Source organism: Coffea arabica, chromosome 10e (genome assembly GCF_036785885.1).
Source record: "Coffea arabica cultivar ET-39 chromosome 10e, Coffea Arabica ET-39 HiFi, whole genome shotgun sequence".
Lineage (NCBI taxonomy): Eukaryota > Viridiplantae > Streptophyta > Magnoliopsida > Gentianales > Rubiaceae > Coffea > Coffea arabica.
Window position 1 is genome coordinate 42167142 of NC_092328.1, and position 72089 is coordinate 42239230.

Consider the following 72089-nt stretch of genomic DNA (forward strand, 5'->3'; position numbering starts at 1 on the left):
TAGAACATGTTCCAGATGTGCTTCATGATAAAAGTTTGGTTATATGTGTCTAATGTAGTAATCAAAATCCCACCCTCATCTTTAGGAACATGAAGTTCCTTCCACTCAACCTTAGCCATTTATTGACTCTCGTTTTCTCTAGACAATAGAAGGCTGCGAAAAGCTTCTCAATTCTTTTGCTAATTGATTTGGGCAAAATGAACATGCTACTCCATTAAAGATGAAACTATTAACTACATATTTGAACTAAATAGTCTTCTTGCATAACTCAAGTGCCAAGATACCCAAGCTCTAGATTTTAGAATTCATCTTCTCCAAAATAAGTATGCAATTAGTGTATGTTATTCGCGTAGAATTATGTGCCCTACTAGGAATACATTGCAATTCTGTAAGTTCAGCTTCAACCCCAAAAAAGTTCTCAAACTCATGAAGAGTTTTCTTAACTAGTTGCATAGCTTTCTTTGTAGCACCTGAAACCACAAATACATCATCAACAAAAATTAAGTGAAACAATTTCATCTTTTCACATTTGAGATGGTAATCCAGCCCATGAGCTGCATTGTTCCTTTCCAATAACTAAGGAAAGTCCACCAAAGTATTAGGAGTAAATAAGGAGATATTGGATCTCCTTTCCTCAACCCTCTTCCACTTTTAAAATATCCTACTATAACTCCATTGATATTGAGTGAGAAATGTGCTATAGTGACACACAATTTAGTCCAATCAATAAAATCGTATCAAAAAAATTCATAAGCCTTATAGTAGTGAATAAAAAATTCCAATCAACAGTTTTGTAGGCCTTCATGAGATTTATCTTGATTGCACAGTTGGGTTTGCCTCCATCTCTACGGTAATTATACACTAGCTTATGCATCAACATGATATTTTTTGAAATCAAGTGCCCTTTGAGAAATACATTCTGGTTTTGACCAATCAAACTAGGTAAGACCCTTTTCAAATGATCAGTGAGGACTTTCAACGATGCCTTATAGAGCACATTGCAACATGCAATGGGTTTACAATCCTTCATTTAGAAGCTTACTGGGTCTTTGGTAACAAGGTAATAAGAGTACTATTTAACGGTTGATACATGTAACAATTAGCAACATAGAATCTCATAGCACGACATACCGCTTCGCCCGTGAGTGACCAATTCTATATGTAGAACTCTATGGTATAGCCATCTGTCCCTGGTGCAGTATCACTTTTCATGCTAAATATGGTTGCTTTAATCTCATCATTTTTCACTTCCCTACTCAGCAATTTTGGTTGACCTTTAGTAATATTTTTCTTTATAATTAGCTTCAACTTGTAAATAAGAGCATGCTGACTAGCAAACAACCTTTTGGAAAACTACACAGCTTCATATTTCACTTCTTCACAGTCAACCTTATACAGTCTTCAATTACCAAAGAAAGCAGTCTGCTCTTTGCCTAATGTTTCACTACTTTCCTGTGGAAAAATTCTTTCTTGTCACTATCATTCTTCCATCTCACCCTTGACTTATCCTTAAAGAACTATTCTTCAGCAATCAAGAAGTCTCCATAGGATAGGAGATACTTCCTTTCAAAATTCTGCAAATCACTATTATGAGGTTGTTGTTGCAAGTATGCAACAAGGACTGGGTAGCTATTGAAAGATCCATAGCTTAGTTTACTCTACCACTTAGATTACTTGAAAATGTCTTGTTGAAAGCTTTAAGATCACCTTTGAATGTTTAAACAAAGAGTTCTCATGGGATTACTGTTTTCTTGAGTCACCTATGCACAAGCTAAAGTACTCTGAAACCCTCTGTTCTGCATCCAGAACCCGTGAAACTTGAACGATTTTGAACCATAATCTACTCAATCTGCAAGTTTCACTAGTAATAGGCAATGATCAGGATATGATAGTGGAAGAAATTCCCAGTAATATGTATAAAATGCTAGAACTACTTTCATTCTCCAAAACCCTATCTAGCTAACTATACTGCATGTCCTTTCCATCATGCTTATTGCATCATGTAAGAAAATAGCCAGATGCATTCAGTCTTCTACATCAATTTCCTCTAGACATATATTTAATTCATCCATGGCACCATAATCAAATGTCTCACTGCCCAATTTTTCTAAACATTTTCTAATTATATTGAAATCTTCAAGAATTATCCAAGGCATGTCAGCATAATTTGCAGCAATCTCTCTCAAGTAACTCCATAATTCCCAACATCAACTCTTGGAAGGTAAAGATCCTACTCCTACTGTTATAAAATGAACAAATGGTGATCAAAGCTTGCAAAAATGCATGCAAAAAATAGAATCAATAATAACAAATTTAATGATAACTCAAAATTTCCTAGAAATTTAATTTTATAGGTCATACTTGGAACTAAAAAAAAGGAAAACCTAAAATTAAAAAATCCTCGGCGAATAGAAAACAATTAGTCTCTACGAAAAATATGTTTTGTGAAAACTTTGGTAATTGATGTTTTGTTGTAGCTTGCTTCCTTTATATTTTGGTCCTTCCTTTAGTTCTATACACATTCTACTTGTCTTACATTCGATTTTGGCAAGGTTTTTGTTGACGTGTTGTAGTTGTATATGATTCTTAATTTTTTGTTTCCTTTGAGTGGACTAATTGTAGTTTTACCTTTTATATTTTGAGAGATGAGTGGACTAACGCTAATTTCCTTCGTAATTGTGCAGTGCTCTTTTGTTCCTTTCTTTTTATTTTTTTTCAAGGCCATTGAACTAGATAGCAATAGTATGTACTGACCCCTAGTTGTACAATGGGATTAATTTTGAAAATAAAAACGTTATTATGTATAATTATGAGAACTTAATATATATCAGTTTTATGAAATGATTAAAATTCTAAAAACACTCCAACAAATAACTATAGTAATAATTTTTCCTATGCACCATTACAATAAAATTTATATAAAAAAAACTCCAAAACACCTGATTCATATGGAGCTGATTCGTCATTCATTGCTGCATTTTTCAAGCATAGCATGTACTTCTTGCCTAGCTTCACCTTCAATTTGAATGTATCTGGAAAGCAAACACGCTCAAAATGGATTTTAATTTCAAATAAGTCATATGTCTTTAAGAAAGTAAACAGATATAGAAGAAAGCAAAATGCAAAAACTTCCTAGTGTAAAGTTGAAAGTATTAGTTGAACATCAAGTAGTAAGGCTTAAATCATTCTTTAGACTCGTATGAAATTTTAAATGGTAGTCTTCCCCATTGATTCAGGTACAAGGAAGCTGTCAAACTTGATTTGATTTAATTAAGATCTTCATCTTCCACTTTGTTTCAACCTAGTTTTCATTGTACTTTTAGGGGTAAAATACCAGTACTAAATATAAGGGGTTAGAAATGAAGGATTAATTTTTCAATATACTGACAGTGTATATACTATTATTATTAGATGCGCGATAACTAATTTTAAATTTAAATTTTGTATATATGTCATATATTCAATAGCGATACACCTTTAGTATATATATTATGATTAATCTTTCCAACACTGATAGTGTATATATCGTCAACATTGGATGAATGACAGCTATGCAAATTTTGAATTTGAAATCCAACTTTTATACGTGTCATGAATCCAAGTCACATCTCTAAGTTGGAGCATTTTCTTCCTGTTCCATGAGCAATTGGTAGGTATTGAGATTTGACCAAAAGCTCCCATCTTTGAGCATCGCTGTGTGTATCCAGATTATCCATAAGGATTCTTTCCTTGAACATATGTTCTAGATGTGGTTCATGATAAAAGTATGGTTGTATGTGTCAAACTATAGTAATCAAAATCCCACCCTTATCTTTAGGAACACGAAGTTCCTTCCACTTAATCTTAGCCATATATTGACTCTTGTTTTCTCCAGACAATAGGAAGGATGTCAAAAACTTCTCAATTCTTCTGCTAATAGATTTGGGTAGATTGAACATGCTACTCCATTAAAGATAAAGCTATTAACTATATATTTGAGCTAAATAGTCTCCCTGCATCATTCAAGTGCCTAGATGCCCAAGCTCTAGATTTTAGAATTCATCTTCTCCAAAATAAGTATGCAATTAGTGCATGTAATTTGCGTAGAAATATGTGCCCCTACTAGGAATACATTGCACTTCTGTAAGTTCAGCTTCAACCCCGACAAGTTCTCAAACTCATGAAGAGTTTTCTTAACTAGTTGCATAGCTTTCTCGGTAGCACCTAAAACAAATACATCATCAGCAAAAATTAAGTGAAACAGTTTCATCTTTCACATTTGGGATGGTAATCCAGCCCATGAGCTGCATTGTTCCTTTCCAATAACTAAGGAAAGACCACCAAATTATTAGGAGTAAATAAGGAGATATTGGATCTCCTTTCGTCAACCCTCTTCCACTTTCAAAGTACCCTACTATGACTCTATTGATATTGAGTGAGAAATGTGTTGTAGTGACACACAATTTAGTCTAATCAATAAATCATACCAAAAAAATTCATAAGCCTCATAGTAGTGAATAAAAATTCCCAATCAATAGTTTTGTAGGCGTTCATGAGTTGTATCTTGATTGCATACTTGGGTTTACCTCCATCTCTATGGTAGTTATACACTAGCTTATGCATCAACATGATATTTTTTGAAATCAAGTGTTCTCTGAGAAATACATTCTAGTTTTGACCAATCAAACTAGGTAAGACCCTTTTCAAATGATCGGGGAGGACCTTCGAGGAGATCTTATAGATCATATTGCAACATGCAATGGGTCTATAGTCCTTCATTTAGAAGCTTCCTGGATGTTTGGTAATAAGGTAATAAGAGTACTATTTAGCGGTTGATACATGTAACAATTAGCAACATAGAAATCTCATAGCACGACATACCTCTTCGCCTATGAGTGATCAATTCTATATGTAGAACTCTATGGTATAGCCATCTGTCCCTAGTGCAGTATCACTTTTCATGCTAAATATGGCTGTTTTAATCTCATCATTTGTCACTTCCCTACTCAGCAATTCTACCTGACCTTTAGTAATATTTTTCTTTATAATTAGCTTCAAATTATAAATAAGAGCATGCTGACTAGAAAACAACCTTTTGTAAAATTACACAGCTTCATATTTCACCTCTTCAAAGTCAACCTTATACAATCTTCAGTTACCAAAGAAAGCAGTCTGCTCTTTGCCTGATGTTTCACTACTTTCTTGTGGAAAAATTCTTTCTTGTCACTATCATTCTTCCACCTCGCCCTCGACTTATTCTTGAAGAACTATTCTTCAGCAATCAAGAAGTCTCCATAGGATAGGAGATACTTCGTTTCAAGATTCTGCAAATCACTATTATGAGGTTGTGGTTGCAAGTATGCAACAAAGACTGAGTAACTATTGAAAGAACCATAGTTTGGTTTACTCTGCCACTTAGATTACTGTAAAACGTCTTGTTAAAAGTTTTAAGATTACCTTTCAATGTTTAAACAAAGAGTTCTCATGGGATTACTATTTTCTTAAGTCGCCCATGCACAAGCTAAAGTACTCTGAAAGCCTCTGTGCTGCATCCAAAACCCATGAAACTTGAACGGTTTTGAACCATAATCCACTCAATCTGCAAGTTTCACTAGTGATGGACAATGGTCAGGATATGATAGTGGAAGAAATTCCTAGTCATATGTATAAAAATGCTAGAACTACTTTCATTCTCCAAAACCCTGTCTAGCTTACTATATTGCATTTCCTCTCCATCATGCTTATTGCATCATGTAAGAATATAACTAGATGCAGTTTAGGCTTCTACGCCAATCTCCTCTAGACATATATTTAATTCATCCATGACACCATAATCAAATGTCTCATTGCCCAGTTTTTCTAACATTTTCTAATTATATTGAAATCTCCAAGAATTATCCAAGGCATGTCAGCATAATTTGCAGCAGTCTCTCTCAAGTAACTCCATAATTCCCAACATCAACTCTTGGGAGGTAAAGATCCTGCTCCCACTGTTATAAAATGAACAAATGGTGATCAAAACTTGCAAAAATGCAAGAAAAAAATAGAATCAATAACAACAAATTTAATGATAACTCAAATTTTCCTAGAAATTTAATTGTTTAGGTCATACTTGGAACTAAAAAAGAAAGAAAAACCAAAAATTAAAAAATCCTCGATAAATGGAAAACAATTAGTCTCTACAAAAAAGATGTTTTGTGAAAACTTTGGTAATTGATATTTTGTTACAGCTTCCTTCCTTTATATTCTGGTCATTCCTTTAGTTCTATACACATTCTACTTGTCTTACATCCGATTTTGGCAAGGTTTTTGTTGACGTGTTGTAGTTGTATATAGTTCTTAATTTTTTGTTTTCTTTGAATGGCCTAATTGTAGTTTTACCTTTTATATTTTGAGAGATGAGTGGACTAGTGCTAATTTCCTTCGTAATTGTGCAATGCTTTTTTGTTCCTTTCTTTTTATTTTTTTTCAAGGCCATTGAACTAGATAGCAATAGTATATACTGATCCCTAGTTGTACAATGGGATTAATCTCATAAATAAAAAAGTTATTATGTATAATTATGAGAACTTAATATAGATTAGTTTTACGAAATGATTAATATTCTAAAAATACTCCAACAAATAACTACAGTAATAATTTTTTCCTATGCACCATTACAGTAAAATTTATATAAAAAAAACTCCAAACACCTGATACATACGGAGCCGATTCGTCATTCATTGCTGCATTTTTCAAGCATAGCATGTACTTCTTGTCTGGCTTCACCTTCAACTTGAATGTATCTGGAAAGCAAACACACTCAAAATGGATTTTAATTTCAAATAAGTCATATGTCTTTAAGAAAGTAAACGGATATGGAAGAAGACAAAATGCAAAAACTTCCTAATGTAAAGTTGAAAGTATTAGTCGAACATGAAATAGTAAGACTTAAATTGTTCTTTAGACTCGTATGAAATTTTAAATGGTAGTCTTCCCCATTGATTTAGGTATGAGGAAGCTGTCAAACTTGATTTGATTTAATTAAGATCTTCATCTTCCACTTTGTTTCAAACTAGTTTTCATTGTGCTTTTAGGGGTAAAATACCAGTACTAAATATAAGGGGTTAGAAATGAAGGATTAATTTTTCAATACACTGACAGTGTATATACTATCATTATTAGATGCACGATAACTAATTTCAAATTTAAATTTTGTATATATGTCATATATTCAGCAGCGATACACCTTTAGTATATATATTAGGATTAATCTTTCTAACACTGATAGTGTATCTACCGTCAATATTTGATGAATGACAACTATGCAAATTTTGAATTTAAAATCCAACTTTTATACATGTGTCATAAATCCGATGGTGATAGCATATACACTGTCAGTATATAGAAGATTTACTCTATGTATTATTACCTCTAGAAATGAGTAGAGTTCAAGTATAACTCAAAAAAAATTTCACTTTTAAAAAATAGCTAACATCTGTGACTTCTCTTGTAATAGATGCCAATTGGGCACCTGTTAACCAAACTATTAATTAAAAACTAATTGCACAACAAATGACTTTTGTTCATCCATCAAACACCGATTTTCCTAACTCCATTAAACCTATGTCAAGCACTAATTTTTCTTTAACTCTGTTGAACCTATTTTGCCCCCTACCCGCCCTCCCCCCGAAACTAGCATTCTGGGTCCATCCCTGGCTACCTAGTGCTAGTCCCCTTGCCATCTCTTGACTCGCGGTTGGCGTGGATAGGGTAGTGAATTAATAGTTATTTCGGAGTAGTTATTTGAAAGAATAAGCAACAGTTTCCTCTTTTCTTTTCCCTTTTCTTAATTATCCTTTTTGGATTTTAATTTTTTGAATTTTTTTAGAAGAATATATTTTAACAATATGATGTATGTTTAGTTAAAAAAAATGATTAAAAAATTGTGTCAAAAATATTCTCAAATTTTTCTACCAAAACTTGCAATCCAAATAGTTTTCTTTTTCCTCAGGAGATGTACGAGGACTACAATTACTAGAATTTCGACTCAATATTGTGCTATTTCACGAAGTGCTTCATAAATCCCTTTGTCCATACTTGGCCACAATTCACATGTCACAATCTGCACTTACTTTTCTTTTCGACAAACCAAATGAGGCCTAGTGGAAATACTAACGTTTTGAGGGGTCAATTAGTTATTTCGTTAATCCACAACGGCCATCGTCACGTTATCCCCATTGCGAAGGCGGGAAATATTTTTGTCAAATTCACACACTCTTTCTCCCACTCAGCCTCTCCTCTCTCAATACATAAATTTCTAGGGTTTAATAATTCATACGAAGATTAATCTTGTAAGATCAGAAAACCTTGGAACAGAGCAATGGCGGCAGCCGAGTCTGAGGCTGAGGCGCAACAACTCATTTCCCGACTTGGCAAACAACTTAAAGCTTCCAAAACTTGCCCAAACAAAGACTCCCTTGTCAAATGGCTAAAAGTAATTACCTGTCCTCGAGTACTCTTTATTCACTTTAGCTGTTGGGCAGATTGATTTTATTTTATTTTTTGTGGTATATTTTACATTTTGAAGTTAATTATCGCTTTTACGGTTGTGGGTTTCTCTGGGTTAGTTGAATTTTTTTGAGGCGGTTTCATTTGGGTTAACTTTGTTGTGATTTATGGGGTAATTAGTTGATTGTATTTAATTTTTTTTGCGGTATATTTTACATTTTGAAGTCAATTATCGCTTTTACGGTTGTCGGTTTCTCTGGGTTTTGTTGAATTTTTTTTTGGGGGCGGTTTCATTTGGTGAACTTTGTTGTGATTCAAGGGGTAATTAATTGATTTTAGGTTTCTTAGCTTCTATTTGTTTAGAGAATCGTGGGAGAAAGTGAGGGAGATCATGTATAATTCTGGACTCTAGAACACAGCGCGCAACTTAAATTGGTGAAACTCAGTGGGCCTAAAACATGTTTAAGCGTATTTACTTGGGGGATGTGGGTATTGATGTTTACCCTAATCTAATTGAATTCATTGCAGGAAGCTGTTATTGCTTTGGGAAAATTTAAACAGTTGAAATCACTGAATTCAGTAATACAACCTCTGAGTGATTCTCTTATTAAGCATGGCCTGCTTCAGCACAAGGATAAAGATATTAGAATTTTGGTGGCGACCTGCTTCTGTGAGATTATCCGGGTCTTGGCTCCAGATCCTGGTTTCAGTGATGATGTTTTCACGGTAACAGTTACATTACTGTGATTTGTTTACCATGTTCCCTTCACTTGTCTCCATTTTAATTTGTTAAGATCCCATGTATTGTCTTCCCCTTTGATGGGAAATCTTTCATATGTTAATGGGCAACTGATTCTCGTTGCAGGATATATTTAAACTTCTTCAAAGCATATTTGCGGAGACCGGTGATTACAAAAGCCCATATTTTTCAAGAAGGGTGAAACTGCTGGAGACAGTTGCTAAGCTGAACGTTTGTGTACTAATGCTGGATGTTGGATGCGAGGATTTAATTCTCAAAATGTTCAAAATCTTTTTCAGTGCTGCGAGGTTATATTTTCTTGTTTCATCTGTGTTTGCTCATGCCCTTCTTTTACCTGGAATCAGTGAGAACTATGTTGCTCTGCCTTTTGGGAAGGCTACGCATTTTATGCTTATAATTTTTGTTTAGACTTCAACAGTCAGTCACTAAAGAATTCATGGAGCACAACCAACTATATTGCATTCACAATAACACAAAGGAAAACAAATAAGTCAATAATTTCTACAAAAAATGACTAAAAAAAAAATTTAGGCTTGCAGGACGCTTGCACACAAAGGTTAGAAAATAAGTTTGGTAAGACATGCCAAGATTGGATTGTGCAGGAATCAGAGAAGCCCTTTCACAAATTAGAAAACTGAAACTAACATGAAACAATCAAATAACAAGTTTCAGTACCCTAAACCAAAGTTTTTTTTGCTTTTATGGGTTCTGCTTTGGGATTTAAGAATTCCTTACTGAAAGAAGAGTAGGGCCATGAGGGTTGGCTGGATAGGATTTCTTAAGGAAAGAATGGCTGGATGGGCTATCTTAAGGAAAGAAAACTCAAATTGGTAGATGAGATTCTTAAGGAGAGAAAACTCAAATTGGTAGATGAGATTTAAACTTATTGATGGATACAAAGTGTGCGAGGCTCTTAATAAGCTTGGCAGATTGGGGAAAATGTTACACAACTGCAGACTAAATAAGGTGAGACAGGATTGAGGTAAAGAGGGTTTCAAGTATCTGTGCAGAGTATAGCAAACTTGAAGTATGATTCTTGAAGTTGACTAGGAGACTTCAAAGAGTGATATCAGCTAGTCTGCATGCGGGAAACAGTTAGAGTAACCGGAATGGTAAAAATTTGAGAAGAGGATACACAGTATGTCATAGGCTATAAAGACTGTTTAAATTGGTGGATTGTGCTTGTAATCAGGCGATGAAAAGACTTTTACTGGTATATGATTGTTTACCTACCAAAAAGCTTCAAGGTGCAGTGGAAAAAATAAGATCTGAAGAGCTTTTCTGTTACTATTCTTTCTTATCCCATTAGTTTCATGCCCCAATCAAGGGCCCTTTTTTGTGTTAACCAGAAAGAGAAAATAGAAAGTTATGTTGCTGTATTGAATTTGTTGATGCCATAGTTAAGTGCTATAGATTCTTTAGAGCTGAAATTATTTTGGAACCGTTCAGCTGTCTTGAGAAAGGAAACATGTATCTGCTGTCATGTTTAATATATGCTTGAGATAGAGTTAGCTAAGAGAAGCATATGCTTATGGGTTTACCAAAGTGCCTTCACTTGTCATGTTTATATATATATGCTTGAGATAGAGTTAGTTAAGAGAAGCATATGCTTATGAGTTTACCAAAGTGCCTTCGCGAAAGCTTTGGTACCAGAAACCTATTTTGCAAGCTTTCTTATTGTAAAAATTTCCATTGGAAGAATATAATTCTCCAACCTATTATGACAGTTTATCTTTTGTTATCATCTGATCACAATTTTGAACACTTATGCATAATATAATTATCTTTTTTTTTTTGTAAAGGCTATATGTAATTATTAAGCTATTCTTTGACAATAGTTCAACTATTCCCTGCAGAGAGCAGCATCCTCAGAGTGTGATTAATGCAATGTCATCTATAATGGCTCGCATTTTGGAAGACAAATTGGAAGAGAAAGATCTCGAGTCACTCATTTTTCAGGAAAAATTTTCTGAGCCACTCTTGGATGTGATTATACAAAATCTTTTGAAAGAATCAAAGGCAAGTGTTAGCTACATGCTTTGCTTGTGTAAAATAGCATGATCAATGTCTTGTTGCAGTTTTGCTTTCTATATTTATGGCAATTGATTATATTTAGAACCATTTCAGATGATTTTGTATTTTTGTTAGTTGTAGTTGCATGTGAAAATGGATGAAAAAATAGAGGTTTATACCAACATAATATTGGCAGTTATCATATGCTTAGCATGCTCAAAGACATAATGGATATTCTCTACTTATCCTTGAAAACTGTTACCTATTCTGCTCATGGTTGTTTTACTTAAGCATGAGAGGACTTAAGATGATCAGAGATATTATGAGGTCTGGGCACCTGCTGCAGCATATTGAGAACTTTATGAATTACGAATTGAGTCTAATATCTACTCATGGACGAAAAGAGTAGGTGCATACCTACATGATACGTGCAAGCTTTTTTATTAAAACATTTTGGGAGGGTTCTTGATGGTTAGACTGCTTAATCAGGTGTACTGGAGGTACCATTTGGGGTTCTTTAGCAGATTATTTCCAAATCTCTGGCATAAAGTTGTTGGATTGTCTCCCTTTTGTACTCTTCTTTTAAGTTGTCTACTTTTATTCTTTTTAAGGATTTTCCTTTCTTAGAGTTTTAAAGTTCAGCATTTTAGCAGTCTTTGAACACTTTTTCCACTCTATCTTTGAGTATCAAATCAGGACCCTTAGTTCGACATCTCTCCTTTGGTCCAGCCAATGATGACCCTTTTGTGGACATATCAATAGTTATTAATTTGTTGAAACAGTTCTTTTTCAGAGCCATCATTAATTATTAATTGATGAAGAGCTGCTTTACCATGATTCTTCCCTTGCTTTGTTGTCATTTGTGATTGAACTTAAAAAATTTTGCTCTTGAAGCATTTGGTGACAAGTATTTAATTGCTAGTTCATTGGCTCATTTGGTGTTTGAATATTAAAGGCTTATTAGTAGATCAGTACTTCAGATACGTGGTTAAAAAGGGATTCCTTGCTTTAGTCTTGTTGCAGTTGCTTTTTAAATCAAACAGATAAATTGTCTGATAGCTTAACTAATTCTCATATTTAGCCGTACAAAAGTTACTCAGAAGGTTATTAGATGGTCTTTATAATAACGAGTCACTGTAGAATTTGTTTATTGCAATATTTCCTGTTTAGTAGTATGGATTAATACCTTTTCTCTTTGGTGATTTATTTATGTCTCTTGCAGGGTGGATCTGGTGGCTTTGCTCGGCTTGCTGTTTCTGTCATTCAGAACTGCAATGAAAAGCTTGAACGCTGTATTTGTACATTTTTAAGATCTTGTATTTTGAACAGAGAAAGTATTGGGAGTGAACTTAAAGAGTGGTACCATGACATTCTCTACGAAATCTTCCGGAGTGCTCCTCAAATGCTTGTTTCTGTAATCCCTAGCTTAAGCCATGAATTACTCGTGAGTCATTTTCCTTTCTGAGTAGCACCTTTCACTATGCAAAGGGGATAGATTTTGTTGGTAACTGGTATCCTACTAGAGATTACTCAGTCATCATATTGTGACTGCATTATCTTTCAGAATCATTTACCAATCTGTATATCATGATAATATTTTTGTCATTCCTCTTGATGCTTTAATTAATCGTTTGTGTAATATGATTTGCAGACAGATCAGGTTGATGTCCGTATAAAAGCTCTTAATTTACTTAGAAAATGTTTTTCTTTGCCTGGCCACAACATTGCTGAGGAGTATCACAACCTTTTCATGGATTTTCTGAATAGATTTACGGATAAGTCTGCTGAAGTAAGGTTATGTGCTCTTTCATGTGGTAAAGCTTTGTACACTAACAATCCATCTGGGACAGGATCATCACAAATTCTCAGTAAGCTTTGAAAATTTGATTGTTCTGCTGCATTTCATGAACATTGTTCTGCTATCTGAGATAATCTTAAGCCTTTTATTTTCTTTTTTTTTAATCTTTTTTTTTGTACATTCTTTGAAATGAGCAGCAGAGCTGGAGAGTCGACTCTTAGATTTTGATGATAGAGTTCGAATGCAGGCTGTGAGTATTGTGTGTGATGTAGCAAGATTACAAATAGGCTCTGTTACTAATGAACTAATAAGTCAAGTGGCTGATAGGCTTCGTGATAAGAAGGTTACATCTATTCCCACCTTTGCAGTTTCTGTTTAGGGTGGCGATTCTGATTATCAAAGAAATAAGGAGAAGACAGCTGATGATTTTTTTTTTTGAAAAAAAAAACAGGTATCTGTCAGAAAGAAAGCTTTGCAAAAGTTGCTGGAACTATATCAGGATTATTGTACAAAGTGTGTTGGAGACATCAAGATGCATTTTGAGCAAATACCTTGCAAAATTTTAATGCTTTGTTATGACAAAGACTGCAAGGAGTTCAGGTAAGGTCTATTCCCTCATCAATCTTTGTTAGATAAAAACTCATTGCTGTTTCAATACACATTTTTTTTGACTGAATTTTTTTAACTTTCAGGCCACAAAGCCTGGAGTATGTACTAGCAGAAGATCTATTTCCTGTTTCACTTTCAGTTGAGGGAAGGACAAATCACTGGATTTTTTTGTCCTCTCTTTTTACACCATTGCATGTGAACGCATTGAATGCCATTCTATCTCAGAAAAGAAGGTATTGGTCCCAAGTTGTTGGCTTAACTTAATCAAAAAGTATTTTCTGTATTCATGTCTTTTATGCTTTCAGGTTACGGAATGCACTGCAAGCTTACTTACATCTCCGGGTCCACAAGGAGGTATGATAGAATATTTAACTTTAAGCTAGCTAATTAGCAAGCTGTTAGTTCCTGTGTCGTCCTGCAAAATTCCTTTAGTGGGCCCTCATGACTTGAAGATTGATTACTTTTGAAGCTGTTCTCCTTAATTTTCTTTTCATAGTTATACGTAAGTTTGTGTGGCGATGAGGTTTATTTACTTTGCCTGGATAATTCTTGTTAATTACTTGATGACAAGCTCTGGATAATTGTTATTAGTTACTAGACAACAAGCGATTAGGATTATTTTGCATGTAGAGATGAAGATCTTTCCAGTGAATAAGAGCCTCTTTGAATCTTGAGGTTGTATCTACGAATCTCACTCTACAAGGCCCCCTCCCCTCGTGCAGGGTTCTCCAACAGACACAATTTATGGCACTGATTGCACATGAGAATCTGACACTATAGTCAATGTGATAATGCTTTCAAGACTTTGAGATCTCTTGTGAAATTTGTGAAAACTTATGCCTCGTTTTGGACATGAGTAGTATTGAATGTATAATCCTTCAGTGTCATAGTTTACTCCAGATTCTAGATGGAACTATTGTAATTGTGGATTTAAATACTTCATTCCATGGCATATATTACATCTGTAAATCAGATTGACCAATTTTACAAAAATTAGATTGCTCAAATTTCCAATGATTTATAAGCAGAGTTAAAGTATATAAGCACGTGACAATGTAATAGTAATGTCAAAATAACAATGGTTCTAAAAATTTGGAGATTTCAAATGAAGTTTGTATGTAGCTAGTGTTTTTGGATATGAATAATAGTGGATATATAACTCCCCTGTGCCATAGTTCACTCCAGATTCTAGATAGAGGCTACCTAGTTATGAATTTAAGCACTTCAGTCCAGTGTGTTTGTGCACATATAAAGCAGATCTTACAGATTAATATTACATTGCTGAAATTCCCCTGATTATACTCAGAATTAGAAGTTTTCATTGGAAAATGTTTAATGATAATTTCCTTAGACCAGAAATATGCTTCACCATGTTTAGATTGATATATCATGAGTGTATGCCTCTTGAAGGATGCAGTTTCAAATGAATTCACTAGTTTTTATTTGTTTGGATAAATGTTTCCATATGTTAAGTTCATTTTAGTTTAGTGAGTTGGACAATTGATCATTAATTCAACTACTGAGTGTTGATGTGAGCCTACCAAGTGATGACTTGCTTTGGAGCATACTTATATGAAGCTTAATTTTCTTTAATTCTGCAATTGCAATGTGCTGTGCATGTGATTTTGGTTACAGCTGTTTAAGAAGGATGGCATAGGTATGATTGCAATACTGGACCATGCATTTTGAAGCCAACATTCAGTATTAGCTCTCTAGATGCTGATGCCAACTTTCAGAATATATTAAAATTCTATTTGAGATTGAATTGCTGATGTTTCTCTTAATTGTTGCTGAAATAGTTTCTACTTTCCGAAATTGGAATGTTATCTTTCAAAAAGCATTAGGAATAGTTGATCAGGGTCCATTAGTAATCTTTAAATAGTTTTCAAATCAATACACTAAGTTGTAGTCCCATTGCTCTTCTCCTGTAGCCGTCATGTTCCACACTTGTGTCTTTAGAGAATTTATTCTCCACCTCTTAGTTCGGCTGATTATAAAACAAAATTTGGAAGGTGACAAGAAAAAATTGCGAATAGGTTAACAGTAAAAACGTGCAAAAATCAACATAAGAAGAGGACATTATTAGTTGGTATAACTGGTCTGATAATGTTTTACTTTCTTAAATTACAATTGGCACACCAGTTCCATTTTCTTAATTTGACTACTGCTAATAGCAGTCAGCACTTTTTTCCTTTTTTTGGCAAAATGGTACTTGTTTTTACTTCTTTTCTCTATGAATCACAAACATGAGAGCAAGGGTTTTATTGTTTGCACTATATTTTTCATATATCAACCCAATATATTCATTTTCTAATAGTTGTCTAAAATCTTATGCTTTTACAGGAGATAGGCTCTGACGAAATGGAAAGGAATACCAAAGCTTTATTTAAAAAAATGTCAGCTTTGTTTCCTGATCCTGCAGAAGCAGAAGAGTGCTTTTATAAGCTGAATCAAGTCAATGATAATGATATTTTCAAAATGCTGGCAGACATGATAAACGTTGGAGATGCTCTTTCTACTAGAGTAAGTTTGTCATCCTTGCAATTGGTTTTCTACTTTGCTTCTACTTGACTCTGTTTAATAGAGATCATGTCCACTTATTCATCCATAGAGCATAATGTCAGTGCTGTTGTGAGAATGGAGTTTTGTTTTTTAATAGGAGCTTTAGTATTCCAGAACTTGCATTGGCTTAAGAATACTCTGCTATTTTATTTTTCATCATTGATTATTTGACCATCTTGTAGAATAATTTTTCCATGATTGCTCCTAAATTTAAATCAGATGTTGTTGCTTTCGGAGTTCTAATTTTGAAATGATATTTTATTGTAATTGATGTTGGAAAATGACTTTAATTTGTGTTTTCGGGAATTGTATGAATGATGCAATAGGGTTAAACCATGATAAAAATCAGGAGATAAGAAAATAGAATTCATAGCTAATAAAATGGGATGGAAACATTGCAGACAAGTTTATTGCTGTACAGGATATCTTCTATTTCGAGCATAAATTTGATTCTTACAATACAAAGAGATGATAATCTGCTTAACTATTGCTGCTCAACATTTGCTTATCTTCTTAAGCACTGATCTTGAAACGGCTACTGTTAGCTTCTGAACATTTTTGGTCTTCCATATAAAAACTATTACTGGTAGGCAAATGATGAGAGTAGTTAAAATTTTCAACTGGTCCTTATTTTTTTATTTTGTATTAGCTTGTTTTATTTTTTTGACCTCTTTGTTTGTTTTTGTTCACCTTATGTTCTGGAGTCTTTTTTCCTCAACTTGTTCATTGGAGTAGATGTCAGGTATGGTACATAGCAGATCCGGTACAAATACCAACTGAAATGACATTCTCTTGCCATATGTTGGTTTGTTCCAGTGAAATGAATGGTTTCGGCAGAAAATGAGGATGTCTATACAGATTTCAGATGTTGCATGCTTTGTCTTACATTTACATGCTTTTCTTTTCTGTGACCAATCCTCATTTTGTTTTATTCACTGAAATTAAGAGAAGAGGACTTCCCTGTTGATTTATTACCAGACTTTAAAAGGCTTGAGCTATCCAAAATAGAAGCAACATGTTGCAATTAAGGAGCTTTTCAATAAGGTGGCCATTGTTTTGCCTGGACATAGCATTTAATCTGCATTGCAATCATGAACATGGCTACTAATGTTTGTTGTTCTCAGAGCAGATCACTTATGTCTCTTAGCATTTAGAAACATGAATGTATTATTGAACAGTCTCCTGTAGTTAGTAGAGACAAAACTGCAGTCAAGATTTTTTTGGGGATTTATCAAATAGGGTAAAAGTTTATGGTTTTCTGACTTTGAGATAATTAAAGCATGAAACTTTGAAATACTGCTTATATGCAAGGTCAAAGTCTGCTAGTATGCTGCACCATGATATCCGAGGCTAAGGCCAATCAAGCTGCTGAGGTCTCTTTGGGCTTTGTTGCGAGGTTATGGTAATGCATAATTGTAGCAAGGCCATTACACTTGAATCTGAATGTTTTTCAGTAATGTGTGATTGCTACTCTACAAATTTGTATAAAAAGAAAGAATTAATGTTATATACACTCTTGAGTGTAAAGATTTTTTATGCTAATAGGTATAGGTGTATGATACATTGACAAAAAGTGAATTTAAAATTTGAACAGTAATGATGTAGCGTTCATCTAAACCTGCTTGTGTAAAAAAATCTTTACACTGACAGTGTATAAAAATTAATCCCAAAAAGAAAACAAAGAGAAACAAAAAGGAAGAAAGAGAAAATTGTAGTGGAAAATGTTTTGGTAAAAGAAGCATGCAAAAATAGATTCAAGACTCCTTGAAAATTATTGGCATACTTTAAAGCAATCAAAGTTCCAAAGCAAACAGCAAACAAGAATATCTTATAGTTAGGATGGCATAGACCTGGCAAAACAAACCCAAAGCCAGCAATCTGCTAAACTCAGCTGAGAAATTTGGAAGGTTTTATGGGTTTAGTTTGGCTTTGAGTTTAGTTAGGTTGGGTTGCTTATATTGGTTTGTGTTTGTGCCTGTTGAATATCCAATTTTTAAACCAACTCATTTACTCAACACAACAGAATACCATCAGCCCTAAAACGAAATAAATAAATAAATAGATAACATCTCAGCCTTTTCCCTCCTACAGCAGCTTTCCTTTTGTGGCTCTAGTAGTGGCTGTACGGCCATCCAGTCTTTCATTCTGATAGCACTTGAGAGAAACTAGACATACTATGTTCATCTATTGTTATAGATATATTTGACAACGACATTGATTATACAACTTGCTATGCTTCATTAGTATTTGAATGTTCAAGCCTTAGATCTTAAATGTTTTATTTAGATTTGAGAAAAAAATTACCAATGGATTCTTTCTTGGGTTTAAAAAAGCTATGTGTAGAATTTGTGAGTTTTTTGCTCAGTGGCAGAGAGAAGATAATGGTGCCCAGATTATACACCCCCATTGTATGTGATTTTGGTGATTTTTGCTTCATTGTGACCACAGATTTGTTATCTATGCCAAAGTCGGAGAGTGATTTTGATGTCCTGGAAAGGGACGGACAACTGTCACAGTGAGCAACAGTCGAGGGGAAGGTAATTGGAGATGTTAGTTGTATTTTGAGGTTAAGCTGTGGCTGTGAGGTTTTTCTGGTGAAGAAGAAAACAGAGATGTAAAACAAAAAGTTTTGATCATTATTGGCTTTTGTGGGTTCAAATGACCCAAAGATGAACTGATGCAATGTTAGTCCCCTAACCAGTTGGGCAAGGTGGGTTATGATCCATTTTTCGAAAACCCACTTCTGGTCTGTCAAGTACAATTGGATGCACCCTATTGCCATCACAAGGATGGCAGCAAGAATTGCAGAAGAAATACTGGAAAATGTGATTAGTAACAATATTTTGGAACAAAAAAGCAGCAGCATTAGCCATGCAATGAAATAACAAAAAGCAATAAATAGTGTGGGAGGGATGTTTAGTTGTCTAGAAGAAGGGAGGTACAGGCAGGGGGATCTGTGGGTTATTGTTACTGTTGTAATTGGAGTGAAAGAAAAAGGAGAACTGGACACTGGGATGGATCTAATTAGTGGGATTCTGCCTGGAAAAAGAATTGGAAGAGCAGGAAGAAGAGGAGAGGTATTCAGAGAGAAAAATACAGCATTCAGGTGGCCTTTTTGGGGCAAGGGGACTGTACTGTTTTGGCATTTAGGAAGCTTTTTTCAGTTATCCAATTGAATCTGATTTTTGAATCTTCAACACCCTTGATTGACGATTTAAGCAAATTGTCAGTCAACTTAGATTCTTCAGTGTTTGCTGCAACTGCAAAATGGGGTGTAAGCAAATAACAGTCAGTAATGTAAGTGGGACTAACTAAAACAAGCACAATTGTCAAGAGGTGCATGTCTCGTATGTTCTTCTTAAGTGGTTAGACTTGTATTCACTAAAATGACACGGCATTTTTCTGTGGCCATAGCAATTTGGTTTGATTTATGCTGTCAGGAAAAGCTCTATTCATTAAGGCTTAGCTGTTTTGGAGGTTAAGAACTTCCTAATTTTATGGATTTATCCCCTGTGCTTCATCATATGCAGGTTTGTTCGTAAGAGATTGAGCTTTAATCCAAAAATTGTATTTTTATGAGGTTGACATGAGCTGTAGAAGGCTAATGGCTAAAATCTTTGATATCTAAGTCAATATATACTTTCCATGATCTAAAATTCTGAGTTTGCTGAGCTATTTGTCTCCGGTGTTGACATGATAAAGCCCTTATGTTATTGCCTTTCCACTCAGTTAGAGATCATCTTCCCTGTATGCTTGCGTTATGAATTTGATATAAATTTGACTCCAGAGATGACTTATTATCTGTTCATTAAGGATTCTGGCTATGGTTGCAATTCTTTTTTGCTTGTTGTCAAGTAGCTCTTGCCTAAGCAACCTTCCAAGATCCACTTACTTTTCCTCTTTGTGCCGAATTTTGACATGCCTTTCAAAATTTAACAGGATTGAATGGTATTACTATTACATTTAACAGTCATGTTTGAGATATCCTTCTATTGGTTTCCATTAAAATAGGGAAGGCGTGTTTACCTTCTAAGAAATTACTCTTGTTTATTCCTGTAAATCAGTAGGGTATAAACAAGAACTGAAAAAGATTGCTACTGCTTGTCGCTTTGTAAGATGTAGCCTAACAGAGATGGATTCTTTGATTTGGCCTTTCAATATTGGTGTTCTTTTTTTTTTTTTTTTTTAAACCCTCAACTTTCTTTCTGCATGTGCTCTGATTTGATATTATGTATCAAGTTCAGCTTTTTCATCTCTAGTATCGACCTCTTATCTTGTGTTTTTTCTTCCAGGATAACCTTCTGAGGAAGATTGGAGACCAGAGTCCACTTTTTGATTTCTTGAGATTGCTGTCATCCAAGTGCTCGTTAAACATATTTAGTTCTAGGCATGTCAGCTGTATCTTAGACCATCTTACTTTTGATAAGAGCATTCGCAATACAAAATTGGACTATTCTCCTCTGCTGCTTCTTTCAGTAAGTTGGATTGCTCATTATACAACTTAAGTTGATCTCTTTCTTCTTTATGTAGCTACATGGTGCTGCACTTATTGCCTTTTTTTATATCTAAAATTTTTGTGGTGTCTCACTGGACATGAACAAGATGCGGAGGTAAAAGATATTAGGTTTTCATCCTTTCCTTCAATCAATTCTCAATCAAGCGCAAATTTGTGATTCAAGCATAAACGATTAAATTCACAGAGTACCACAATGCCCTTGTCCAAAGAGGGGGAAAAAAGGTTCCAGTCAATTGATAGCCAAAAAGGAAAAAGATTGCAGTAGAATTACATTTAGTGTTGTTAAAGTACCTATATCTGCCTGTGTTACCACATTGCAAACTTTTAATATCTCCTTATGTGAAACTGGTTGCAGAGAACCTGTCTTGATTGGTTGAGTATAAGCATACTTTTGGAAAAAAATGACCAGGACCTTGAAACGCTAGTGCATTTGTGAGAAGTAAGTTTGGTGTCTGTTTTAAAGCTTAGTGTTTTGACAATTAAATTCTCCTTTAATTGAGAACTTCATAACGATATGAAAGAATGGAATTCTAGTTTGGAAAATAATGCACCTGACAATCCACGCAATGCAGATATGCCCTACCAACTTGGTGTGTTATACAATGTTTGCAACCTTGTTGCAGTGACAAAGTCTATGTAGTATACTGTATGGGAATTTTTTTTCCCAATATGAATGCAGAAGGTTTGGCTGTAGCTTTATATGCTTCCAGTTAACTAAGAAACCTTCTACTGAGTTTCCACTCATGTAGAATGATAAAGTAGGAAATATTATCCTGTTCCAATTAAACTTTTTTTTTTAATAAAATTGATGGAGTAAGGGGCAATGTAGAAGCACAAGCAAGACGCTTGAGTTATTGGAAGTAGTCACTCTAATTCTCATCTAGCAAGAAAAGTTTTTGCCTTTTAAGTGAAGTGACAGGCAGTAGATTATTTCTTAATTTTCCAACAATTGGACTAGTGGATGCAGTTTCCAGGGTCTAGAAGAGTTATGATGGTGGCAAATATTTCCTTTACACACTGTTTCAAGATAATTCTCAATAGTTGTTGGAAGTACTCAAGCATAAGGAGTGTATCTGCAATTAAAAAGCCTTGCTATCAAAGAGTTTTTTAATAAGCAGAAATAAGCGTCTCACTTAAATTCATGTGTAATTTTAACCACAATAGCCTCCAGATCAGCTACAAGGGAACAAGGGCTCAGATAAATGGGGAATGGATCTAATTGGTGCAGTTGCATGACAATCTCATAGTTACTGCTGTCTCTCATTGGGTAAAATAGGGGAATCCTGGAACAGCAGTAGCTAAATGGGATGCTTTTTTCATACTATCTTTTGCACATAGCCATGCATGCATAAGAAGTAGATGTATAAGCAAAAGATGTAATTTCTATAGATTTGCCACATATATGTATTTTGGTTTATCCTTTGGTTATTAAGGATGGAAAGAAGACCTGTTTTGGTCTGTTCTACTGGACTCATATAATGATATTCCAGCAGTATGTCTCATGCACTAAAGTCAAATTTTCGTTTACCTTGTATAGGCTATTATCAGTGCTTTTCCCTCACTTCTTAGAAGTTCTGAAGAGAAGTTCCGGCAATTGTTAGCTGATGAAGATATCCCTTTCAACGAGCAGCTTATTCAGTTTCTAGCAAAAGAAGGATCAAATATTTCTATCAAGCTGAGGTAGGGTTTTCCCGTCTTAATGTCATTGTGGCATTTGGTAAGATGTACACTGCGGTATAATGGGTTTTATAGTTATTATCTTCTGTAGTTTACTTTTCATTTGAACTCAAAAAAATATTTTCCAGGAAGATAGCTTGTTGAGATGCATATTCTAATAAAATTTGTTAAAAAAAAAAACAACGTACTAACTGTTTATTATCGGAGTGCTTCTATTTGTTAAGAGTATTTTTTATTTTTAAACAGGAAGTGTATCCCCATCCAGAATGGACATGTGATTACTGGCAAATTTTCTAATGCAAAATTGTGTGTGTGTGAGAGAGAGAGAGAGAGGGGGAGAGAGAGAGAGAGAGAGGCAGACAGAAACAGAGAGTCTACATGCATGAGTGTGGGTAAGCTATGCTTATTTGAAAAGCAGTCCTGAATTCCAGTTGAGAATTTTTGTTAATTGGCAGAAAGAAGAGGTCCACAAACACAAGGCTTATTACTCTATCTGTCTGTCTATCTTTTGGATGTTTATGTTACTTTAGACTATTAGTTCTGTATTGTCCTTTTTGTTACTATTTTGATTGGTTATATGGAATTTATCCATGTAGTGATTGTTACAATTTTTTGGAGAGGGTGCGCTTGGAAGGGACTCAAGCAGAGGCTAAACTTGCTGTGTCTGCAATTGCAGCTTTAAGTGATTCTTCTGAGGAAGTCATTGTCCCAAATTTGTGTAAGGTATTGTCTATCTCATTTTCTGTATGTTGATGCAGTTTTAAGTCATGTAATCAGCATAGGAACTAAACTAAGGTGAGTGACCTGTTTGGCCTAGAATATTCATTGCATAATAAGATATGTACTTTTGGGGCTTTGTTTCATCAACTAAGCCTAGTTCTCTGCTGTAGTATGATTAGAAGCATGAATTTTGGTAAACATCCAGATCTGATGAAATCTCATGCATTCATGCATTTACTTAATACACGAATGGATGAATTAATGGATAAACTTCATGCACTTGTTTTATCATGCTTTTGCATTTTTTGTCTTTGATGCATAAATTTTCTCTTTATGACATTGTTAAAGTAGGTTTTTTATTTTATTTTTTTCCTTTTTCCTTTTTATGAGGCAATCTGGTTCTTGTATGCCATGAACAGGCATCATATGTCAAACATCATCAAGTTCTGTCGGTTCAAAGTGTTGCAGATAGTATATGCAGTTTATCTTGTTGATGCAGTTGTCCTTGTATTTTATGTTTTATGCAACCAAGTTGTTGACCTACAACATGATTGCAACCTCTTTGTTCTTAAAGAGATGATGCTATACTTGATAGTAGTGTTGAAAGGAAAAAAAAATAATGAAAGTTATGGAGGAATTAACGGGCAGTAAAATGATTTTCAAAATACTAGTATAGTAGATGGGCTTTCTTAATCTACTTCATTTGGCGAGATTATGAGAACTTGTGTTTTTGCTCTCACCTATGGCAGCATCGCGAAAGACAAAACTTTGACCCACTTGGCCATATTAGGTCTGCTATGTATGTGATGATTTTTTAAGTTTTTGTTATGGTAGTGCCTTTCTGGGTCATTCCAGTTGGTATTTGATCAGGCTCCATGTGGTTCTATGATAACATTAACTGGGCCTCTCAGGGCTTCAATAAGGCAAGTTATTATGCGAGTAGGGGTCATTGCATTTCGTATTAAGTTAGCATCTGTGTGGTCTTTGTGGGGATTAGCAACAACTTTCTGGGTGTCAACAAGGAAAGTTGTTAAGCTAGTGCAGAGGGTTGTCCCCCTTTAGTTTAAGCTCCTGACATGACCATTGTGTTAAAAGAAACAGTGTTTGAACTGTTTTATACACTGTTGAGGAGGGTTAAGGTATGTATTATGAACACTGTCAGATATATATTAAAATAAAAAATGGAACTTTTAGTACTACCTTAAATTTTGAAAATACACCAGTGAACTTTTAAAGTTTGTTGTCATTATACATCGAGATAAACTCAGGAAAATTACAGTTTTGGAGTATTAGAACAAACTTTTAAGTTTATTGTTCTCAACATATATTAAGATAAACTGAGCTGAGAAATCTAAATCTGGCATCTTACTGATTTTTTCATGTGAATGCTTTTTGGAATTTCATGTTAATGGTGGATTAAGGTTTACTAGTGAAGGAGTTTCAGTCAGGCCTTCAGAATATTTAATCTTCTGTTTAGTAATTTTAACTTGACGCACAAACAGAAGTGATCTTAATTTTCAAGAACTTTGGGTTCTTTCAGCTGTGGGCTCCACTGAAACTAGATTCAAACTGATTCAGACCCAGATTACTGGCATGGAACAAAATGAGATACCATTTCTAATTTCTTTCTCCACAGAACTTGTCATTGCACTACTGCAATCTTTTATTCTCTCTCTCTCCCCCCCCTATATCTGAAGCATTTTGTGTCTGCCATGTCTCCCTATCTGCCTTCCATATTTGGGCCAAATAATCCTTTTGTCTTAATACTGGGCAATAGTGGGACCCAAACCCATGATGCTTGTGCCATATCTGAATCATCAGGGAAATCTTTGGGGCAAGTATTATTGGGAAGTTGACTCGTAATTTTGGAACTCAGACTTCTCAAGTAAATTAATCATGTTCTTCTCATTATTCATCTGCTATTATGCTCACAATAATTATGCATATTTGTCTTGTTCTTATTTGTCAGACTTCTTGTACTATCAAGAAACATAGTGAACAATGTTTAAAGAGTTCTTTGACTAGTGATGCCAACAAATCTGCCAATTCAAACTTGACACTATCTAAGAGTGCTGATGCATCAAGAATTTGGATAGAGGGTTTACAGAAAACTTCGCATCAGGAGGTTCATTCTGGAGGGACTGTTGAAGTGCACAATGAGTCCTCTGTCGATAATCAGCATGAAATACATGCAAGTGTAATATCTGAATCCATCATGAGTAAAGAACGAGTTGGATCTTCTTGTGACTCTGTAGCAACAAAACCCACATTGGGCTTGAAGGAAGACTTTCCAAGCTGTTTACAAGAGAGGGACATGAATATGACATATAACAGCAATACTGATAAAGTTGCCAAATTGTCAACAGCCAACCACAAGAAAGTTAATTTAGCCAAGGTTTGTGTATTATTTAACTCTAAAATGACTAGAAAAAATTTTTTGGGCTAAGTGCCTGGAAAATTATGTTCTGTCTACAATTGTTGATTGTCCTACTGTGATTTGTCGGACTACTATAGGAAAACAAAGACAAGGGTGAAGCATCAGATGTTGAGCACCGACAAATGCGAGCTTCAACTCATTATAGGTGAGAACCTGCAGGTGAAGTTGCTCAGTTGTGAAACACTGTCCTGTCTTTATGTAACAGACTTCTCGTTCTTTTACTTCTTAATTAAAACGCGGCTAGTCTGGTGAATTTGATACCACCAAATTTAGTAGGCAATCAGGATGAATTGCCAGTTGCTTGGTTTAATACACAAATCAATTCTAACATCCGTTGATTTAAACCAATTAAACATATGATAGCAATAATAATCTATTCATTGGGACTGAGATCTTAAAACCAAATATCTCCTTTGATTCCAAATTTTAGTTCAAGAGTTTGAATTTAACTATTTTGGTTGACCTAAAATGACTTGTTTGACTGAAGCATTGACTTGTTCAGCATTTGCTGAAAATACAAAATATGCCAAGCACTAAACTCAACAAGACACAAAGGAAACATTGAAGCCTAAATTTAACATTGAACACTAAAAAGAAGTATATATGACCTTGGGCCAGGCCAAAGCTTCTTTTGAATAACGTATATTCTGTCTTAGCCTAAAAACTTCAGTAGTGCACTAGAGGACCATTATTGGTCCTGGTTTGGATTTGGATTGGTCCAGTTCCATTGATGTAAAAAACAATATAAATTTAGTGCTAGACCTGTTCATAAGATCCAACCCATATTTGATTAATAGGTTTCACAAGTAGATTGGTTAGATCTGCTTGTTGCCCTGTGACAAGGAGCATACCTGATTATGTATGTGTGTATTAGTTATCTTATGTTTATTACCCCTTAAAAGTATTTATAACTATTAGCCATTGGATTGCACCTCCAGTACTCTCTATCATTTAAATCTGTGAAACTCTACCCCCATTTATGGCATTTTGCAGCTTCTTCACCTATGCACCACATCCCAGTGCAATCTCTCTCTCTCATGTGCAGACAGACATATTCAAAAAGGACAATACACGATGTGTGTTTCTGTGTAAATATATAAAAAATTTGCTTATTCTGGGCTCAAGCCAACTTGCTTTAGGTGAGTTGGCCACCAAGTGAAGCATAAGGTGCAGGCCTGGCTGCAGGTCTGGGGTTCAAACCTCTGCGCCCTGCAGGAAAATCCGAAGGATGTACGGTAGTGCACCCTTTTGGTCCAGAGGTGGAAACTGCTCCTTGTAGCCCTCCTTTGCCTAGTTGGGCCCTCCCTTAGATAGGTTAGAGTAGGAGTAGGAGCAGTAGACTTGACGATTGACCAAAAGGAATAAAAAGCTTATTCTGGGCTCATATGTGCATATCTACCGTGGTTCTAGTAGTGCCTCTCTCACAGGAATAGATTCGTAACTTTGGAAATTTTGAACTTTCTTTCCTTATTGACACTTTAACTCAAGCGTGACTTTATGGAAAATCAGTTCTTGGTTTCTTTATGATCAATAATTCAGTATTTCACTTTTATTTTTTTCCTAATTTTGTTATTAATTATTTTTCCAGCTTCAGTTTTGGTGTGAATGGTCTGTTTGCAGTGAGATCACTTTCCTTCACTATAATGGTGTAGCAAAAATGTTAAAATAATTAAAGTGGATAATAGCCATAGTGACTCTTGATGAATATTAACTATCAAACTTGAGAATTGAGCCAAGAGTCCGCCTAATGATGGTGCTACATCTAAATATATTGAATCCTTTGAAATGGTTTTGGAGTGAACTATGGATGAATGTGCTCCATCTATCTGTGATTTATGTCACTGAAACTTTGTGTCATTGTGGTACTAGACTTTTCACATTGGTGGTTGGCCAACTTCACTGAACATCTAATACCTCAGTACCATATTTTGGGTATTACATTTCACCCAATGTGGGTCCAGCAAGGCATCTGCATGTTTTAGGACTGTAGGAATATGGACCGGATGATGCACATGTCAATCTATCTGATCTGGATCCTAAAAGATGTCTCGTGGATCGGCCTGCTTATATCTCTATCCGCTTATACGAGACCTTATTCTGTAAAACTGTAAAGTTAGATCCATTTTCCTTCTGATGGTGAATTAATGAACCAGAAGAATGTTCAATCTACATACCTCCATTGTTTTCCTCATTGGACTTTATTCATAAAGGGTAGCAAAACTCCACAACTTTTTTTTCTCTCTTTTCCTTTTTAAAAGACATGTATTGCTAGGATTATACCTGAAACTGAAGATTAAGACATTCCTTTAATATTGTGGACCCAAGCTTTTTATGCTATTCAGCTGCCTCTGCCCTCAAACCTATTTAGCCTTTCAGGTCATCTTCCTTTTATTTTCAGTTCTTTAATCACGTGTATAGGAATACCTGATTTGCAAAATCTTTACATTGTGGTTATCAATCTGAAATTTCCCTTGTATATGTATATGCTTCCACCTTACTGGAAAGTACCTTTGATATATTTGGCTTTGATTCACAATTGCTTACTAGTATTTTTGTTATTACAACTGTCATGGCTATAGGATGTATAGCTTGAATGGGTCCTATGAGAGATTATGTTTTTCCATATTATCCTTCATGATAGATGGTTGATTTTACCCATATATTTGTGTTCCACTGTCGAAAATATATTATTTTTAACAAGATTTGACATGGATGATTAAAGTTTCGCGGAATTGCTGTTTTGTTTTTGGTGGCCGTCTAGTCTAAGGCTTCTTTAAATAAAGGCGTAAGGAGAAGGTTCTCCAGAAGTAGAGCGAGAGAAAATCAATATGATATTTGCGTTGGTTTTTCCAACGAAACCTTACACTTTTTTCTTTCTCATTCGTGACTCTGGCTTTTATCCATCATCTTTAAAGTAGTCTGACATTTTTTTGGCTCTCTTCTTTTGGCATGGTCGAGATGGAATGATGGGGAGAACTCTTCTGTCCACAGCAAAAGGGAAACCTCTGGTGCATGTGACTCTGATTGCGAAGGAAACTCACTCAAGAAGACAAAATTTTTTGCTGAAGAGATTCCTCTGCCTGGTAATCTCTAGATATGTCTTAATTAAAATCACAATAATTCAATTTATCTTGAAAATTTATATAACATGAAAGCATCTTGTATAAAATTCAACACCTGTATCTCTTTTTTGTCAAGCCAATAACTTAACTGTTGTTGGCTCTGTTGGCCATTATTTTGTGGTGCTCCTCTACTGCTGCACTGCCGTCTGAACATTACTTATGTTTTAGTGTGCTTTAATACTATTTTCTTCTCTGTGATATATATCGGTCAATGTTCTTGGTCAACGCATGATACTTTGTGGAACTACAGTTTCCATTAGAGAGCAGCTAACAGGTTCTATTAAAAACTAAACATTACAGGGGAAGTTACGTTAAGGATTTTGAATAACTTTTGAAGGGTGCAGATAACATATTATGTTGGTGATATGGATACATAGTGTGACATCTCTGACTTCTAGCTGCAGAGAATACTAAGAAGATACGAAGATCAAAAGTTGCGGCATCTAAAGCCATCAATGTGAACAAGGACATGGTAAGGTTCTTCTGGCGTTTTTCTGTTTGTGCTTGATATGCTTCTAATATCCACAAGCTTCTTAAGATAAAGTTTTATTCCCATAAGTTAGCAATTTCTAATGACCACAGCTTCCATCTAAATAAACAATCTATATTGTTCGTCTTTGCGCAACAAACAACTAATCTCTACATCATATTTTGTGATGACTCTTGTGTTGTATCATTTCAGATTGCACGGAGGACTCGAAGACAGAAAGTTTAACTTGGTTAACTGTTCTATTAACGTTCTTGTCAGTAAATTGTTTGTCTCTATGCCATATGACATGTTTTAGTGAATTCATACTTTCACTATTAGTGCATATGTGCGACTTTTTCATCTTGTTTATGGAGCTCTGTCACAAATATAGTATCCCTAGGTTGGGATGCTCCTTTGTTATGTATTTCGTGTACAGATGATGCAGATTGTTGGAATTACTGTTGGATTTTAGATTGACGCCCAGTCTGAGGACTGAAAAGTTTTTAGCTGATTGAACAATTAACATTCCTTGTAATTGTTCAGTTGAAATTTTGTTTATCAAGTCCGGCCTTGGAACTCTACTTTGAGGTTAAATGATATGTGTACCCTCTGATTCTTTTCAATTTCATGAGGGGTATCTCTTCTTTTTGGTTTATGGAATGGAAAAGACTAAGCGGTAAGTGAAAAGCGGATGTAGGAATATAGAGTAAATATCCATTTCTAATGGTGTTAACACAAGGGGGGAAAAAGGCTTCGCATTATTGGGGTATTTTCTAAAAATTTTAAAAATCTCCCATCACCACCCCCTTCTTCCTCTCTCCTACTTCCTCTTCCTCCCTCTTCCTTCCCTCCCATTTCCCCTACTTGCAAAACCCTCCACCTCCCTTCCAGAAGCCAGTCACAATCAGAGCTTCTCATTGTGGGATGGGGAGGGTTTTTGGGGAAAGGGGAGGGGAGGAAGAGGGAGGAGGAGAAAGGAAAAAGGTATTTTTTAGTATTATTGAAGCCGATACGGTAAACATCAAACTGTCCGAGACCGGTATTGTTGTTATAACCACCCCAAGCCAGACCACCAATGTGCTTCTAAAAACCAAGCCAGCCTCTCCAACTGCCACCTTCATCATGGCTGCCGCCTGCCACAGCCTACTTTACAGGGCTAGGTACCTTTGACAATTCTACTATTGCCAGGATCCCTGAATGCCAAAACCATGCTTCCCACGCAAACAAAACGGTCATAAACCCAACCCTGCCTGCAGTGATTGGCACTGGCTTTCTTGCAAACTTCACCAGGAAATTCCGTAGCTTAGTCACAGCTGAATTTCCAGCAAACGTTCCACAGACCATGCAAAAGCGGTTTTTCTTCACCATAGGACTTGGATCGAGTCCTTGCCCTGCTAACAAAACTCGCCAATGATCAAATGGCACAAAATTTGCAGCTTCGGTTAACAATATTTCTTCCGCTCTCCCATCAACAGCTCTTCTGCAATCCTACTTCTTTGGGAAATCAGGTAAATCAAATGGTGTTTTCACCACTGATTTCCCAACCCCAACCCACAAATCCATTCAACTAAACTGGAGCACCGCCGAATAAAACACCAGTTAGCAATGCAACCCGGACTGTCGGGTTACAATTTAGTACGTGTTGCAAGACACTAGCATTCTGGGGGCAGAGAGCCATCCTTTTCACCTGCATGGTTTCAACTTCTTCATCGCTGGGGAGGGTTTTGGAAACTATGATCCAAACAATGACCCTTCCAAATTCAGACTAGTGGATCCAGCGGAAAGGAATACAGTGGGGGTTCCATCAGGTGGCTGGAATGCCATTCGCTTCTTTACAGACAATCCAGGTACCTAGCAAGAAAAACAAGATGCACCTCTTACCAGAAAGAAATATATTCAACTTTAGACCAGATCAATGGATTTTCAAGTACTGAAAAAAACACATTGATATGTGGTCATACTGCTGTTTCTCTGTTGAGCTAACATACTTGTACTGATTGTTTACCATGACAAACAGGAGTATGGTTTATGCACTGCCACTTTGATGTGCACAAGAGTTGGGGTTTGCGAATGGCATCATGGATTTGTACCTGCTGTTAATTAATTTAAGTTTCTGAAACAAGTATTGCTGAAGCCTTAAACATGTCTCTTATCAACTATACAGGGTGGACTGGGAACATCTCTATGTCATCTCATCTCTTCATCTCTAGGTCCTATTTCATTGGAGATGAACTATCTTCTCATGCAAAAAACAAAATTTGAAACTCTTATTAGTATTGCAGTTGAAGCTGTTCCAGAAATTCGAACATTTTCTCACTCTGGTTTACGGAGTTTTGCATTAGAGTGACAATACTAACACTGATTAAATACTCTTGTCTCTGCAGGAAGAGAATTGCAAGGAAAAAAGTATTGAAATACTATTATCTGCTCAAAGAACATCAACAACGTTTATTAGCATAGGGACCCGTGAAAAATAAAGCATACAATTCAGCCAGAGAACAACTAGGACTCTATAGGAGGCTCCCCGTGCATATGAAATTTTAGTCTTGCCCAATTATTGCCCTCTAATGATAAATTTTCTATGAAAAAATACATTATTGCAATTGTAAAAGATTTCAAACTATAAAAAGTTGCATTTACAATTTGTGACACTAGAAACTTTGACCTTTGTTCATAGTCAAGGAATTCAGAATAAATAGGTGAAGTAATAAAATCAGTCTTGCAGAATCTTATTGTAACATGAATATGAACTTTCTTGGTTTCGATGAATACATATTTTAACTCGACCAAAAGCAAAAACTTTCTTCTCCTAAAGAAAATTTTACACCGCTAACCCTTCCTAGTCATATATTACAGCAGTAATTGTGCTATAGGATGATGTCCCCGAATAGGTAGATGATTACTTTTTCAATTCATGGAAACGGGAAAAAATAAATTGTCATCATCACTAACAAGGAGGATAAAGCAATACAAATAAAATAAATTTGGATGGCAATTTCAATAGAGGAGAAATATTTAGAACTTTTTTTTTTTTTTTTAATTTTCCCGCCCCTCCCACAACTTTCCCAGCACTAATTGTCAGGCACAGAATTTGAACACTAAATCTGAAAAAGACTATAGAATCCTCTTCTGGCCATCATAGTAGTTGAAGTGTTGAGAACTTAACAAGTGGTATAAAAGTTATTCATTTTGATTTTTTTTTTGGGGTGTTCTAAGGGGAGGGACTATTTGATAGGAAAAGAGGGGGAGTAATTTGCGCCAGAAGCATCACTTTCAATTATACTTTCAAGCCTCATCTAATCTAACTCATAGCCAGCTGAGGAGGACCGCTTGACTCTTTAGTCAGAATGGTGGTGCTACATACTATCTTTTTTTTTTTTTTTGGGTGCAGGTACGACCTCGTCTATTCTTGTATTTAAAAAAAATATTGCTGATCCAACCTTGTCATTATAGTAAAAATACCACATAAACTAGAACTAATTCAAAGTACTAGTTGAAACATTTGTCAGTTGTGTCCAGTTTGGGGCCACTTTTAATTAAGGTGGTAGATATAAGAATCATCATATTTGTAACTCTCACCTACACAATGATTACTAGTTTAGTAATTACTAATACTTCTTATGCCTAAAAGACAAACAAACTAATTGATATTTGAGTCGAGTTCCGTTCGATATGAGTTCAACCAAACTTGAATAGTAATTTATATTTGATAAATGGTCAAGTTTTGTTTGAGTTTGGTTCGTTTAGTATACTAAATGAAATGTATATGTAAAAATATTCAAGTTACTCGAGTTTGACTTGAATTTGTTTTGACATAAGCTCGTTAAAACTTAGTTCGAAAAGCTAACAAGTCAAGTTTTAATAAATTTCAAAAGTTGTCAAACTAATTAAACAAGTTTGAAAACTAGAATGTTTGGTTTATTTAAACTCATTTACATCCTTATCGCTACTAATAGTTTTATTAGGCCACGGTGACCCACATCACGTCTAATGACTGTTTGTTTCATTGTTGAGAGAACTATTTCTGCCATTTTGATTTGAAAGATGTTAATTAACCATCACTGAGAGGAGTTCATTAGTGTTCATGAATTATGTGAAGAAGATTGCGATCGACTAAAACGTCATGCTAATGGATCTCTCACTCTCCCCTCCCTAATAACCCCAAATTTCTGAGCATACAGAACGGCACTTACTATAAACTTTTTACCATACTGGATCAAATTTTCCTATTCCATTTATAGGCAGTTTTCATAGAACTTTTAAGCAATTAATATTACCATTTTGTATAGGAGTAGTTGGCCATCAAGAGAGTTTTGAGGCTCTATTTGGGTGTAGGTCAAGGGATCAAATCCCTCCTGCATTCTTAAAAATTCAGAATTTTCTTAAAAAATTTTGCCAGTAAGGCGTAGGCACCCGTCTAGACTAATGGTGGTTTGGTTCCCTCCGAATTCCCCATTGACTTGTTTAAGTCGCTCCCTCCCCCTAGTATAAAGTAGAAGTAGGTGTGGCATAGAATTTATCGTGTACAAAAAAAAATGTTACCATTTTGTTCTTTATCATTTATCTTTAACAGTATAAACATTTACTGAAGCAGAAAGGAGGAACTTGTAATTTCATTCTAACTGTGACTCTGGTATACGTCAAACTTGTGCTGTTCTTGCCTGGAGAGACAAAAAACCGATGCCATTTTATTTAGCTTTCGAATTTGGAAAAGGATTCTGATTATTGTGTCAAGTGAAACCACATGATTTGGGATTTTCTAGTCGATGAGCAGTGAAAAGTGCAAACCCTTGGCCTTGGTTTTAATGTGTTATAGGTCCTTTTTGGTTAAGGCTTTCGGATTGGAGGTAAGAGCAATTAATAGTTCAAGGAATTAATGTTGAAAATGAAAATTTTTGACAAATTAAAAGCTTATAAGATTTAGAATCTCCTCTTGAAATTAAAAAAAAAAAAAAAAAACTTAAGTTAACTTTTTTTCACTTTTTTTATAAACTCTCCTAACTCTCCTCACATCCTCCCCATCTCAATTGCTAGGATTTGAACCCTGAGTCGAGTAGTGGGAATTTGACTCCTAGATTTAAGTTAACTTCTTGTGTACATAGAAAAATAAAATAGAACTTTTTGAATTAGTCTATTTCATGTTGATTTACTTATATGACTTTTAATATGTGTACAAGTAATTATCAATAATTTGCACTAATATGTTGTGTTTACGATCTAAGTTTTGATAGTCTTTTGGTATTAAAAGCTATTTCAGCCTTTCAATCCGATTTTAATTTGAGTATCTACTGAAGTAAATTCCCAAAAAAGGGGATATTTTAAAATCATTTCCCAAAAGTCGGTGTTTTTTAAACTTCTTTTCAAAGGGTGAATGAGTTATTTTCTCAAAAGTTACATAGGATGCGTTTTTTTTTATTTGTCTGCGCATTTTTTTTTTCTTAAAAAATGCATTCACTCAATGCGTTGTTTAAAAGACGCATTCAGAATTCTCACTATTTGGAAACTTCTTTTGAAAATTACCACCATTTGAGAATTACTCCTATCGACTAACTACAAATGTCTTTGGTATATTACCAAACGAAAAAAATGTCTTTAGCATCGTCACTGGACAGACATTCAGACAAGTCGAAGCAGGAGGAGTTGGGTAGCGGTCGATGATCTGCCGCTGCGTAACGGACAATTCAACGCAGAGGAGCCAACCCCACATATAAAATTCTACCATTACTTGCCTCAATAATAAATTCAGTTAAATTGAAAGTCGTTGTTTAGGTGGCCTTTCATATTGGAGTTAGCTCCAAAGTCATCAAACAAAATAGAAAGGAGGCCCACCTTTTTTTTTTTTTTAACCCGACATGAAACGCGTGGAACGACCTTAATATGTGTAAATTCATAGACTCGTTAATATTAATTGGTTCAATTGTTAAGAATGGATCATTTATTTGATAGAAGATTGACGTGAAATTACACTGATGAGTGACTTATAAAATTTTTTATAAATAATTATATTTTAAACTGTGGTGATAGAAATCGAATCTATCATAAAAAGTCTCCTAGACTCAGAATCAAAACAAAACAGGCATCCCACAGTATACTTTGACGACTCTCTCACGGAAGAAACCCAACAGTTAATCCTCGGTTACTAACTTCTTATGAATCACTTGTCTCCACTTTCTTTTTCCCTTTCCTACCACTCAGCCGCAGTCCAGCCAAACCAAGAAAAAATGCAGTTTCTGGTATGGAACCAGGAGGCTGATATGTCAGGTTGATGGGTTATAATCTCTTTCCCTGTCCCCTTCTCAAGCTTATGGGTTTCTCAAACAACTGCATCCAATGAGGATTCATCTCTTTCCTTGGCTTTTCTTCACAGCCTTACTCCAAATTTTATCAGTCAGACATGTTGTCTTGGCCTCTGGTCAATGTCTTGAAGATCAGAGGTCCCTGTTGTTGGAATTCAAGAACAGCCCCACGTTCAACTCCACGAGTTCAACCAAACTGGTGCGCTGGACCAACAGCAACGACTGCTGCCTTTGGGAAGGGGTAGGTTGTGATAGCTTGGGCCATGTGATCTGGCTGGAGCTTGAGAACCAAACAATTTCTGGTCCACTAGAGAGTTCGAGTAGTCTGTTCAATCTTCAGTTTCTTGAGAGATTGAATTTGGCTGTCAACAGGTTCAGCTCTGCTATTCCCACTGAATTATCTAAACTTACAAAACTGACGTACCTGAACTTGTCTGATGCTGGTTTTGTTGGGCAAATTCCGGGGGATTTGGCTAGTATGAGCACGCTGGTTACTCTTGATCTCTCAACCCGTTTTCCTGGATTTCAGCCACTGGAAATGGAGAATCCTAATCTACAAACGCTTATTCAGAACCTCACAGAGCTCCGAGAACTTTACCTGGATGGTGTCAAAATTTCAGCTCAGGGGGGTGAGTGGGGCAATGCTTTATCATCTTTACTAAATTTAAGAGAAATCAGCTTGTCCAACTGTCATCTTTCTGGTCCTATCAGCTCATCCCTTTCAGAGCTCCATTCACTCTCTGTCATCAACCTTAACGACAACAACCTCTCCACTGCAGTTCCAGAATTCTTTGCAAATTTCGCAAATTTGACATCACTGAGTCTCAGCTCTTGTAATCTATTGGGAGAATTTCCTGAGAAGATACTCCAGTTGCCAATGTTGCAGAATATAGATTTGTCAAACAATAACTTCATTAGAGGCACTTTGCCACCATTTCCCGAGAATGGATCTTTCAAGACAATAGCCATTAGTTATACAAATTTTTTGGGTTCATTGCCAGATTCCATTGGTTTCCTTGGAGCTTTGTCAAGGATAGATCTGTCACATTGCAATTTCACGGGACCTATTCCATCAACAATGGCAAATCTCACAGGACTGGTTTATGTGGATTTCTCAGTCAACAAGTTCAACGGTTCAATCCCGTCATTTGGGATGTCTAAGAACCTCATTTACCTGGACCTCTCTCATAATAATCTAACAGGCAACATTCCTTCCACTCGCTTTGAAGGCTTTGTACATCTTTCCTCGATTAACTTGGGATGTAATTCCTTAAGGGGAAAAATTCCACTATCTCTGTTTGCTCTTCCATCCTTGCAGAAACTCCAACTTCCCAATAATAGTTTCATAGGTCAAGTGGATGAATTTCCCAATGCATCTGCCTCTTTCTTAGATACACTTGATTTGAGTTGCAACCAACTCAATGGTTCAATTCCAAGGTCGATTTTTGAACTGAAAAGGCTCAATGTACTCTCACTTTCTTCCAACAGCTTTAGTGGCAGTCTGCAACTTCAAATCATAAACGGGCTCCAAAACCTCACAAGACTTGAGCTTTCTTACAACAAGTTATCAATTGATGCAAGCAGCGGCAATTCAACCACATCTGCCTTCCCTCAGCTTAGTGTATTGAAACTAGCTTCTTGCAAGTTGCAAAAGTTTCCAGAGCTAAGAAACCAGTCCAACATGATCCATCTAGACCTTTCAGACAACCAAATTGCTGGAGAAATACCTAGATGGATATGGGAAGTTGGTGACGGAACTCTTCAATATCTGAACCTTTCCTGCAATCGCCTAGTGGATCTCCCCATGAATGCCACTATGTGCAATCTGTCTGTGCTCGACTTACATTCTAACCAACTTCAAGGTGAGTTTCCAAAACCACCAAAAACAGCTATATATGTGGACTACTCAAGCAATAAGTTCAGGAATTCCATCCCACAAGATATTGGGAACTCTCTTCCTTTTGCTGTTTTCTTTTCTGTTTCAAATAATAGCCTTTCCGGAGTTATCCCTCAATCCATATGCAATGCAAGTTACCTCCAAGTTCTTGATTTGTCTAACAATGCTTTCAGAGGCAGCATACCAGACTGTCTGTTCTACAACATGGAGAATCTCTGGGTTCTGCATCTAGGGAGAAACAACCTCGGTGGCACCATTCCAGATAAATTTCCAATTAGTTGTGTCCTCAAAAGTTTAGACCTTAGTAAAAATCGTCTAACAAGACGGATTCCAAGATCCCTGGTCAACTGTACATCGTTGGAAGTTCTCAATATTGGCGGCAATGAAGTTGAAGATACTTTCCCCTGCATGTTAAAGAACTTATCTAGTTTGCGGGTACTAGTTCTGCGATCCAACAGGTTCTACGGATACCTTAGCTGTTCACTGGCCAATGACAGCTGGCAAAACCTTCAAATCATTGACATAGCTTTCAACAACTTCACTGGTGCTCTGTCCCCAAAATGCTTCTCTAATTGGAAAGGAATGATTAGCCATGGAGAAAATGGGCAATCAGATCAAGACCATCTGCATTTTCCTGTCTTGAGTCTTAGTAACCTATACTATCAGGATACTTTGATGGTAACATCCAAAGGGCTCGAGCTGGAGTTCGTGAAAATTCTAAAGGTCTTCACATCCATTGATTTCTCGAGGAATAGTTTCGAAGGAAGCATCCCAGAAACAATAGGAGAACTCAATGCACTTTATCTTCTCAACTTATCGCATAATGCTCTCACTGGTACAATCCCAAAATCAATTGGGAACTTGACACAGCTTGAATCACTAGACCTCTCAAAGAACCGGCTAAGTGGAATGATACCACCACAGCTTGCAAATTTGACATTCCTGTCATTCTTGAACCTATCCATTAATCAACTCCTTGGAAGTATCCCCCGGGGCAACCAGCTTGAAACGTTTACAGAAACTTCTTATGAGGGAAACAAAGGGCTGTGCGGCGCCCCTTTGAACATCAGCTGCAAAGGCAACAACGATGATGCTCAGGTGCCTTCCTCAGTAGATGCAAATTCAGTGGCCGAGACCGGAGTTGATTGGCAGTTCATATTCACCGGTCTGGGGTTTGGGGTAGGAGCAGCAGTTATCGTTGCAACCCTATTTGTCTGCAAGGAAGGGAGGGACTGGTCCGATAAGCATTTAGAAAGAATTGTGCTGCTGATTTTTCCAGGATACAGGTTCTCTTACACCAGGTATGATCAAGGAATGGTTGAGGCAGTGGAGAATTCGGAGGACGAGTTCCTGGACGACACAGAAGATTCTGAATTCGAGGTAGAACACGAGGCGTTTGGACGCAAGTATTGTGTATTCTGCAGCAAACTTGACGTTCACAGAACAAGAGCTGTGCACAATCCAAAATGCACCTGTCATACTTCAGCGCCTGTATATTTTACTTCTCCAACATCTTCTTCCTCTTTGTTAATTCTGTATCATCAACATTTTTGACATTTTTATTCTCTTTTCAATGTTATTGTACATAAGCCACAGAAAATTAAAAAATTCTGAACACTAATTAAATCCGGCAATTTGTCGTGCACTACTTTGTGTGTGTGTGTGTTTTTTTTTTTTGAGTAATTTTGTCAAACATTTTGGACTCATCGATATGTTTCTTCTCGTCATCGTGCTCAGAAAAGTAGGGAACATCAAGTAGTAATACTTCTAATTCAACATTTTTTATTATCCCAAGAAAACGTAAATTTTTTTTATGTCAATCGTCAACTCTTGCGTTACTTTTACTCGGTGACCAATTCACCTAAAGCGAGTTAATTTTTTCATTTCACACTCAAACTTCAAAAACTAGGCATTTGCATACGTTCGACACAAGTAAAAAGAACCAAAAAAGAGTAGGGAAAAGTAGGAGAGGCCGATGAAGACCTTAATGCCACTTTCTAAAAACAATAGGAGTATTATTGCTCCCTCCGTTGAGACTTGACCCTATTGATCGACTGGTCTAAGAAAACAAGTCAAATAATATTGCAGAGTACAAATTAATTTATTGGTTAAACAAAAGTTTGGAATCAGATATTGCATTTAGCAACTTATTGACAAGAGTTGCTGGAGCTAAATTTTGTGTTTGAAATCACTCGAGCATGTAAAATAGACTCACCCTCAAACATCGTTATATTCTCATAATTCTTCAATTATTACAAGGGTAGTATTCAGTGGTGGAGCCAGGATCCTAAATGTGGAACTATCACGTTTGATGGATATATCTGTTACACATATCATTGAATCTAATTTTGTGACTTTAATTTAGCAATAAGATCATTCCGCTTATTTGAGTTAGGAACATTAAAAAATTTAGAAAAAAATTTTAAAAAAGTATTTATTATTTGTCTTAAACACACATTTTCCAACATTTTTTTTATCTTATTTATTTCACATAAAAAAATTGCTATATAAAAGAAAATTTTTCAAATTACTTTCAATCCAAATGGATCAATCATTATATAATTTGAAGTAGATCCAAGAGTCTAACAAAAGATAATCATTATGATATCTTAATAGTTATGGAGGCAAGGCAACAATAAAAGATAAATGCACAAAATTTAGGGAAGAGCAAATATAATGTAATTTAAAAACTTCTCAAATTTTCAAAAACTATTTTATGATTTTACCAAAGCTGTGGGGGGCACAGTTGCCAACATCAACCAATGTTTAAAAACCAACCTGGACCAGTCGATTGACGATTCAGACAGGTTGAACTGTCGATCCGCTTACTTTCCGGTTTAGATTAGTTTCGAAAACTAGTTAGTATCATTATACTTTAAACCAGTTGAATTGCCTATTTCAACCACTAAACCGTTGAACCAGAACGATTTTGTGAGAATTGCTCAATTTAATATCCAACCTTAATTAAACTAACAATTTTAAATTTGGTCAACTATTCCCATTAATGACATTCCAAATTTAATTTTTTACCAATTATCCATGCATAATTATCTCCAATTAATTAGACAATAATAATTATTGTTTTATTCTACTCATTAATCACATATTAACTCTTATTTAATATTTATAACATATAATTAACTATATTAGTTTTGTTTCAAATCTTGAATGCATTTCATTTATTTGTTAATGCCTTTTAAGTCCTTTAATTTTTATTATATAAACTAGTACCCATATAATTTAGGAAACTTAAAAACATTTGAAATAATAAACGTTTAACTAATACAAGCTATTTTTGAGTCTAAAACAAATAATACTACTTAGAAGAATAGAATGAGAATTGAAGTGATTATATTTAACAATATGACTCAAGTTTCTACAAATATTTGTTTGTTTTTTAGATTTTAACATTTATTAATAAGATTTATGACATCATGAGTTAATAATGGCCAACTCAACGGTTGGATTGACTCGTGACTCATTTATTTTTCTGGGTCAATAAACGGTCTAAGTTTCGAAACCTTGCCATCAACAATACGTAGCTCCGCCACTGGTAGTATTATTGTCAAAGCACATTATATAGTGCTAGAGTATCTTTGCTCACTAAGACAAAAAAAAGACCTCCGAGCATGTGGAATGTGTAAATTTGATGAAGCAACGGATATCAGAAAAGGGACTGGTGCGTGTAATTACAATTGACACATATATAACGCTCTTACTGATAGTTACCGTAAGAAGGAAATGTTTGATGCTGCCTTTGACTTGTTGGAATGATGGCATAAAAATTGTAGCCTAATCCCGCTATATACAATGAACCGGTTTCTCAGGCCTAAAGGATGCACAACTTAATGGCATCACTTGATAACATGCTTGAATGAAAGTTGTCTCTAACTTTCATGGGAATTGATAGTGCTTTGCTTAGGTTGATGATTTGCTAACATATTTTGCCCCTCACCTTCCTCATATTCAAGATAAATGCTGCAGGGCCGATATTACTGCCATTATAATCTAATTAATTTTGTTCCATTTCGCTGATACACTATCAGGTAATCAGCTCTATTTGACCAAATGCTGAACTACATAAATTAATGATTTGAGGGTGGAACATGTTCATACGTTAGTGGCAAAATTTCCTTGCCTTCCCGGTAAGGGTCATTCTCAATAAATGTGACATGTCTCATTCTCAATAAATGTGATACGTGACGGGACTTGTAAAGTATCAACGTTAACTAAATTTCACAAATTTTTTGAAATTGCTGGTTTAATAAGAATAAATCTAATATACACTATCATGATTGAATGAATGATATATAAGCAAAATTTGAATTTAATAGCGTATACACTATCACCGTTAGACACATGACACATGTGTAAAATTTGAATTTTTTAGGTTTAAAAAGAATAAATCTAATATACACTATCATGGTTGAATGAATGATATATAAGCAAATTTTGAATTTAACAACGTATACACTATCACCGTTAGACACATGACACATGTGTAAAATTTGAATTTTTTAAATTCAAATTTTACATATGTCATTTATCCAACCGTGATAGTGTATATGCTATTAAATTCAAAATTCAAATTTTACACGTGTCATGTGTCTAACGGTGATAGTGTATATACTGATAGTGTATACAAGATTAATCCTTAAAAGTATTCAAACATCCTAAAAAAATAGAGAACATTGTAAGCAAAGACTCCCAAAAAAGGTACTAAAGCGCATTCAACTTCACTAACCTTCTTCCATTTTTACACCCTCAGCCTTATGAAACTACCATACAACCAAATCATCACCTTATACAATCAATTTACACGGGTTTTACAGTAGGACCAGAGGCATAGAGAAACTCAGCAGAACAAAGCATCAAGTTGGATTACGTTGCAGTGTTAAGCTCAACCTAACAGCACTGCCAATAACTACCCAAAGAACTAAAAGTTCATAAAAGACGCACGATAGAAATGTCAGCAATATTTGAGATTTTGGGGGTGAGTTCTTTAATGCGAAAACTCAGAGACACAAAAGCCACTGTTACAGATAAAAGCCAGTCAAACAATAGGCATTGATAAAGAGAGAAACTAGAAGAACGCAAATAGTAAGCAAGTGCAAAGTGAAAGTCAATCAAATATACTCATCTTAAAAATTGGTCTTCAATTTTGTTTTAGGAGTTGCTCCTATTTAATATTCACAGGAATTACATGAATATTTGATTTTTTGCAACTACTTGTTTAATCAAACTTTTGACATCTATTCCACACCCATACGTGTGACTATTGAAAATCCTTGATATGAAATCCAAAACTTAGGGAAGGCAAATAATAAAGATGTTCCTATGATTTACTCTCCAGTTTTTCTTTTTTTTTCTTTTTTTTTTAAATCCCAAAATTGGTCCAACATTGGTGGTCATAAAGTTTTCCTAATCTCAACATTACCAAGAACACCAGGCTTCAAAGCAGATTCATCAAGTTCACTATTCCCTCATTTTCATAGTCAACATTAGTTTGTTAATCAACATCAAGTTTGTTAATCAACATTACTTTACACAGAACACGTGGTTTGAAATTAAACTACTACAACTATTAACAACCAAGTCTTTAAGCCCAACATTGAATAAGTTATGCACGTAGCATGCTTAGCAAAGCAAACATGACATTCCAGGCTTTAATCAAACAATATCGATCCAAATCTACAAAAAGAAAAAGGCCCCAAGATGGAATTTCACTCACTTGAGCTATAAAAAGTTGTCCAGAAAGTGTAATAGCTGTCTGCAAAAAGACAAAAAATGATGAAGTCATTACCAACTAACTAAAACAGTTACAGCCAACCCACAGCCTCTTACTTTGAATTTCCAATCATTCACACTTGGTATCAATCCCTATCTCTCAACCTGTAGCAAACATACGAAACTTATTAGAGAATAAAAGAAAGTTTAATCAAGAGAAAAATGTATACATAGAATAAGAATGGAGAAGCCAGTGATTTTCAGAGAGAAAGAAAGAAATATAAAGACAGAAGGGAATTTTGAGACAGAAGCTTCGAGTAGGCGGGGGCTGAGCTATGGAAAATTTTTTGGATGGGAATTGATCAGTCTTCTCAGAATTGAGCCCTACCCCGCTGTTGCAGATAAAGGAATTTGAGGGAAGACCTCTGGTTTTTCCAACTCCCAGTATTTTACCCACCAGCAAAGAGGGGAAATTTGTTTTTGCACAGAAAGGGGGAGAAAATTTTATTTTTTTTTTTTACGGAAAGGATTGGGAAGAGATGGCTCTGAGGTCTTTCTGTCAATTTTTCTAAGGAACACTCTGACATGAGATATTCCAGCAACACCTCTCCCCATTCATCAGATTTGGCATCAACCAATCTAACAATTTACCATTCATCCAGTATCTTGCTCAAAATAATTATTTACTTTTTAACCACGAAGACGCACACATTAAAAAGCCTTGTTCCATTTTTTCCACTTGACCAGATGTTCAAAAAAAATTGAAGCACAAGACAAAAGAGACAAAAGAAAGAAACTTTTGACGGCTAAGAAACAGAGATTACACAAACAAACATGAAAAATGCTTTATTTCTCTAATTCTTAAAACCCCAAGGAACCATACGGAATGTCCTTTGTGAGGAGTTCAACAAACATTTGCACAGAAGAAAAGAGACGAAATGATTAAAAAGAAAAACCTGCCATTAGTTTCTGTTCATTCTTCTTCTATCACATAGCTGCCATTTAAACAAGAAGCGAGTTTTAGAATACCAAAAAAGAGGACAAAGACCTAAAAGGAAACTGTAAAATAAATAAAATTTAAAAAAAAACTACTAAAAAATAATCACTTAGTCAGTAAAATACTGTCAAAACCTCCATTAAAATCACAATCACTTCCACTCAATTTTCATCATCTTCTTCCACCTAAAAAATGAAAACCAAAAAAAAAAAAAAAAAGCCATCTCTCCAAGTCCAAATTAATCTAACAAAAAAATATCCTTAAAAGAGAAAGAAAAAAGAAGCATTACTAGTTTTCTAGTACTCAGGAACGAGTATATCAAAGTGAAAAAAATAAACCAAAGTTTTCTTGCTAATCTGGGAGTATAATAGAGAAAAAATCTAAGAGCATAACATACAAAGGACACAAGAAAGGGGAGAAAGTGATTTGTTGCTTTTAGCCAAGGAAAGATCAGCAAAAAAATGGCACAGAAATAGAAGGAATTTGTTAACAGGTATCTTGGGAGGAAAACATCTAGTCACATATTATGAGTGACCAACTAGTATTTATAGGAGTACAAACCTAACCGACTATTTACAAGAATACCCTTACTAATTTATTATCTATAAGAATACTAATATTCTCCCAACACTCCCCCTCAAGTTGGAGCATATATATCATAAGCACCCAACTTGTTACAAATGTATTTCACCCTAGAGCCCCCTAAACTCTTGGTAAATACATCAGCCAATTGATCTACAGACGGTACATGAGATGTCTTGATGACCCCGTCAAGCAATTTCTCTCGAATGAAATGACAATCAACTTCAATATGTTTTGTCCTTTCATGAAACACTGGATTAGACGCAATATGAACAGCCGCCTGATTATCACACACTAAATTCATAGGCTGTTTATGCTCAAACCCAAGTTCCAGTAACATGCTCTTCACCCAAACCAACTCACACACAGTGTGAGCCATAGCGCGATATTCAGATTCTGCACTTGATCTGGATACAACTGTTTGCTTCTTACTCTTCCACGACACTAAATTACCACCAACAAACACACAATATCCTGTAGTCGATCTTCGATCTGAGGCAGAACCAGCCCAATCTGCATCACTATATCCTTCAATATCAGTGTGTCCATGATTTTGATACAGCAACCCTTTTCCAGGAGCACTCTTAAGATACCTGAGAATCCGTATAACAGCATCCCAATGACTAGTACGAGGGGTATCAAGAAATTGACTCACAACACTCACTGCAAACGAAATGTCAGGTCTTGTTACAGTGAGATAATTTAATTTACCCACAAGTCTTCGATATTGCTTAGGATCATCAAGTAATGCACCTAGATCTCCTGCTAATTTCACATTGGGATCCATAGGAGTATCCACAGGTCGGCAACCTAACATCCCAACTTCACTCAACATATCGAGTACATATTTTCTTTGACATAAATAAACCCCATATTTAGACCGAGCTACCTCAATACCCAGAAAATACTGTAGATGACCTAAATCCTTTGTCTGAAAGTTTGCCTGCAGATTGGATTTAAGTTTCTGGATCCCCACAACATCATCACCTGTAATCACAATGTCATCCACATAAACAACTAATAAAATTTTACCAGCATTAGAATACCGATAAAATACAGAGTTATCTACTCCACATCTTGTCAGACCGAACTCCATGACAACACTACTAAACCGGCCAAACCAAGCCCTCGGAGACTGTTTCAATCCATATAAGGATTTTTTCAAACGACAAACCAACCGCGGATTCTCCCCCTGAACAACAAATCCAGGAGGTTGTTCCATATATACCTCTTCTTCCAAATCTCCATGCAGAAATGCATTTTTCACATCCAACTGATGCAATGGCCAATTATAAGTTGCTGCCAAAGAGATAAGAAGACGGACAGAGGTAATCTTTGCAACAGGAGAAAATGTTTCTAAGTAGTCTACTCCATACACCTGAGTAAATCCTCTAGCTACCAGCCGAGCCTTCAATCTATCAATAGAACCATTAGGCTGCACTTTTATAGTGTACACCCATTTACAACCAACAACAGGCTTACCTGAAGGACGAGGGACAAGATCCCAAGTACCATTTTGTTCCAAAGCAGACATCTCTTCTTGCATAGCTAATCTCCAACCAGGATGATTAAGAGCATAGGTAATAGACTTAGGAATGGAGATAGAATCAAGAGAAGCAACAAAAGAAGAATATGACATAGAGAGACGAGAATAAGAAACAAAATTAGAAATAGGATGGGAAGTACAATGTCTCTTACCTTTGCGTAAAGCAATAGGAAGATCTAACTCAGAGGAGGGCGTCATACCTGGATTTGAAGATTGAGAGTTAATTGGTGAAGTGCGTGGCATATCAGGAACTTTCTCAACCATGGAACGACGAGAGTAAACTTGAAGATGAGGACGAGATAATCGAGCTATGGAATCTGGTGGACTAGACAACTCAGGTAATAAAGGGGAAGGGATTGGTAAAACAGGAGAGGAAAAAGAGGGACACTGGTCTAATTCACAAGACATACTTTGCTTGATAAAATACGGAGTGGATTCAAAGAAAGTAACATCAGCACAAGTAAAAAATCGATTTAAAACTGGACTGTAACATCTATACCCTTTTTGCGCTCGTGCATATCCTAAGAAAATACACTTAATAGCACGAGAATCTAATTTATTCATCCCCGGAGCAAGCTGATGAACAAAGCACACACATCCAAAAATACGAGGAGGCAATTTAAACACAGGTTCATGAGGAAAAAGAATGGAGTGAGGTAATTGACCTCCAAGAATATTAGATGGCATGCGATTAATTAAATAACATGCAGTTAGAACTGCATCACTCCAAAATTGTTTGGGCACATTCATGTGCAATAACAGTGTTCGAGCAATTTCGATTAAATGCCCAATTTTTCTTTCAGCAACTCCATTCTGTTGTGGAGTGTGAGGACAAGAGGACTGATGAATAATACCAGACTTAGTCATAAAGGTATTAAAAGGAGTGGAAAAATATTCTTTCGCATTATCACTGCGAAGTATACGTACAGGCACACCAAATTGATTCTTTATTTCTGCAACAAATGCACAAAAAATGGAATATAATTCTGAACGATCTTTCATTAAATAAAGCCATGTAACTCTGGAAAAATCATCAACAAAGACTACAAAATATTTAAAACCTAACTTTGAAGTGACTCGACTAGGACCCCAAACATCAGAATGAACTAACAAAAAGGGTTCAGAAACTCGTTTATTGACTCTAGGAGCAAAAGAAACACGATGATGCTTTCCTAACTGACAAGACTCACATTCTAACGAAGATAATTGATTCAAAGTAGGAACCAACTTTTTCAAATTTTGTAAAGACGGATGACCTAAACGACAGTGAATTTCAAGAGGAGAAACAGTAGCAGGACATGCTATCGGACCATTGAAGTTGAGAAAATAAAGACCATTATGCTCATGCCCTCCACCAATCGTCCTCTTTGTCTTCAAATCCTGAATGACAACAGAATCAGGAGAAAAAGTAACTGTACACTGTAGAAATTTAGTGAGCTTACTAACAGACATTAGATTAAATGGCAAATTGGGTACGTAAAGAACAGAAGACAGCGGAAGTGATGGATTAATTTCTATAGTGCCTAGTCCTTTAACTTTAGTGGTAGATCCATCAGCTAAAGTAACATGAGGAAAGGGAGTAGACTCTTGAAAATTAGAAAAAATTTTAGAGGTACCTGACATATGATCAGTAGCCCCGGAGTCAATAATCCATGAGTCATTACCTTTTTGTGCTAAAGATGCAGAGGGAAGAGATGCGTGATTTGTAGCTTGGTACTGTAAGAATTTAACATAATCTTCCTCGGATATAGTAACAGTTTTCTGGGACCCATGTGCTGAAGAACTTGATTCAACTTGATCAGTGGTAACCCCATTAGCAAAACTTTCAACCATAGCGAATAGCACTTCAAACAAAACAGCAATCAAAATTCACGGTGAACAGTGCGCCGTGAACAGTGCGTCGTGAATAGTACCGCGTGAACAGTGCGCGATGAACAGCACGCGCGATGATGAACAGTGCGCGTGAACAGTGCGCGATGAACAGTATCGCGTCAAGACTTTTGCTAGATATTTAACCCTAACCCTAGGACTTTTGCTCTGATACCATGTTAACAGGTATCTTGGGAGGAAAACATCTAGTCACATATTATGAGTGACCAACTAGTATTTATAGGAGTACAAACCTAACCGACTATTTACAAGAATACCCTTACTAATTTATTATCTATAAGAATACTAATATTCTCCCAACAGAATTATTAACCATGATTACTTGAGGGAGGAGAGAGGGAAGAGGGAGATGAAGAAGAAGGGAAGAAAACAAAGAAGGGGATAACCACCCACTCCACCTCACAATTCCCCAATCAGCTCCGGCCACATAGGTGGACAACCAACATAAGGTGGCCTGGGGGTGGGGTGGTCTTCACTCTCATACTATATTGGATAATATGTGTGATTGGCTTATCATGACAAAGGATGTAAACAAACAAACAAACAAAAAACAGAAGGTATAGGAAGTACCTGGTTCAGAAGAATATTCAGTCTCTGAGAAAGCTAAATTCATAGTTGGAAAAAAACACAATGAGTTTGTTTGGATAAGAATTTATTTGGATGATTTATTTGATCCAGTTACTGTAGCACTTTTTTTGATGTGATATATGTGAGATAAAAAGGTGATTGGGAATTGTGTGTATGATGCAAGCAAAACAAAATCTGAAATTTTTATTCTAAACTCTTGTTGTCCAAACAAACTCAATGTTTTTAAGCAATATCTGCAATTCACAGCCAATGCACCAGTAAGTAACTAAAAACTTGCAATTGAATCAAAAGTTGTCGACCCCAATTTTGTCTCATCTGCATTAGTTTCAATTCAACTAGAAAAAAGGCCATATGGATCTGAGAAAATCAATAAAGCATCAAATGAAGCACCACAACATAAACAATCAAGTACAAGACAGGTTCAAAGAGCATGATGAATGACAAGAATTTGAAATTTATTCACAAGATTTAAGGAGAACAGAGAAACAAAAAGAAAAAAGCCCAAAATGTTAAGCATACCTAAAAGCCCAGCAGTCAGGAAACTTTTCTGAAGACTTGGAGTGGCGTATCTTAGCTGAAAGCCTGAAAACTTTGTATGACAAGATTTTCATTTCTTGCCTTATTTTGGCATAACAAAACTACAAATACACGAAACAAAGGTTAACATGATCAATCAATCTAAGAAAAAGCTGAAATGACAAAAAAATTGACAAAAGAAAGGATTAAAATGAGAAGCTTCATTCGTCTAGTTAGTAAATGCATACAACATCAATTATTAAATAATGTACATAAAATGCTCGTGTTCAAAAGAACTGGGTCACAGCATAAGCATGGAAAAGTACTGCTCGAACTCTTTATCAATGGTTAACTTCTTGGTGCTTTGCTGAGTATCTGCATTCAGATAATGCAAAAAATTTCACATTAAGTGCATGTTCTGTAATAAGGAAATGATTTAGGCAGAAAGGAATGAATTAAGACAGTGAAGAACTTCAAGTTACATGATAAAAAAAAAAACCTTGCATTCAAATAATGTTGACAAAACAGAACATGAGAAGAACGGTCTTTCAGCTTAACATGGTTACCTTGGTTGAGAGTCCATCTTCCAGAAGAAAGAACATAATTATTGGGATTCACCCCATTAGAATAAAGCATTTCTTCAAGTTCCTTGTCTGTGTATTCTTCAAAGCCAGCTCCGCATTCTGGACAACTGCAATCGCCATGACTTCCAAATTCCAGGAGGTGCTCCTCATAATTCAGGGATGACTTCAGGCCGATATCATGATGGGGAAAATCATGCTTGTTGCCAATAGATGGTGATTCCAGAATATGGGAACTTGATTCCGTTATGAAACTGCTCTCAGAAGAATTTAAGGCATGCTTGGAACAATCGCCTCCCCAGTCAACAGAAGAATTGACAGGCTTGTCAGATGAATATTCTTTGAAATATCCATGACCAGCTCCTACTTCAGCTTCGTTAGACACAGAAATGCTCGAGTCAGCATCAGCAGCAACACTGTTGCTATCTTTGGCAGACTCTTGTTCTGACTCCTCAGCTGTTGATATTCCACTTAACTCCCCTTTATCTATTACATCTGACTCAGCATTAGCGGGAAAAATATACTCTAGAGCAAAGCCTTGACTTGGCCATTTAAGCTTTGGTGGAGGTGTGCCTAATTCTTCTGCTTGCAATTTCCGTTTCCTATCCATGAAAGAATGCTGGTTTGAGACACCTCCTCAATCAGAGCACTGGGAGAAAGAAAATTGTGAGGAAAGCTGGATATAGAAGCTTGTAACAAGGGAGAACAAATATGGAGTCAATCTCTTCCCATTTAGATTCTGTAATGCTATTTGGTCAGTACATGCGAGCATGAGAAGATCAGAGTTTGGTCAGCACATGCAAGCATGAGAAGAGAAAAGCAATGTGATTTGAACAGCTCTGTTATCAAATTGTAGCTAGGTGAACTAGAATGATCAAGGAAGATCAAAATTCAAGAGTAACATCACAAGCATGGCAAGTCTACTTTACAATAACACAGCATTAGTTTGAATTATATGCTTGAGAACTAAGATAAATAGAGCATTGCAATGATAGCACCTCCTAGAGACCTAAATGAACTAGCTATACCACCTTTAAAGATGGGGGGAAGAAAAGCAAAAAAGAGGTTACCCCCACGCATTATCAAACTACAGACCTCAAGACCACTCAAATATGTAAGGCCACCCGTCAATGCTACATAACAATCTTAAGCAACCACTCTGTGATTGAACCTTCTTCATCTGCTTGATTTACATATTAAAAAAATTGTTGGTTTTCAAGGAACAGCACGAATTAAAATGATTGCACAAGCCATTTTAAGGTCTAGTATATTGGTCCCTTCTTCCACTCAAGATTATCCAGCTAAATTCTAAAATTTACCAGTCAATGCCTAATGCAAATTCAAATCCAACATTGTCCATTATTCTTCTTGACGAATCTAGAAAATTTTCAACCCATTTCCATTTAAGATAATGCAACAAGACGAGTAAAATTCTGATTTTATCATTAAACAAGTGCGGAAACTTAGTAAATATATTATAAAGGGAAACAAATTCGTTTTCGACAAACAATAAACTTCCCCAACTATTGAGGCAAGACTCAAAATCTCATGCCAGAGACGAGGAGGTTGCGGCCATGTTCAAAGCACAATGTTGAGGTGAATGAGCAATTTCAATAGGAAAGCTGAAACCGAAAATGCCACTGATACGAAACACACAATGAATGCACAAGGACTATGCAGATATCCTCGGTAAGACGCAAGGTTCAAAGTCTCAGCTGAGTCATCACGGAACTTCTGCTTCAGCTCCGCGACCGTCCCCCATTTCCCGGGGACGGTAGACCCGGTGCAAACTCGTTCAGACTCGGAAGATTCGGCCTGAGTCAAGTCCGGGACTCAAAAGAGCTGCCGAGTCTACCGAGTCAACCAGTAATATCGATGAACGGAGGTTTTCACCATGATTTTCAGAGACTTTTAGTGTATAAACAAGTAATTAGATAAACAAAGTTACCGTTCCAACTTATGGGAAATTGCACAGTAAGGCAGAAATAACAAATCAATCTTTAACTCAAAATTCTCTCTTTGAAGGCTCTTCACTAAACAGCAAATAGGTGGCAGAGATTCAAGAGAAGGAAAAGGAAGAATAAAAAGGCGAAGAAGACGAGGAGGCTTTCATATCATATGCACCGGTGGTGGTGGTGAAATTTGGAGAGGAGAGGAGAGCGAGGAAAGAAGAATGAAAGGCAGACTCGCGAGGGAGGAGACGGCTATGGTGGGAGGACACTCCAGGTTGGAAGGGATAATTTCAGAAACCTCCACAATAGGGTAATTTTGCCTAAGTTGTCCCTAAACTTTTTCACTGAAACCGATTTAGTCCTTTATTGTTTTTTTTCACCAATTTAGTCCTCAGTCAAAATTTTTTTTTTTAATGTTCCAATGCTGGGCTCACACGACGACACTATCAGATTTTGCCTGTTAGTGATGCCAAGGAAAGTAAGGATGCTGTTGAGTCGAGTCAAGCTCGAGTATGGTAGGTCGAAGGTTATAAGTACTACTCGAGATCGAGCAAACCTCAAACTTCAGACTCGAGCTCGACTCGAAATAGTTAAAAACAATTCGAGCTCGAACTCGTATAAGATTCGAGCTCGAGTACTCGAGCTAAGCTCGTAAAATGAGCTCGAAAACCTTTGTTTTCTAGACCAGAATTCAGCAAAAATTGAGTGCAAAAAACTATGCTTTCCTTCAATAAAATAGCAATTCATATTAAAACATGCATTTTGCTTCATTTCAATGCAAATGCCAACCATGTGATTCAAGCACTCTAAAATCAACAGTATCAAACTAGTTAATATGACAATTTCTCAATAGCCAAAATAGCCATGTAAGCAAAAGACCATCAAAACTTTACCATCAAATCAACAGCAATAGAAGAAGTTGAACTTATTTTATATTCATACCTTTTCACCCTTGACAGCTTCCCAGCAGCCCAAGCTAAGGTGGTGCTGAAAACCTCCAACTTCAAGGGAGACAGATGGGGTAAGTGGGTAATGAGCCAGCAACGGTCTTTGAAATTTACCCCTCACCAGATTCGCTACTAAGCTACGAGCCAGCGACGGTCTTTGCCGGTGAAATTTTGCACCGAATCTACAAGAAGCCAACGAGGAGGAGACGTGACTTGGGAGTTGAAAAGAGGAAGAAAGGCTCGATGGGAACTGGCTGATTCATAATAGGTATGGTGGAAAACCTCTATCAGCTAAAGTGGACTTGGCCCACTTGGGATTCCTTTTGATTACGTAAATTAGGATGTCCTAGCACCCAAAAGAAGAATGCAACTTGTGGACCATTCTTTTTAATTTAATTATCCCGGTTCATTGCACCAGACAAAAATTTATTACCTAAATTGAGAGGCAGCCCTCAGAATTATGAGCCAGTGCCTGTGGGGAGGTCTCTCTCTACTAAAAGAACTTAAAGAACTTTTTCCTTTTTAATGTTTTCAAACTAAGTTCTCTAAAAACAAGAAATAAGAATTATGATTTATGAAATTCCTATTTTGTCCACACAAATAAATAAAAGTGGTAGAATGGTTCATTGTAAATTTCATAAGTTGTTTACCTATATGAGTAATTTTATATATAATTTTTTTTTTATTTTTTATGCAATACTCGATAGAGGTCGTCGAGCTCTCGCGTATCAAATGTCTAAGATGGAGCTTGACTCGCTAGCTCTAACGAGCAGTTCGAGCTCAAGATCGAGCTCGATCAAGTAATCTCGAGCTCGAGCTTCTGATCGAGTAGCTCGTAAGTTCAAGTCGAGCTACTCGGTTCAGCTCCACCCCTAGAAAGGGGTATATAGGAAGCTCACATCTGGTTCTCTAATTTTAGAGATTAGAATGAATCCCCTGATACTTTTCTCTCAAAATCTCATAAATTGCGAAAGGCTACTGCTAGGGTTTAGAACTGGCGACTGGGTTTGATTAAATAAGAGATAAAATTTGACGACCAGAGGTGGATCTTTAAGGGTGGAGAAAGCAAAAGGTGACAAGAATGGCAAATGAACGTAGCAACGACGTGGTTTAAGCTTTCATTAGACCCTACTTAGTTGAAATTGAACTTTTGTTTTAGAACTTGGATGTGACTATTAAGCAAGTGGGTTGATTGATTAAAGGAACAATGTGGGGTTAGGTTGTTTGAAATATATCTCCTCCGTGGTTAAATTTAGGGATGGTGAAAGGTTAATTTTTTTTTATATATAAATATAACTAAGAGTTGTTTACAGCGATGGATCCCTTTGGTTGCCAACTTTCATATGTTGTTGCTTTCATGTTCTAAAAAAAATGAGACAAAGTGATAAGGAAAGTCAATGGTGCTATTAATTATTTAATTTTTTTAGAGAAAAAAAAAAGGACAAGAGGATGATTTCTTTACTCTAAAAATCTATCATGGTGGTGACTCCTAAGTATGTGGAGGGCAATATGGAAAGTTATAAGAGGGTCACTACCATGACAAATAAACAAAGCAATTGTAGGTGATTATTGCTATCTACTTGGATAGGGTAGGAATGCAAAAATGATGCATAGAATTCCCCAGCAAGATGGTTCATTTCTTTTGAAGGGTATAGACAGTGATGATGATGTAGTTGATACGGCTTTGCATTGGCAAGTAGACTGGAGAAGTTGAAGTTTACATTGCTGATGAGTTTCGCATCGGATCCGTAGGTAGTAATAGGAATAGGGGTTTAGATGGAACTAGTGGTCAGAATGGTGTAAATATAGTAGATAAAGATGACTTCTTTGTAAACATCAGTTTTGAGGATGTAGACCTGGCTAACCTTGAGGCTATACCAGTTTATATGGAGAAAATGAAGGAGCTTCCATGATAGTGATTACCATTGCAAAGGCAACTTCAACAAACAGACTTACACCTTGATGAGGGAGATCATATCCCAGTCCATGAAGAAGGATCTAATTCTATAGCGTGAGATGAGCAAAGGAGTTGCCATAATTCCTCTGAGGTAGATAGTGTAAGGAAGAAACCAAGAGTTGTGATGTTTAGACTAGAAATTGATATAGATGTTCCAAAATTTTATGTAGCGCAGGGACTTGATAACAAGTATGTATTCAAGATGGCTTTGAGAATCATGCAATCAAGTAGGGTAAGGACATTAAGTGGATGAAACATGATAAGGGGAGAATGAGGGTGAAATGCAAGACTGAACACTGCAAGTGGATGCTTTCTGCTTCTAAAGTAGAAGCTGGTGATGCCTCGTTTGCTATCAGGACAATGGAACCAGAACACGTATGCGGTGGGACATTTTTCCACAAGAGAGCTATCTCAGGCTTCTTAGCAAGGAAGTATGCTGACTTTCTAAGGCTTAACAAAAGAATAATAGTTGAAGAATTTAGAGAAAAGAATAATATGTTATTGAATTTGTTTTATGTTGCTTGATTAATTTAAGAGGCTAACTCCGGATTTTGGGTTTCTGTTTTCCTTTTCTTTTGTTTTCCTCTAATTTTAGGGACTTGGAATTGCAATTCATGAAGTAATTCCTGATATAGAGCACAGCCAAGCCATTGTGTTAGGCACTTGCATAACAATTTCAAGAAGTTGCATCCTAGTGAAGCCTTAAAGGAAAGATTCTGGACCTTGTGCGAGGTCCTCCTACGCGCGGATGTTTGAGAACCAAATGGAGTCCTTGAGGGAGTATGATGGAAATGCATGGAATGATAACATACTCACCTTATCACTGCTCAAGATCACACTTCTAGACCACTCCAAAGTGTGATATTCTTTTCAACTCAATGATAATGGATGCAAGAGAGAAGCCGATCTGAGGACTGCTTGAGACCATTAGAATCCACTTAATGGAAAGGCTCAGAACAAAAAGGTAATGGATGAAGAAGATGACTTACAATATTTGCCCAAAAATCCAGAAAAAGCTGGAGAAAGTAAAATTTGATACTGCTGCCAATATTGCAAGCTGGTGCAAGGATGATAAACTCGAAATCTCTCACATGTGTGGAGGCAAATACATGGTGAACTTGGAGATGCTTGTTATCAGATACCTGGTTTGGCTACTGTCCACGTTATCACAATTCAACATGCTTCACGGCAGTGACAAAATATAGCCTTATCCCCATTGTAGAATTCCATCCTTCCTCCTGGCATCCCTAACGATTGGTTCCTTGATCAACAATGATTACTCGAGTGTTCAATGCTGCATGAACTTCTAGTGCCATTGACGAAGTTCCTTCTTTAGTGTATTTCACTTGACGTTGAGGGTTAGCAACAAGGATCCTTAGTTCCCAGTTCCTTCCTCTAGCAATTTTGTGAGATTTTGAGAGAAAAACACTAGGGAATTCGTTCAAATCCCTAAAATTACAAAATCTAATGTGAGCTAACTATTCTACCCCTTCTTCAGCACCACTAACACGCAAGATCTAGCGGCACCGTCGTGGGCGGCCAACATTGGAATGAAAAAAAATTGTTTGAGGACTAAATTGGGAGGAAAAAAAAATAAAGGACTAAATCGGTTTTAGTGAAAATGTTTAGGAACAAAATAGGCGAATTTTCCTTCACAATATTGCTTGGAGCTTTAGGATTTTCAAAAATCTCACTTGTCTCCCTCTCTTTGGTTTTTTTCCCTAACTTTTGCAACCCACTTCGAAGTATAATATTAAAAAGGAACTCATTTTGTTAAAAAAGAATATAATCTCATTCTAAATTTACCTTTGTCTCGTCGACTCTTAATTGTTGGTATACATCAATTTTATTTCTTAGTTTTTATAAACTTGGTCAATATGGTTCTTTAATTGAAATTAAAAAGTTAATAATAGGGTAAAAAAACCCTTTAATAAAATTTTATGTCATTAGTTTGGACAAAAAATTAAGAAATTTAAAATCATAAATAATTTACAATTCTTACAAAAATAATTTGAAATATTTTATAACAATGAAAATAACTTTTTGTACCAACTCGAAAGCATCACAAAACAAGTTTATATATAATTTTCAGCAGTTTCTATTTTTCTAGTTTTCAAACTATCGATATGGACCAAAAATAAAAAATTTTAGAAAAAGTAAACAATTTATATAACTCCTTAAATTAACTAAAAACACTTTTCAGTAAAAAGAAAACTTTTGTAGCTTGCAGAAACTTCAAATAAACTTTGAAATATTAACTCTTCGTATTTCAAAAGCACACTATATTTTGTCCCATTAGAATTAAACCTTCATGCTTTTGGATTTTATTTTTAAATTATTATTAATATACTCAAAATTTTTAAATTATGATATATGTTAGGGAGTAGTACTCACCTTTTATTTGTTAATTTTTTATCACCATATATTGGAGGTTTTGACTTTTCGTGTAGTCCCCCTCCTTCCTTTATTTTTACATATTAATAAAATAAAGGGCTAGCATAAAAAAAAGTTATATACTAAAGAGTAAGACAACAAGAGAGTAAATGTGGAATGAGATTATACTCTGTCACAAGATGAGTTTCTTAAAATAATATTTTGAAATGGATTTTTCAAATAAGGGGGCCAGTGAGATTTTTCAAATTTGGTGCCAAGCAATACTCTCAAAAACAAAACCTTAGTGGAGGTTTTTGAAATTATTCTAAAGATATAACTATTTGTCTCTAATTTGCAAGTATTGGATACATTGAGTTAAGTAAACTATAGAAATAATAAACTAACTAGGCCTTTCTTCCATACATATCGCAAGGTTCCTCAATTGGATGATAATTGCTTTGATGTTGATATATATGAAGCGACAACCAAAAAAGAGAAAAACAATTATAAACCAAAAAAAGGAGAAAAATTATAAACAAAAAAAAACCTATTTATAGCACAACACAAAATCAAGTATTGAATTAATTTTATTTTCTTCCGTTATAATTTGGCTAAATTACCAATACACCCTCGATATTCATAAAAAAACGGTCACTCCCTTTGACTTAACAGAAGGTGGATGGTGCTAAAGTACTTTTTCATGAATGGACAGAAGACTCAACTAAAACAAAAGGCTTAGCACCTCAAAAAACAAAAGTCCAAAAAAGCCACCCATCAGCACCTTGTCTTCCTCCTCTAAATCTCCCTAACTAGTGTTGTTAATTGAGTCGAGTCGAGTCTCGAACTCGACTTGTACCTCTGTCGAGTCAAGCTCAAGCTCGCTTCACTAATTAAATGACCATTGAAGTGTGCTCGAGATCGACTCGATGAATGGGGTATGTGACTGGAGTTTGAGCTCGAGTTCGAGCTTGACTTGTTTATCACAAACGAGTCAAGCTCGCATGAGCTTGAGCTCGAGTTCGAAATCCCTATCAAACAATTGCATCAATTTTGACGATATTCAAACAAATGCCACACTTCAATCATACAAGTTTGATCAAACAAATGCCACACCCTATCCAAAAAATATCAAACTTGCCAAGTTGCCATTCACAATCACAAATTAATTGCACAAAAAATATGTCATCTTTGACTTCACAAGCAATAAGCCAATAACAAACACCTAAAACAATGTCAAAGTTAAACCTGCAAATTCGCATTTTTGCAAAACAACATGCCTCACAAATTCCAAGTTCCAATAGGCAATAGTCAACAGATTTGATCAAATTCTTTTCAAGTCAATAAAGACACAAAGTCCAGCCAAATAATTAAACAAGACAATGGCAGATAACTAAAAATTTGACCAAGTCCAGTTTCACAAATCACAAATTTCAGAAAATCCTCCATACAAAGTCAACTGCAGTCACAAATTTGAGCAACCAATAAACCAAAAAACAACTTCAGATAGGTCTAACTTCGCAAATTGAACTTCAACAAGGTCTAGAATCTCATATTTCAGAAAACAGCCTTCACATGTGAGGGAGATCAATTGCTTCAATTGTAGATGATTTGGCAACATCTAGTGGTTCCTACAGAACGAAAACAAGAAAGTTACAACTTAACAAGGTAAAATGAGGTACCAAAATAAACTAGTAGTAGAAGATATACTTTACTTACATGAGACTTATTTTTTAACCCATGAAGACTATGGATCCAATCATTGCCACAAAGTAGTATTTGCACCATTTCAACTGACATAGAAGTATATCCATCATCGATTATTCTACCACTAACACTGAAAGTAGATACTGGAGGCCACGATTGTAACTAGAATAGTAATTACATCACTTGCCATCCTTGACAATATAGGAAACCTCTATCTTTCCCCTTTCCACCAAGTCAAGACGTCAAGATTTGTATTTGCATCATAAACATACCTATCTTCTTCCAAATAAACATCTAAATCTGATTTTTCAGGGGGAGCCTTATCAATTTCACTAACAACCATCTGAAATTTTTCTTTCCTAGTTAGGATATTAACTCCAACCTTTTTAGCGGCCCCTTGGGTAAATTGACTTGTAATTTCTGTATGTTTTTGTTTCACTGCTTGCCTTTGTGGTTCTTCACCATGAGATGAGATGTATCCACATATTCATTATAGAGTTCATAAAGAATATATCTAATCTCATCAATATACCTAGAAAAAATACCCAAAAATTTATACACTTCTTCAACTTTTATCTACTCATGCTCTCTTGTGACATAGTGAAACCCAAGATTAATGACCCCATATCTTGAAAATACATCCCTAAACTCTAGAGTTGAAACCAACATCAGATAGGTGTTGTTCCACTTAGTTGGACAGTCTAAAATGAGCTTCTCAGAAAGCAACTGAAGCTGTTTTTTCTTTTTTTTGGCAAAGTCATTGAGGCGAGACTCTTTTCAAATGCTTAGCCCCTTTTAGACAACATCAATTATATCAACAGTTTGATTAAACCCATATTAAACAAGCAAATTAAGTATATGTGTACAATACCTAACATGAAGAATTTTTCCTCCAGTACTTAACCCTTTTTCTTAGAGAAGAATCTTTTTTAAGTCTCCCAATGCATACATCATTATAAGAAGATTGTCTACATTTATAGTAGAAACCTTATTCTCAGTCCCCCACTTAAGAAAACACTTACTTAGAGCATTGACAATAATTATTCATGTGTAAGGAGGTAGGAAATTACAAAAATTCAGTACCACGTTTTTGCAACACTCAATCACTATCGACAAAATGCCTTGTCATAACCATGTATTGAATTTTTTGCCCAAATTTTCATAAATCTATAGTTATACTAACCCTATTACCACCTTTTAATACATTTTTCAGCTTTCTCTTTTCAAGTATGTAAGCAGTCACATAATCTTCCTTTCCTGTGTGCCAGTTAATCTATTTATAAAACGGAGCTGCAGCTTTCATTAATTTGTTAAAAACTACATCGTCCAGCATAGAGAAGGGATACTAATGTAGAAGAACCATATGAGCTGCTAACTCTTGTGCCTTAGCATGATCATAAAACAAAATTGTGATTGAAGTAATATCATCTAAAGGTCCTTCAATGAAGGACAAGACCTGCTGCCTCTTTTGATTTTCCTCCCTAAGGGCTAGCTTCTTTTGTAGACAATTTTTCAGGTGATGACTGCGCTAAGACGTGGTTCCAGATGCACTCTTGACAAACATCTCCTTGTAGCTAGTGATTGCACTGCACATTGAATGTTCCATCAGCCTGCTTCACTACTATCATATCCTCCCATATCTTTGACTTCTTTTTTCTTTGTTTTTTTTTATTCAAATGGTTTTGCTCCTTCATTAGGACCTTTTTGCACCATTTCTGCTCCTTCATTTGGTTGGTCTTCTAAGATTTCTAAATCCAATCCTTTTTCACTCATCTCATCAGTATTTTCCTTGAGTTTAGGTTCTTGATCTGCAACTTCATTACCAACCTCCATAACATGACTTGATGATGATCCTTGATGTGAAAGAAATGGAGGATTGTCCATACCTATTTTTTTAAGGGAAAAAACTAATCAATTTGCTATTACCATTACAAGATTCATTAGTGTATAACAGCACAAACCCAAAGGCAAGAAAAGCATGAGCCAAAAAAGAAAGGAGAAAATAGTTTTGTATTACAAAGCAATAAAAGTTCTACTCCTACATTAGGACAAAATCAAAACAGTTACCAAAATTTTATTGATCATAGTAACTGTGATAATAGATAGCATTAAGAGTTAAAACTAGCCAAATCTTGAACCTATAAATCTCTAAATTGTAAAGCTAATTTGCGTTAGAGCTAATTTGCGTTAGACCAAAGGAGATATGTAGCCAAATTTTTACAGCCAAATTTATCAAGTCGGATTAAGTGTTGTATCATACAGCCAAATTTAAAGACATATTTGGCCTACCTGCCCAATTAACAAAGTATTGTATGTACTTTGGGTACAAAGTAGAGGTTAAAAATTAATTTTAGTAATGCTAAAACTAATAAACTTAGCTAATAAATTATGGGTTAATCACATTTTATCCCCTTAAAGAATACCCTATTTCTCAGTTTACCCCCTAATCTTTAGTTTTGCTCACTTAACCCCCTTTAGGACAAAATTGCCCTTGCATTATTTTGACTTTTCATTTACCTTGTTTTCCTTTCTTTTTTTTCTTTTTCTCTTTTTTCTTTATTTAATTCTTCCTCTTTCCCACAAAAATCTTCACCTTAATTATTGAAATTAAAAAAGAGGAATTGCAAAGATCTATCTTCTCTTTAAATGATTAAAAAAAATATTCAAATCACTTTCCTAAAATATAATTTTTTTAGCCTTTCAATTCTTTTAATTTTGGGTTTTCCTCTTTCTTTTCTAGTTTCTCAGTTTATTCTCAAGAAAATATCATAAGATTAAAGTCCATGACAAATGGTGGTTGGCCATGACAAATGGAGAAGATTTGCATAGTGGTGGTTGGCCATGACAAATGGAGAAGCTCCCTGCGGTGGTTTTTGGTAGAGAAGAGATGGCAAGTGAAAGGTGGTTGAGTGAAGAAGCTTGCAGTAATGGTTGAAGATGGCTAGGTTCACAATGGCCGATGTTTCAACGGTAGTGTGAACTGTGGGCAATGGTAGAGGGATTGGAAATTTGGGATTTGGGAGAAAAATAGTATGGTAATTGATTTGGTTGAAGAAGTGAAGATAGAAGAACAGAACCTAACCCCTAAATCCTATTTCTATTTCCTTTAAATTATGAAATGACATATATGCCCATTCTTCTCAAGCCCAAACGAGCTACTCGAATAAGATATGAATCGAGCTGCCTATTCTGCAAAATGAGCTAAATAGGTTTACCCATCATCTTTGCAAAATTAGGGGCAATAAATGAATGAGTTGAATCAGGTTCTAGAAGTATTTTAGCTATTTGTTGGCAGGCTAGTAGCGCACCATCCATAACATTGGAAGCCTCTGCAATCTCTTTCCCTTCCATGGTAAAAACTTGAGTTTGAATCCTTACCTTATTGTTTGAGTTATTCTTCTTCTATTCTTCAGAGGAATCATTTATTGCCCTCATTCTTAGACAATGTTTAATATAGTGTTCCTCACTCCCACATTCAATACATTTTTCAAATTTTAGCCAACATCTATCCTTTCTGGTGTCATGATCTTTAACAATACATACAAACATCTTTTTGTCCAACTTGGCTACTAGAACCAGACTTTCCTAGATTAACTTTATTCATGAATTGTGCTTGAAATGCCAAGCCTCATAGACCTCTTCGTTGAATTTAACATTTCCCTATCTGTCACACCTTGTTGCCATTGTAGGGAGATAGGTTTAATTTGGATTTTTATTTGTTTCCTAATTTTGCTAGATTCAACTTTGAATGCTAGCTCTATTGTTTTTGAAGAGATCTCTATCACATAGTAGCTAATGCATCCTAAATTTTCCAATGCAACCCTTTAAGAAATCATTTAACATGATTTTCCTTGTTGCAACTAACAATGGTGCAAATTTAGAAAGTTTCATAAACTTGGTCTCATATTGAGCTACATTTATCCTATCCTGTTTCAAGGTAAGGAATTCCTCTTCCTTCTTTTCCTTAAGATGACGAGGGTAATATTTATCATTAAATTCTCTTAGAAAATTCATTCATCTACGTAGAGTTTTGTTTTGTTCCCACTTAAGGGAAATGGTCCTCCACCATTTCTGAGCTATGCCAAAGAGTTGATACGTGGCAACTTAATTTTACTCTTCTTTGGGTAATTTAGAACTCCAAATATTCATTCCATCTCCTCAAACTATAATTTAGTTTTCCCATCACTAAATTCTCCATCAAATTTGGTGGGCGGAACTTAAGAAGCCTTTCCAAAATTACATCATTAGTGTGAAACCCCGTATTTTTCTGTAAATAATGTTAATAATTATTTTACCAGTTATTTACTTAGTTAATTTATCTCTATAGAGGATGATGTTAATGTCTTATCTTATCTCAACCACCAAGTGATAGTAAGAGTCATGATAAGTGAGAGTAGGAATTAACATGAACTTGTAGATATTATAGGAGACAAACTAGGAGATAAAGTAGGAAGAGATGGAAGTTAGTTTGAGTTGGCGGAGTTATTTTAGGAAGAAGTGGTGTGAACTAACTCCAATTATAACTAGTCTAATAGCAGTCAATTTTTTTATTTTTATTTTTTTTACAAGAAGAAAGAAGGGGTCAACAAAAGAAAAAGTTGAAACCAAGGGAATGGAACCTCCTGGACCTAGGCTTGGAAAAAAAAAAAGAGTACGAGAAAGGGGTAGAGCAACAAAGGAGGAAAACCAGTCTTCAACTTTGTGCCTTGAACAAGTAAGCCATTGTTTTCAATATATATTCAATCAAGTAACAGGTTTTGGTATATCATGGTTACCCCACGGACGTGTGTGTTTGGTCTAGTATGAGTTTTAGAACCATAACTCATGAATTTAGGTAGGAATTTCTAGTCGAACTTGATAGTGAATATGCCTAAGTGGAATTGATGCACTGTGCTTCTATGTACAACCTTTAAGGCAATTTAATATTATTACTAGCAGTAGTGAAGTCATCGAAATTTTATATTAATACTATTACCACCAATACCTATGGTGATTAATTGGTTAAATCTCAAGGATGAGTATTACTATGGCCATGATCACTACTTCAGACGTATTTTATTAATTTTGGATTGATAAGTCTATAGGAAAAGTAAGGAAATAGCTTGGGAGGAAAGATAATTTAACTAAGAAACAAATAGCAGACCTTCCTTTGTACTTTGAGGTTTAATGCATAAGATTTCCTTTAGTACTTTTCCACCGCTACCTTGCTGGACTTGTATAGGAGAATTACCCAAGAAACTTCTTGTTTGCAATGGCTGACGTATGGTGATAATTTTTGGGAAAAAAATAATAAAATAAAGTGACTAAGATATTAATCAGGCCATGGGATTTTGAACTCAGTCCAAAACATTTTAGAGTTAACCCAACAAAATATAATAATATAGTGAAATGCCCAAAATAACTAGACCAAGTCATTTTCATAAATTGAGTTATTTAAAAAAAATCCAAATTTTTAGCAATAATCCAATTTTAATTAGACAACTCGAAGTATTTATATTAAAAGTCTAATGTTATTATAAAACCCAGATTTCATTAAATGAACTCAAAGACTCTTTTAAGTGTTCAAGTGAATCATAAACCTAAAAAGTAACAACACATAAAGAATAATTTAAGTGAACACAAATATGCTGATGCCGTCCATTTTTATAATTCGACCTCAACTAATACATGCCATTTTTTTTTACAAAAGTGAATATGTATGTATATATATATATAATAAGTTAAATGAATAAATAAATAATACTTATTTTATGGATAACCAAATTATGGCAACTTCTAAAAAAAAAAAGAAAGATACTTTCTAAATTAGAAAACTTTCTAAAAAGAAAAACCTTCCATTTTAGGAAACTTATCAAATACTTTTTTAGGGTTATTCAAGATAGAAATAAGAACTTTAAATTAGGATGTATGAGCAGATTAAGACATACATATGTTATTCGTTATAGGTTTGAAGCAAATTTAAGGGTGCACTAAGAATCTCTTCAAAAGAGAAGTTTGAGGTAGGTGGTGCTTACCCCTCTGTATTTTGAAATGTTAAATATGAATATTTTTCCAGTAAGAGCTTTATTTTGGTATATGAAGAAATGGATCATGTATGCCTATTTCAAATGTTTTGCAAGTATGAAACTACGAATACTTGAAATATTTTGCTATGCAATATTTTATGGAATGAGTGGCATATTTTCATGAAACGAAAGAAAGGTGCATGTGACGCGTGAAATGATTTTATATTACGGAAAAGCTCTACACAGTCATGGAATAGACGGTAGGGGCTATAGTCCTGTCTAATTGTCATGATAGCCTGGTATAAAGTCCAGTCGATTGACAAGGTCATGGTAGCCTGGTACAGAGTCCGGCCGATTGACAAGGTCATGGTAGTCTGGTATAAAGTCCGGCCGATTGACCCATATATGTAATGAGACCAATCGGTAGTCATGAAATCTATTGGTCGCCCACCTAGAAGGGGTTTAATCTATAGGCTGAGTACTCAGAAGCCGGATATTGTATGTGCTTGTTTATGAGCTATGTTATGAAATGAGATGACATGATTGATATAATTTATGATTTGCAAGTATGTTCAATGAGTACAATCATGTCATATTATGTGTATTTCTAAACTATGTTCGGCGGGGGCCACCTTTAGAACCTACGGGACTAAGTGCTATGTCAGACAGAGGCCACTTATGTTTAAGCCACTCACTTTCAATAAGATATGTTTATGTAATATATGAAATGAGATGACAAATGTTTGTAATTACTGTATGCATGTGGTATGGTGTGACTGAATTTGCAAATGTATATAGTATGTATATAGCTACATGATCCAACAGGGGAGTAAGTACTACCTACTGGGCATACATCGCTCAACCCACGTCCATTTATCTTTCTTGCAGATCAAGGAAGTCAGTTCGTGTATGTTTAGAAGATAAGTGAGAAAGGTATATAGATAGATGTTTAAATTCTGAGGAGTTAGAATAAAGCATTTTGTAGATATCATTTATTGAAGTGTACGTGTCTCATTGGTATATGTAAGATTTAAATTTTAGTGAATTTTTGTAGGTTATGGTTATGATGCCTTGTATTTATGGGAGTAAGGTCTCATAGATACGGCGTGCCACGTTGCAAATCCAGTCCAGGGACCCAGATTTGGGGCGTGACAATTAGCATGGTCATTGTTTGATGGCAAATTAGGGTGCATTTGTGGGTTTGCCGTATGATTCATTTGTTGTCCCATGATTTGGCTAACTCTATCTAGAGTAGCTCCAATTTTATTTACCCTTTCTCTTGACCATTTTTGTTGATTTCTGGTTCTGACCACCCTATTTACATAAAAGAAATTTTAATAAATATGCACAGAGATTTAGTATTTACAATGTCACATTCTATATATTAATACAAGATTCATACAGGACATCATATTTTGCATAACAAGTAAAACATACTTATACAAGTAGGTACCCAAAGTCCTAAAGTACATCATCTATTTTATTCACATTGTTAGCACTATAAAGATGTAGATACAATATTTACATTGTTATTTCGTTAGTAAGAAAGAAGTCTACGGTTCATTAATCACACCTAGGTTTATATCTGATTTTTCCTAAAACATAAGAAAGAAGTCTATGTTTTATATCTGATTTTTTAAAAAAACCTAGGTTCTGACGCCACTAATTATCACATCCACCCCTAGCAAGGTTTCACTAATAGTGTACTGGTTAACTCTTGTTAAGCTCACTTGACTAACACAATAGTTTATTTGTTGAAATATAAGTTCTTTTATTAAATTTTACAATGGAAAAGTTACAACACATAGCAGCAGAACAAACCAAACACTCTTCACTCCTAGTCTTTTTACATGAGATTCAACAAAAACTTAATCTACTGATTCCTAGTCATCCTATGGCATCTCAACATCCAAATCAGCATCTACAAAAGCTGTTAATATTGGGGTGAATTAACACAGTTCAGTGAGGCCCATATGTTTAAGTTTTAACTATATAATAGACCTGATATAAATAATACCCGATAAGCAAAGGAAAAATATATAAATAAATCACAACACAATAAAGGATACGACATTATAATTGCTAGTGATTGCCCAGTTCCACTTTATACCACCATCATGAGCTTAGCCTTTTACTCTCAATCAATAGGTCAGTTCCAAAAGTACTTTTCACTCCCAACCTAATAAATAGACAACTTCCTGTCCAAGTACTAGGTTATGGATTAGTGTGTGCAATGACATTCAACATAGTTCTTACTTGCTTGATGGATCAAGGCACGACACTAAAATAACCAGTAGTATTAGTGCAATAAAGTACATAACTGATACAGTCAAATACATGCAATCACGATTTCATTTTTTGGCAAGACAAGTTCATGAACATTTTCTAATGCAATAAAATCACAACTGACAAATGATTCAAATCACTTGTAAACTGATTCAATGATCAAGTATAATCATCACGTATTTGATATAATAATTGTACATTAATCATATATGGTCATTTTTCACTTAAACAAAATAAGAGCATGGGTTATGGAAGTATTTAGACACATAAGAGTAGTAATCTTAAATTTCACTTGGTTTGGTTTTAACATAATTACTGTATGGAGAGTAGATCTAAAACTATACAGTTATAATATAACAATATTTGGCCATTATAATATTTATATGGACACAGTATATATCTACATGAATTTGAATAGGCACTCATTTAGATATTTTTATTGTTAGGTAAGGTTGACCTTTTTCTAACACTATTTTCTTATTATGACCTTCTTTTCATATCTTTTAGGACACTCTATCCTTTTTATCTGAGATTACTTTCTTACCCTCTCTGAGTATAGGTAAGTGCTCCTAAATTTTGATGTACAAATGAGAAGAGGGCTATTTATATTTGTTCATGAAAAAGATGAGTCAACGCCGGAAGATGAAGGTGATAACACGTTTCACCTCAGTATGTCACACGTGTTGTGCTGGTTGACAAGTGTCATCACAAGATGACATGTGGCAGAGAAGAGTCACATGACCTGACACGTGGTAGATGAAAGACAAGTGTCTGGAGATGTGGTAAAATGTTTTAACTAATTGTCTTTGGGTATTTGAGGTTTGAATAAACTGTATTCAGACTTCAGATTATCAGCATTCAGGACTTATTTCCGTGTAATATCATTTAAGTAAATGGCATTTACCTAAATGATATTACATGTAAATAAGGAAGTACCCTATTTGGATTCAATAAAAATAGTTTTAAGGGCCAAATTCTTAATGGGTAAAAAGTCAGCTTTCCCCCTGAACAACAAATTTCGAGTTTTCAAACCAGGGTTTAATTTTAAGAGTCTAAGTTAGTAGGATTGTATGATTAGAAAAATTCTAAACAAAATTAGACTTAGCCTAATTTAATCATAGAGAACAATTACTGAGATTTTTTATTCTAATTTTCTAAGTATTTTAAATACCTAAAATTTTATGGCATTTAGTCTACATAAACTAGTCACACTTGGGCACATATGTTCCCAAACCCTATCATGTCTTATATAACTATAATTATGCTAGTGGGATGAACTGCATTTATTGAGTGCTTTATCATGCCAAGAAATCCTCCTTTATAAATAAGACTAGATTATCCAATTGTGGGGTCTGACACAGGATTTAATTCCTTAAAAACTTTGTAAGATAATTAGATCAATTTTCAGATTGTATTACTGTTATGATATCATATGATTATACACTCATATTGTGATCCTACAAATTACTTAAATTTGAATCACAATCAATGTTGCAGCTAAGTTTGAGCTTGAAACCTTCTTATTATGTTTGACAATAATATATCTATATTCAAGTTACTTGTCTATAAATTTAAGATTTTGACATTGATTGTCCTTTTTTTCATATAAAAAATAGTGTGGTATTCATATAAATCTATTATTAGGCATCAAAATAGAGATCAGCACTATGTGTTGTATTGGAATAATTTCTATAACTACTAGTGACATTAATCTTTTAAATATTTTTTTGATAGAAAAGATCATTTCATTTAATAAATTTGTACAAATGACAGAAAATACATCAAACAAACATGACACAAATATATATAGATCTGAAATCAATAGATATAATAAATTTAAGAAATCAACACAAATAAATAACATTGATACTCCTACATATCTTCTATCCAGATAAATTATTGTAACTCAATGCATCTGTGCATGTTTTCTGACAGTCAGATCTGATTAAAATTGGTTCAAATCCAAAAAAATAGATCTAACAATAATGGAGAAATTGTAGATCTGAAAAACTAGATCTTGGATTTACAAAATCTCAAATTTCACAAAAAAAATAAAAATAAAAAATTCTCACAATGAAAAAACTAGGAGAGAAAATAAATTCTCACTAGAAGAATTTATGAGAAAATAAAACTCTCACTCATAGATCTTAGAAGAGAAGAATCTCCCATTAGGAAACTTTAAGAATGAATTTATTCACACAAAAAAAACTAAAAACTAGAGAGAGGGCTCCCTCCAATGGAGAAAGACCAGTTTGTTCTTTCTCCTATGGAGAGATAAAGGAGATTTTGACTAAAAGAGTTCTAGAGAGGAGTGTGAGGACTAAAAAATTTTCTTATTTTATCTTATTTTACTGGCTTGTTTAATTATTTATTCACCTGTTTTCTCCGAATAATTTATTTCAACCATTTTATATCCATTTACATGAACCAATGCCTCACTTATATTTTTAAAACGTCCCGTTAGCAAATTTAATTTTCTGCGGCTCGTCTAGTAAGGAATAGCGAATACACGTTTTTCGAAGCGATATTCGATCCAAGAGTGCAATAATCATGGAGAATTAAGAATGATCAATAGTAGGCTAAGAAAAGTTAATGGAGGGATTAGAGGTGAGTGAGTTTAAGCTAAGCTTTTACCGCGCGCGCGTCGATAGTTTCCCAAAAGTCGTGCCGGTACAAACTAATTGGAGATTTGAGGAATTAATACTTGTGAGGATTCATGTTTTATTTTTAAAATAATTATTTTTATAATTATTTACCCTACTATTAGTTAATTGTATTATCGTTACATGAATTACTCCTAAATTGCGCCTTATCGCGCGCGAATCGAAAGTTCGTGTCAAAACGGTTAAGTGGAGATTTAAGAAACTTATACTAGATTACTAAGAGTGAATAATTATATTGTTAAAGGAATTACATTTGAGGATTAGTGCACAAGTGAAACAAACAAGAGAGAAAACGGTGGTACGACACCCGCGCACGACACTATTCCTAGTTGACTTTTGTTAGATTTTTTGCCACAAATCCCTTAAGCTTCCAAAGGAAGCTTCACAACACAAAACCCTCTCTCTCTCCTCTCCATAGCTCGGCCGAAACAGCAAGGAAAAAGAGGAAGAAGAGCTCCACTTCATCTTGCACCATTTAGCTTCCATTTCCTTCACAAAACACCATCCAACTCACTTACTACTTGGAAATTAACTTGAGCTTGGAGGAAGACTTCGTCTTGGGGGATTTCTTGGAGCTTTAGTGGTGGAAATTTCTGGTTCTTCAAGGGTTCAAGAGGTAAACCCATCAACTCTTCAACCTTTCCATTTCCTTCAAGATTTACGGTTGGATTTGCAAGGGTTTGAACCCTAAGCATGAAACTAGGTAAAGGATTTGAGGAACTCACTTTATCTTGTTTTAATGTCTAAGATAGCGGCCTTGAGGAGACTTCTAGGTAGCTGCCTTGAGGATTAAATGCTTGTTTAATATTGGTTATGTGTTGTATGAGATGTATATGGTTAGAGAGTGAAGAAAAAAAAAACCAAAGGAAGTTGGTGTATGAAATTGGCCGAATCTGTCCAGTGAATTTCATGCATGCCTTTCGAATTTTTGTTGGTTGTTTGGCTGTGAAATTGGTAGGTATATGTTGGATATTGTGTGTAGAAAGTTTTTACCAAAAACCATTTGATTTGGTTGCGCAAAACTTGAAATTTCGAAATTGGAAGAAATTTGGAAAACATGTTTAGGTTGTCTGAACAGTGTACCTTTGATCGAACCTAACTCTTTGTTCCAGTGGTGAAAGTTACCGACTTTAAGCTGCTATATCTTTACGCTCAAAACTCCAAATTTAGTTCCATTTGTCCTGTTTGAAACTTTTTTTGGAACTCATATTGTGTTACAAATTTCAAAGGTTAGTTCATTTTTTGTGAATTTTGCCGAATTTTCAAAGATTGCCGAAAAACATGATTGAAACTGCCTTGCTTGTTCAGATCAGCCACTTTGAGTTAAAAATTGAATGCCTTCCATTTAGAATCTTGGAAAAATGTCCTCTAGGAACTTTTAGTACTTTGAACCAAGATTCCAATGGTGTAAAGTTTTCCAATTTTGGACCTACTGAGTGCAAGTTCTGATTTTTTCTAAATTTGACGCGTAAAACTGAAATTTTCTGACTTGATGGGAAATGAGTTTTGGGAAACTTTTCACTAATCTTTGATATTAATTGATTGTTTTAAACTCGATTTCATGAAGGAAATCAGTTTCTCTTGTGTTATTAAACCCTCACTTTTGAATCTCGATTTTCGAGATATTGAGGTTTTTTGAGACATTGTTTTAATTGGAAAACGAACGTACATTCTTCCTTGTTTGGCAAGGAGTTTGTAAGTATTTATGGGTAATAGTTAATTGTTATGTTTCCAGGCGCTCAAGAGGATCTTGAAGAGAATCCCGAAGCCGACCATTAAAGATCTTTTGCACTTACTCCCTTATTGTGATTTGGTGAGTTTCAAGTGCATGATTTGTTGTAATTATGTGAATTGCTTCTTATGGATTGAATGGTTTATAACTGTTGAGTCGAGTGTGTACGTTATCACACTTGTTCTCTTTTAACTGATGGTACAACTGAACTGCTCATAACCGATGGTACAATTGAACTGCTCCTAACTAAATTCTGTTTGGATGACTGAATGTCGTTGGAGTGAATCTCCTCGACCTATAACTGAATTGGGGGATGCCCAAATCTCAATTGACCGGCCTTGCGACTCGAGCCAGCAAGGGCTTGGTCGAGAAGCTCGGTGAACCATGAGATAACTGTATTCTTGATTTATTAAGAGATCTCGCTTGGCCTACTCGAGTAGTAGTGCCTTTTATAGAAGTATGGGCCCGGGGCGGTTGTAATGGTGGACGGAACTGTGAAGAAAGTGGAGTTCTATGGACCTAATGCCGACCCGGTTGATGGAGTATCATCGCGGGGAGATATTTGAACGAATCTTGGCGTAGCAAGTGGAAACTAACTCCTGAGAGCTCCTGTATCCTCATTGAATGTGTTTAATTGAAAATTGTGAATTTGCTTAAATGTCACAGCTTTATTTCTCGCTTAAATGCTATTGCTACTT

The 72089-nt window shown here is 35.4% G+C and overlaps 3 protein-coding genes and 1 long non-coding RNA gene across 9 annotated transcripts in view; 3 read left to right on the forward strand and 1 right to left on the reverse strand.

Annotated features, from left to right (window-relative positions):
• Positions 1-8119: 8119 nt before the first annotated feature.
• LOC113712396 (sister chromatid cohesion protein PDS5 homolog B) lies at positions 8120-29733 on the forward strand. 5 transcript variants are annotated; one of them, XM_027235800.2, is made up of 19 exons: positions 8120-8455; positions 8998-9195; positions 9335-9516; positions 11086-11248; positions 12465-12686; positions 12894-13110; positions 13241-13383; positions 13492-13640; positions 13733-13882; positions 13955-14003; positions 15993-16172; positions 20504-20686; positions 22265-22407; positions 23001-23127; positions 25094-25519; positions 25639-25706; positions 28520-28644; positions 29082-29155; positions 29366-29733. In XM_027235800.2, exons 1-19 carry the CDS (start codon positions 8342-8344, stop codon positions 29396-29398), a joined length of 2946 nt encoding a protein of 981 aa, XP_027091601.1. In that variant the 5' UTR covers positions 8120-8341; the 3' UTR covers positions 29399-29733. The 5 variants fall into 5 exon arrangements, 4 of the variants coding, with proteins under 4 accessions (XP_027091601.1, XP_027091600.1, XP_027091602.1 ...); XR_003453288.2 differs by having other exon boundaries at positions 8121-8455; positions 13238-13383; positions 28984-29155; XM_027235799.2 differs by having other exon boundaries at positions 8122-8455; positions 13238-13383.
• A 5486-nt stretch (positions 29734-35219) lies between these two features.
• Positions 35220-38990, forward strand: LOC113710840 (receptor-like protein 49). Its single transcript, XM_027233888.2, has one exon. It carries the CDS (start codon positions 35483-35485, stop codon positions 38897-38899), a length of 3417 nt encoding a protein of 1138 aa, XP_027089689.1. The 5' UTR covers positions 35220-35482; the 3' UTR covers positions 38900-38990.
• Positions 38991-49381: 10391 nt separating this feature from the next.
• LOC113712487 (uncharacterized) lies at positions 49382-52981 on the reverse strand. 2 transcript variants are annotated; one of them, XM_072066702.1, is made up of 3 exons: positions 52667-52981; positions 49758-50421; positions 49382-49566 (listed from the first exon to the last, which is right to left on the reverse strand). In XM_072066702.1, the coding sequence occupies exons 2-3, from the start codon at positions 50380-50382 to the stop codon at positions 49493-49495; spliced, it is 699 nt and encodes a 232-aa protein (XP_071922803.1). In that variant the 5' UTR covers positions 50383-50421; positions 52667-52981; the 3' UTR covers positions 49382-49492. The 2 variants fall into 2 exon arrangements, with proteins under 2 accessions (XP_071922803.1, XP_027091742.1); XM_027235941.2 differs by lacking the exon at positions 52667-52981 and adding an exon at positions 51721-52030.
• A 17023-nt stretch (positions 52982-70004) lies between these two features.
• The window catches only part of LOC113712070 (uncharacterized), a 2333-nt gene continuing 248 nt past the window's right edge, over positions 70005-72089 (forward strand). The window contains exons 1-2 of the long non-coding RNA XR_003453220.2: positions 70005-70275; positions 71395-71472. This is a non-coding gene — a long non-coding RNA (uncharacterized lncRNA). The remainder of the gene's footprint in view (positions 70276-71394; positions 71473-72089) is intronic.

Coding starts and splice junctions, on each gene's coding strand:
- LOC113712396 (XM_027235799.2), top strand. CDS start 8,342: ATGGCGGCAGCCGAGTCTGAGGCTGAGGCGCAACAACTCATTTCCCGA. Junction 11,249..12,464: donor ATCTTTTGAAAGAATCAAAG/GCAAGTGTTAGC, acceptor TGTCTCTTGCAG/GGTGGATCTGGTGGCTTTGC. Junction 13,384..13,491: donor ATAGGCTTCGTGATAAGAAG/GTTACATCTATT, acceptor AAAAAAAAACAG/GTATCTGTCAGAAAGAAAGC.
- LOC113710840 (XM_027233888.2), top strand. CDS start 35,483: ATGAGGATTCATCTCTTTCCTTGGCTTTTCTTCACAGCCTTACTCCAA.
- LOC113712487 (XM_072066702.1), bottom strand. CDS start 50,382: ATGGATAGGAAACGGAAATTGCAAGCAGAAGAATTAGGCACACCTCCA. Junction 49,567..49,757: donor AAGATGGACTCTCAACCAAG/GTAACCATGTTA, acceptor ATCTGAATGCAG/ATACTCAGCAAAGCACCAAG.